This window comes from Triticum aestivum, chromosome 3A, assembly GCF_018294505.1.
Source record: "Triticum aestivum cultivar Chinese Spring chromosome 3A, IWGSC CS RefSeq v2.1, whole genome shotgun sequence".
Classification (NCBI taxonomy): Eukaryota; Viridiplantae; Streptophyta; class Magnoliopsida; order Poales; family Poaceae; genus Triticum; species Triticum aestivum.
The window spans coordinates 730,087,307-730,159,395 of NC_057800.1; the positions used below are offsets into that span (position 1 = coordinate 730,087,307).

Sequence of the window (72,089 nt, forward strand, 5' to 3'; positions counted from 1 at the left end):
ATGCACGGAAAAGACAGCATACATCAGGGTCATGCAAGCTACGCTCTTACCAAAGAAGAGAAGGAAATCTTTTTTGAATGCCTTCTCAGTATTAAGGTACCGTCTGGCTTCTCGTCGAATATAAAGGGAATAATAAACATGGCAGAGAAAAAATTCCAGAACCTAAAGTCTCATGACTGCCACGTGATTATGACGCAACTGCTTCCGGTTGCATTGAGGGGGCTTCTACCGGAAAACGTTCGATTAGCCATTGTGAAGCTACGTTCATTTCTCAATGCAATCTCTCAGAAGGTAATCGATCCAGAAATCATACCAAGGTTAGAGAATGATTTGGTGCAATGTCTTGTCAGTTTCGAGTTGGTGTTCCCACCATCCTTCTTCAACATCATGACGCACGTCCTAGTTCACCTATGCGAAGAGATTAACGTTTTGGGTCCTGTATTTCTACACAATATGTTCCCCTTTGAGAGGTTCATGGGAGTCTTAAAGAAATATGTTCATAACCGTGCTAGGCCAGAAGGAAGCATCTCCAAGGGCCGTCAAAATGAGGAGGTCATTGAGTTTTGTATTGACTTTATTCCTGACCTTAAGCCGATTGGTGTTCCTGAATCGCGGCATAAGGGCAGACTGGATGGAAAAGGCACGCTAGGAGGGGAACAAATAATATGTATGGACGGACATTCTCTCACTGAAGCACACTACACAGTTCTACAGAATTCCGCCTTGGTGGCTCCGTATATGGATGAACACAAGAATTTGCTACGCTCCAAACACCCGGAGCGGTTTGATGACTGGATTACACGTGAACAAACCAGGAGTTTCGCCAGCTAGTTGCAGACACGTACCATGCATGACACCTCTATTGAAGATGACTTGTACTTGTTGTCCCAGTTACCATCTTCGAATATAATGACTTTCAAAGGGTACGAGATAAATGGTAATACATTTTACACGATTGCCCAAGATAAGAAGAGCACCAACCAAAACAGTGGTGTCCGCTTTGATGCAGAAACCAAGACGGGATAGCATGCTAGAGTTCTTGAAGCGCCTCAAATACAATGAAGATATACTACTTCCTTACAACTTCGAGTGAGTCACACTTTCTTGTACTACAAATTCTCTGTTTTTGCCTACTAGCTAGCTACATGTTTTTGCTTACATATGCCCGCTTAATTAAGACATGCAAACGTGTGTGCATGCAGATTTCACTGGATCTTGTGTATCATTAAAGTTGACGCCGGAACAGTTGAAATACTGGACTCGCTACTCAAAGCAAAAAGTGACTATAACATCTTGTTTGGGATAGTCAACAGGTAATTTCAATCATTATTAACTATATATCTCGGCCTATTTAGTTCGTCATTTCATGATATGAACTATTTAATAACCCCTTTATTCATTTTCTTTGTCGGCGGGCAGGGCTTGGCCAAGGTTCATCAGCGTCACGGAAGGCGAATGGAAACGACAGCTGAAATGGTTTCGACCCAAGGTAAGTAATTAAGTAGTACTAGCTAGCTAGCTAGCTGCCATCTCTTTAATTATCATGCTTGATTAATTATTATCTGATCAAATTAAATTCCATTCTCGTAATAAAGGCCCTGAAGCAGGCGCAGGGGACTGATCTGTGTGCATTCTGCGTTTGCGAGAACATTCGCATGATGGCGTTCGAAAGGAGCAGATCTCAAAGACAGGAATGGGTACGCTTGTCAGAACACTATTCACAATTTTTACACCATTATCGATATCTAGTCACACAACTAATACACATGCATATTGATCTCCTTCTTAACAGTTCAAAGAGGTGCGGGACAAGCTCCTAGAAACGGAGCGCGTAGAAGCACTTCAAGAGGAAATAGCGGGATTTTTGCTCGACCAGGTCATAAATCCGAAGGGAGAATACTATTACCCGCTACCGCCCCATCGACCAGGTCATGAACCACTTCCAATTGCCATCGTGCTCCGAAGGCACCAATTAGGCTAATGCCACTGTCTCCGAAGGCAATATGCATATGTAGGAGAAATTGTATATATCTATACATGTGTGTATGTGTGAATTAATATGGTGGTTTGTGAGACATTGATGATATATATATGATTGGTTCTACTAGAAATTCTATATATATATATGCATAACGTGTACAATGTGTAGTACCGTAAAATATCAGCAAACGAAAAAGAATTAAAATGGAAAACACAAAATTAAATAAAAAAGAAATCATAAAACCAAAAAACCCCTAAACATTTTAGTACCGGTTGGTGTTGGTGTTACCAACCGGTACTAAAGGGCTCCCGGCCCCCGGAGCTGGCTCGTGCCACGTGGTTGCCCTTTAGCACCGGTTCGTGCTGAACCGGTACTAAAGGGGGGGGGGGCCTTTAGTGACCACACTTTAGTGCCGGCACTAAAGGGCCTTACGAACCGGTGCTATTGCCCGGTTCTGCACTAGTGAAACGAGAGGGAATAGAACCCGGAAGTTAAGCGTGCTCAGGCTGATTAGAGATTAGAGGTTAAATTAAGCACTGATGATGGGTGATTAGAGATTAAATTAGAAAATAATTCAGAAATTTGAAAATCAAAAAATAATAAAAAAAATCAAAAAAATTCATAAAAATATCCTTAGTTCCGGTTGGTGTTACCAACCGGGACTAAAGGTGGAGTTTCAAACAGCGGCCACGTGGACGGCCTTTAGTCCCAGTTCGTGTAAGAACCGGGACTAAAGAGGGAAGGCATTACTAATGACCCTTTAACCGGGACTAAAGACCCTCTAGAACCGAGACAAACGGCCCTTTTTCTACTAGTGTACCTATGTTCAAGGAAATTATGCTAGATAGGATGTGGTAGCACAACGTGGGATGGATGTGTGAGCCATCGGTGCAAAGGAATGACCTAGCGAAGGAACTACGCTAGAACGTGCAAGCAGTGGCGTAGCTAGGGGGTGGCCAGGGTGGTCCATGGACCACCCTGGAATTTCCCCATAGCTTGTATATAGTGTAGTAAAAAAATATTTTTTAAAAAATAAATAAACTTATGAAAATATTTCTATTAATGGACCACCCTGGCTTATTGGGCTGGCTACGCTACTGCGTGCAAGAACTAAAGTCCATTTCGATTTACACACTTATACAAGAACCAATATATAAACAAAATATGTTACTAATGTGGATCATATAGAAAGTTCCAAAACTGATTATAACACATTTCATTCAAGTCGACACATATATTTTATTATTTTTTGGCTTTATTGATTAAATATAAAAAAATACAAAGTGGGTATAAACAACCAAACCAGTGACAACGAGAAAGATCACTGATTAGAACGAAAGCTGGATGAAGGCCCTCAAAGTCCACACCTCCACGCACTTCCTTCGTATCCTGATGTGTGTGTCCATGTCTCCCAGTCCGGCAGAATTAATAAAAACTGTAAGAATTTTAATTCATATAATACCCTTTTTAATAGAGGTTGTTTTATTATAGGATTGAGAACCAGGAAATTTAAGGGATTTGGAAGCAAAAAATTTTTTTGGAACTGCTGCTTTTTCAGACATGATATTTTATCTATCAAAACATTTACGCATGGTGGTACATAGCCGTATAATGTCCTATTGCACAATGTGATTATCCATGAACTACAAATATATTTCTCAAGCACTTTTATACATTAAAGATGATCCCCTCGCAATATGAATTTATATCTCAATCTCTTGTGATACATTACAAAATGTACTCCTCCAGTTCTTTTTACTCCGTGTATTAGATTTATGTCAAGTCAAACTTTAAATTTTTTGACTAAATTTATATTTAAAAATTCGACATCTACAATATCAAATATACCTTTTCTTTAACTTCGGTCAAATTAGAGATGATTTGACTTCCAACAAAACTTATATGTAGACTAAAAAGGACCAGAGGGAGTACATTATATGTGTCCAGTTCAATAGGCAAAATTATAGAAAGAAAAATACATACTACTCCCTCAGATCCAAAATAAATATCATAGTTTTAAACTAAGCTTATTTCAACCTTAGTTAAAAATCACGACACTTATTATGCAGCGGGGGAGTAATAAAACAGAAAGTGGCATCCTTTGGCGGACTTGGGAAGAGGGAGAAGAGTTGTGGGGGAAGAGGAACGGCGCACGAAAGGTAGGGGTGGTAAGATCATTTCCAGCCACGCCTCCAACAGGCCCCCAGGCCACTTTTTCGGCGCCGGCGCCAAAAAACGCCCTAGTCGCGCCCCTAGGACGACGCACTAGTAGAAAACAGGGCTTTGGTCCAGGCCAGGTCAGCCCATTAGTCCCGGTTCACTCTAGAACCGGGACCAATGTGGGCATTGGTCCCGGTTCGTGAGCCCAGGGGGCCGGTCGGGCCACGTGGGCCATTGGTCCCGGTTCATCTGGACCTTTTGGTCCCGGTTGGTGGGACAAACCGGGACCAATGGGCCTCGCTCCTAGCCCACCACCATTGGTCCTGGTTGGTGGCTTGAACCGGGACCAAAGGCTCCCCTTTAGTCCTGGTTCATGCCACCAACCGGGACCAATGAGGTGCCTATATATACCCCCTCGCGCAAGAGCAGAGCACAGTGCTCTGTTTTTTCTAGCCGAGGGGGAGAGGGCTTTGTGGTGCTCTAGCTCACCTCCTATGCACATGAGGTGTTCGATGGAATGCCCGAGCCACACTACTTAAGCTTTCTCCTCTCGAAGCTCGACCTCCAAGCTCCATTTTCCTCGAGATTTGTCTAGATTTAGCGGTCCGTCACGCCCCGTCCCCGTCTTCACCGCCGTCGATCACCCGCGCCGATCTCATCACCGACACCACCGTGGTGAGCCTCTTGTTCTTATCTTCTTTCTGAAAGGAAAAATATTCTTACTTGTATGTTTAGATAGATACTTGTATCATTTTCTTACATTTATTATTGCATCTTATATAGTGCGATGGTTTTGGTATCCGCCCCCGTCGGCCCTCGTCCTGTCTATGATTCGGATGTGGTATGTATATTATCTTTATAACTATTGGTTCATTTATTGTTTATGAAAATTATGCCGACCAACGTGACATAGATTTTATTTATCTAGGATGTATGTGAATCGGAAATGCCAACCGACCCTATTGTCGAGAGGTTAAATTTAGTTGAAGAAGAAAACAATTTGTTGAAGGAAAAAATAAAAAAATTGAGGAGGAGAAGATGATATTGGAGTTGCATGTTGCGGATGTCGTCGATGATCACAAGATCAAGATGGATGCAATGCGCTTGAAGATTAGAAAGATTAGAAAATATGCCATTCATACCGAGGCTTGGTATCATTATGCTGTTGGATCAATTGTTACCTTGGTTGCGATTATGATCGCATTTGTTTTCGCACTGAAATGTTTTACATAGTTTCAATGTATGGTTTAATTAATTAGATGCTCTGGAGAGCTATATGTTGTTAGATGAGAACTATGTATGCACTTTGGTTTTAATGTGATGATGAACTTCTATTAATTTGGACACTTAATTATATATAATGCACGCAGATGAACCGGCAATGGATGTACGGTGACAGACACACCCGCGAGTACATTAAGGGCGTGCATGAGTTTCTCGATGCGGCTGAGGCAAACAACCAGAATGGTTTTATGTGTTGTCCATGCACTGAATGTGGGAATACGAGGTCTTACTCTAACCGAAAATCCTTCACTCCCACCTGCTTTACAAGGGTTTCATGCCACACTATAATGTTTGGACGAGGCACGGAGAAATAGGGGTTATGATGGAAGACGGCGAAGAAGAAGAGTACGATGACAACTATGTGCCCCCTGAATACGGTGATGCTGCAACGGGGGGAGCTGGTGAAGATCAAGAGGAACCAGACGATGTGCCCAATGATGCTGCCACGGGTGAAGCTGCTGAAGATCAAGAGGAACCAGACGATGTGCCCGATGATGATGATCTCCGCCGGGTCATTGTCGATGCAAGGACGCAATGCATTAGTCAAAAGGAGAAGCTGAAGTTCGATCGCATGTTAGAGGATCACAAAAAAGGGTTATACCCCAATTGCGAAGATGGCAACACAAAGCTCGGTACCGTACTGGAATTGCTGCAGTGGAAGGCAGAGAATGCTGTGGCTGACAAAGGATTTGAGAAGCTACTGAAAATATTGAAGAAGAAGCTTCCAAAGGATAACGAATTGCCCGACAGTACATACGCAGCAAAGAAGGTCGTATGCCCTCTAGGATTGGAGGTGGAGAAGATACATGCATGCCCTAATGACTGCATCCTCTACCGCGGTGCATACAAGGATCTGAACGCATGCCCGGTATGCGGTGCATTGCGGTATAAGATCAGACGAGATGACCCTCGTGATGTTGACGGCGAGCCCCCCAGGAAGAGGGTTCCTGCGAAGGTGATGTGGTATGCTCCTATAATACCACGGTTGAAACGTCTGTTCAAAAACGAAGAGCATGCCAAGTTGATGCGATGGCACAGTGAGAACCGAAAAAAAGATGGGAAGTTGAGAGCACCCGCTGACGGGTCGCAGTGGAGAAAAATCAAGAGAAAGTACTGGGATGAGTTTGCAAAAGACCCAAGGAATGTATGGTTTGCTATAAGCGCGGATGGCATTAATCCCTTCGGGGAGCAGAGCAGCAATCACAGCACCTGGCCCGTGACTCTATGTATGTATAACCTTCCTCCTTGGATGTGCATGAAGTGGAAGTTCATTATGATGCCAGTTCTCATCCAAGGCCCTAAGCAACCCGGCAACGACATTGATGTGTACCTAAGGCCATTAGTTGAAGAACTTTTACAGCTTTGGAATGGAAACGGTGTACGTACGTGGGATGAGCACAGACAGGAGGAATTTAACCTTAAGGCTTGCTGTTCGTGACCATCAACGATTGGCCCGCTCTCAGTAACCTTTCAGGACAGACAAACAAAGGATACCACGCATGCACGCACTGTTTAGATGACACTGAAAGTATATACTTGGACAAATGCAGGAAGAATGTGTACCTGGGCCATCGTCGATTTCTTCCGACCAACCATCAATGTCGAAAGAAAGGCAAGCATTTCAAAGGCGAGGCAGATCACCGGAAGAAGCCCGCCATGCGCACCGGTGATCACGTGCTTGCTATGGTCAATGATTTACACTACGTAATCTTTGGAAAGGGTCCCGGTGGACTAGCTGTTCCGAATGACGCTGAGGGACACGCACCCATGTGGAAGAAGAAATCTATATTTTGGGACCTACCCTACTGGAAAGACCTAGAGGTCCGCTCCTCAATCGACGTGATGCACGTGACGAAGAACCTTTGCGTGAACCTGCTAGGCTTCTTGGGCGTGTATGGGAAGACAAAAGATACACCTGAGGCACGGGAGGACCTGCAACGTTTGCACGAAAAAGACGGCATGCCTCCGAAGCAGTATAAAGGTCCTGCCAGCTACGCTCTTACGAAAGAAGAGAAAGAAATCTTCTTTGAATGCCTGCTCAGTATGAAGGTCACGACTGGCTTCTCGTCGAATATAAAGGGAATAATAAATATGCCAGAGAAAAAGTTTCAGAACCTAAAGTCTCATGACTGCCACGTGATTATGACGCAACTGCTTCCGGTTGCATTGAGGGGGCTTCTACCGGAAAACGTCCGATTAGCCATTGTGAAGCTATGTGCATTCCTCAATGCAATCTCTCAGAAGGTGATCGATCCAGAAATCGTACCAAGGCTAAGGAGTGATGTGGCGCAATGTCTTGTCAGTTTCGAGCTGGTGTTCCCACCATCCTTCTTCAATATCATGACGCACGTCCTAGTTCATCTAGTCGACGAGATTGTCATCCTGGGGCCCGTATTTCTACACAATATGTTCCCTTTGAGAGGTTCATGGGAGTCCTAAAGAAATATGTCTGTAACCGCGCTAGGCCAGAAGGAAGCATCTCCATGGGCCATCAAACAGAGGATGTTATCGGGTTTTGTGTTGACTTCATTCCTGGCCTTAACAAGATAGGTCTCCCTAAATCGCGGTATGAGGGGAGACTGACTGGAAAAGGCACTCTTGGAAGAGACTCAATAATATGCAGGGACGGATATTCTTGGTCTCAAGCACACTACACAGTTCTACAGAACTCTACCTTGGTGACCCCGTATGTCGATGAACACAAGAACAGTCTGCGCTCCAAACACCCAGAGCAGTGCGACGACTGGATTACATGTGAACACATCAGGACTTTCAGCAGTTGGTTGGAAACACGTCTCAGAGGTGACAACACTGTTTGTGATGAGTTGTACTTGTTTTCCAGGGGACCATCTTTGACTCTATTGACTTACAAAGGATACGAGATAAATGGGAATACATTTTACACGATCGCCCAAGATCAAAAGAGCACCAACCAAAACAGCGGTGTCCTCTTTGATGCAGCAACCGGGAGCGGAAAGGATACATATTATGGTTACATAGTGGACATATGAGAACTTGACTACGGACCTGATTTTAAGGTCCCTTTGTTTAAGTGCAAATGGGTCAATCTGTTAAGCGGCGGGGTACAGGTAGACCCACAGTACGGAATGACAACAGTGGATCTGAAAAATCTTGGGTACACTGACGAACAGTTCGTCCTAGCCAATGATGTTGCACAGGTTATCTATGTGAAGGACATGTCTACCAAACCGAGAAAAGGAAAAGATAAGGAAGCGAATACATCATACGATGAGCCAAAGCGCCACATAGTTCTTTCAGGAAAAAGGGACATCCTGGGAGTGGACGGCAAGACAGACATGTCTGAAGATTATGAAAAGTTTCATGAAATTCCTCCCTTCAATGTCAAGGCTGACCCAAGCATCCTGATAAACAATGAAGATTATCCATGGTTACGGCGCAATAAGCAAATGACACAAGCGAAGAAAAAATGAAGACTTTCTCCCGCAACTTTGCAACACACGAACATGCTACCATTGTCCGTTTTGTACATGCACATGCTATGTGGGTCAAATTATGATACCATCCCAACTTTCAACTTTTTCAGAGTTCATTTGAAATGCTTTCATGTCCTATGGTTCGGCCCTCGTAATACCATGACCATTAGTCCCTGGCCCATGCCAACTTTTAACTTTCAACTTTCAACTTTCTAAAACTAATGGCACTAACAGAAACTTTCAACTTTCATCTACTCTCATTTTTTCAGTAAGTTAATCACAAACTTGTGATTCAAACAATTTTCAAAGAATTCAAATTTGAACTATTCAGACTTGAAAACTAATGGCACTAACAGAAAGTTTATACTTTTTCTAAAACTAATGGCACTAACAGAAAGTTTATAATTTTGTTGACCTAAAATCAAAAAGAATTAAAAAATAAAGCAAAAACAAAAGGAAATAAATAATGCAGAAAACAAAACAAAAAAACTGGAAAAAAATAAAAATAGCAACAATAAGTATTTTGTTGTAAGTAGAAACAAAATAAAATAAATAAAGAAACAAAGAAAACAAAAAACAAAAAAAGTGTTTTCAGATTTGAAAAAATGGCACTAACAGATAGTTTATAATTTTTCTAAAACTAAAAGCAAAAATAATTAAAAAATAACGCAAAAACTAAAGAAAATAAATAATGCAGAAAACAAAACAAAAAATTGGAAAAAAAATAAAAATAGAAACAACAAGTATTTTGTTGTAAGTAGAAACAAAATAAAATAAATAAAGCAACAAAGAAAACAAAAAACAAAAAAGTGTTTTCAAATTTGAAAACTAATGGCAATAACAGAAAGTTTATAATTTTTTCTAAAACTAAAAGAAAAAAGAATTAAAAAATAAAGCAAAAAACAAAAGAAAATAAATAATGCAAAAAACAAAACAAAAAACTGGAAAAAAAATATTTTTATACTAAAGTTAATCACAAACTTGTGATTCACACAAATTTCAAAGAATTCAAATTTTAACTATTCAAATTTGAAAAGTAATGGCACTAACAGAAAGTTTATAATTTTTCTGACCTAAAAGCAAAAGGAATTAAAACATAAAGCAAAAAACAAAAGGAAATAAATAATGCAAAAAACAAAACAAAAAACTGGAAATAAAAATAAAAAAGTTGCCACCTATTGGGCCACCACGGCCTGAATACGACTAGAAACCCAACATGGGCCAGGATTCAGGCCCGCAGAAGGCCCAATAGCCCCACAAGCAAAGCAGCGTCAGATTAGGCCCATAGGCCTGCAGTTCAAAGGAGTTCGAGAGGGAGGAGGCAGCAGAGCTTATAAACAGGTGTTGGGCGCTGTCAACTAGCGAGGTGGGACTAAACTTTTGGGCGCGGGGCAGCACAAAGCCATTGGTCCCGGCTGGTGACACCAACCGGGACTAAAGGGTGCATTGGTCGCGGTTCGTGGCACCACCCGTGATCAATGCCCCCCTTTAGTCCCGGTTGGTGCCACCAACCGGGACCAAAGGCCGCCGCTTCCCGCTCTTTGGGCTGCTGAAAAGAGGCCTTTGGTCCCGGTTCGTGGCACCAACCGGGACTAAAGGGGTGCATTAGTCCCGGTTGGTGCCACCAACCGGGAACAAAGGCCTGGCTATATATACAACACTTGTCAAAATTTTCATTCAGTTCCTCAACTGCCCGCCGCTGACGCCACCCTCTGCCCCGACGCCCTGCTCCTCGACGTCGTCGCCCCGTCGCCGCCCGCGCCCCGCGTCGCCCCGACGTCGTCGCCGCCGCCCTCGACGCCATCTACCTCGACGCCCTGCTCCTCGTCGCCGTCGCCCGCGCCCGTCGTCGTCGCCCCGTCGCCGCCCGCGCCCCGCATCGCCCCGACGCCGTCGCTGCCCCAGGCCACCCCGACGCCGTCGCCGCCGCCCTCGACGCCATCTGCCCCGACGCCGGCGCCGCTCCCCTCTGTGAGCATCTGCCGCCATGCCCCTCTGCCCTGCCGGTGCCACCATTTTTTTTCATATGTTGCAATATGTTTTTTTTATTTTTATTAGTTTATTTTTTTTGTTCATATGTGATGTATATGTGTATGTGGCTATAATGTATATGTGTATGTGATTTATGTGGCTAGAATTTGCTAAATATATATGATTTTTTAGGTTATTTTCATTTGTAGAAAATTTTATGTATCTAGGAATATTTTTGTTCATAGATGATAGATGATCAAATGATGATTTTTTTTGTTCATAGATGATAGATGATCAAATGATGTTTTTTTTGTTCATAGATGATCATATGATTTTTTTAGGTTATTTTCATTTGTAGAAATTTTTGTTCCATATATGGATATTTAGGGGGTCAAGGGTCGAGAACTAGTTTAGGGGGTCGAGGGTCGAGAACTAGTTTAGGGGGTCGAGGGTCAAGAACGTCGAACATTCATGAGAGAGGCGGGGAAGAAGGGGAAGAAGAGGGAGAAGAAGAGGAAGAAGAATAAAAAGAGGAGAAGAAAGAATAAAGGAGAAGAAGTTCTTCTCCTCTATTCTTTCTTCTCTTCTTTTTTCTTCTTCTTCTTCCTCTTCTTTTTTATCGGGAACGAGGGGCGTCGAGGGGTCGAGGGGGGGGGGACGGCGAACATTCATGAGAGAGGCGGGGAAGAGGGAGAAGAAGAGGAGAGGAAGAAGAGGAAAAAAAGAAGAGGAAGAAGAAGAATAAAAAGAGGAGAAGAAAGAATAGATGAGAAGAACTTCTTCTCCTCTATTCTTTCTTCTCCTCTTTTTATTCTTATTCTTCCTCTTCTTTTTTTATCGGGAACGAGGGCATGTCGAGAGTGTCGTCGAGCGGTCGAGGGTCGGGAAACTAGGGCTTACCCGAAGAAGGAGAAGAAGAGAAGAGGAAGAAGAGGAGAAAAAAAAGAAAAGGAAAAAAAGAGGAAGAAGAAGAAAAAAGAAGAAGAAGAAGGAATAGATGAGAAGACTTTGTCAGTTCTTCTTCTCCTCTAGCTATTCCTTTCTTCTTCTCCTCTTTTTTCTTCTTCTTCTTCTTCTTCTTATTTTTATCGGGGGTTCGAGGGTTCGAGGGGTCGAGGATCGCTGAGGTGTCGAGAGAGGTTTCCTAGTGTCAAAGTATTGAAGAAATCCATGCCTTCATCATTAGCCGGAAGTAACCAGGGCATGTTGGTACGAAGTTCTACAAAGTTGTTCTGGAATGGGGTCCTGGATAGAATAATCCGCCTTTTGGTACGAATTCAGCAAAGGCCTTCCAAATAGCGATATTCGGAAGGCTCTTGCTGAACTTTGTACCAAAAAGCGAATTATCCTATCTGGGACTCCGTTCCAGAACAACTTTGAAGAGCTTCGTACCATCATGCACATGTTACTTTCGCCTAATGATGAAGACATGGTTTTTTTGAATCCTTTGACACTAGGCAACCTCCCAACCCCTCGGCGATCCTCTCGAACATGAGAGGAAGAAGAGGGTTGTCTAGGGGTCGAGGGTTCCAGGGTCGTCGAGGGTTCGAGGGGTCGAGGATCACCGAGGGGTCGAGAGAGGTTTCCTAGTGTCAAAGTATTGAAGAAATCCATGCCTTCATCATTAGCCGGAAGTAACCAGGGCATGTTGGTACGAAGTTCTGCAAAGTTGTTCTGGAATGGAGTCCCGGATAGAATAATCCGCCTTTTGGTACGAATTCAGCAAAGGCCTTCCAAATAGCGATATTCGGAAGGCTCTTGCTGAACTTTGTACCAAAAAGCGAATTATCCTATCTGGGACTCCGTTCCAGAACAACTTTGAAGAGCTTCGTACCATCATGCACATGTTACTTTCGCCTAATGATGAAGACATGGTTTTGTTGAATCCTTTGACACTAGGCAACCTCCCGACCCCTCGGCGATCCTCTCGAACATGAGAGGAAGAAGAGGGTCGTCTAGGGGTCGAGGGTTCCAGGGTCGTCGAGGGTTCGAGGGGTCGAGGATCGCCGAGGGTCGAGAGAGGTTTCCTAGTGTCAAAGTATTGAAGAAATCCATGCCTTCATCATTAGCCGGAAGTAACCAGGGCATGTTGGTACGAAGTTCTGCAAAGTTGTTCTGGAATGGAGTCCCGGATAGAATAATCCGCCTTTTGGTACGAATTTCAGCAAAGGCCTTCCAAATAGCGATATTCGGAAGGCTCTTGCTGAACTTTGTACCAAAAAGCGAATTATCCTATCTGGGACTCCGTTCCAGAACAACTTTGAAGAGCTTCGTACCATCATGCACATGTTACTTTCGCCTAATGATGAAGACATGGTTTTGTTGAATCCTTTGACACTAGGCAACCTCCCGACCCCTCGGCGATCCTCTCGAACATGAGAGGAAGAAGAGGGTCGTCTAGGGGTCGAGGGTTCCAGGGTCGTCGAGGGTTCGAGGGGTCAAGGATCGCCGAGGGGTCGAGAGAGGTTTCCTAGTGTCAAAGTATTGAAGAAATCCATGCCTTCATCATTAGCCGGAAGTAACCAGGGCATGTTGGTACGAAGTTCTGCAAAGTTGTTCTGGAATGGAGTCCCGGATAGGAATAATCCGCCTTTTGGTACGAATTCAGCAAAGGCCTTCCAAATAGCGATATTTGGAAGGCTCTTGCTGAACTTTGTACCAAAAAGCAAATTATCCTATCTGGGACTCCATTCCAGAACAACTTTGAAGAGCTTCGTACCATCATGCACATGTTCCTTTCGCCTAATGATGAAGACATGGTTTTGTTGAATCCTTTGACACTAGGCAACCTCCCGACCCCTCGGCGATCCTCTCGAACATGAGAGGAAGAAGAGGATAAAAAAAGAAGAGGAAGAAGAAAAAAAGAGGAGAAGAAAGAATAGAGGAGTTCTTCTCCTCTATTCTTTCTTCTCCTCTTTTTTTTCTTCTTCTTCCTGTTTTTTTATCGGGAACGAGGGTCGTCGAGGGACATAGATGTAGTGTCGTCGTTGTTGATATATACCCCCTCCCGATAGCTTACTATGATTAGGTAGCTAGTTCTACGTTTGGCACTAATATATCCATCTATCATGTTTGAATAATAATTGACATGTTGTAAATATTTGTAGAAACTATGGAGACCGCCCTAGATGAAGCAAAAGAAGCGTTGTTGAGGGACATAATCGCAGAAGGAAGTGATGCCGTCTCGTTTTTTCTCAACGAAACCGATGTTCTGGAAGGAGAGGGTGAACAAGCTGGCTATGGTGACCTAATGCCGGTGCAAGAAGAAGAACATGAAGACGGCTCCGGTGACCCAATGCCGGTGCAAGAAGGAGACCGTGATGACGGCTCCGGTGACCGAACCGAGTCCGGCCAGGTATATATATTAGTTAAGCCTGTGCTGACTAGCTGATTGATGCATTCATTGTTTTGGTATGTACACATATTAATTAAGTCTTTGTTCTTTTTTTCTAGCCCTCCGGATCGAGCACAACTTCGGTAAAGAGACGAGGCCCGAAGAAAAAGTTGAGCTCGGATGAAAAGTTTGAGATCATAGCAATCGCGCCCGACGGCCAACCGATTGAACCCCTCAGGACAAAGAGCGCATTTGTTGCTCAGTGCGGGGTTCTGGTTAGGGACAAGATCCCGATAAGCATCCAGCAATGGTTTAAGCCGGCTACAGAAGACCCTGAGGTGTCTTATGTCAATGATATGCAGAAAAATGATCTTTGGACTGAGCTGAAGTCAAATTTCACCCTACCGCCAGAGGATAATCCAGAGAACCCAGTTAAAGAGAAATTAATCAAGTATTTTGCTCTTAAGAGGATGGCAGAACTATTCGGGAGGTGGAAGAAAGAGCTAAATAAGTTTGTCAAAAATAATGAGACACCAGAATTCAAGGGCAGATATGAGAAGATCAGAGATCACTGGCCCGCATTTGTGGCCCACAAGACATCGGAAAAGAGTAAGAAGATGTCGGCGACAAACAAGCAAAATGCTGCGAAGAAGAAGCTTCACCATCGCACGGGGTCAGGTGGCTACCTCGTAGCCCGGCCTAAGTGGTCCAAGACTGAGAATGATCTGGTTGATAAAGGGATCGAACCAGAGACAATTAACTGGCCAAACCGTTGCCGGACTTGGTTCTTCGGGGCTAGCGGAACCTTGGACCCTGTGACAGGGAAGTGCATTTGGACAAACGATCAAATGGACATACCAGTCAGGAAGCTTAAGCAGTATATCGAAGCAGCGCAGGAAGGGACGTTCTTTCCAGACAGAGAGAACGACGAGCTCACAATGGCCCTCGGGAATCCTGAGCACCCTGGACAGACACGAGGCACGCCAGGCTCCATTCCGTGGAAGGTTGGGTTTCCGGACGCAGGCGGTTACAAATCCCATGAGAGGAGGAAAAAAGTGCAGCAGACCCAAATGCAGGCGCTGCAAGCAAGGGTAGACGCGATAGAGGAACGAGAAGCAAATCGCAGCAAACGTACTGCCGAAGCCTCCCCCGAAGCTACCCCGCCATCTCAGCGCAGAAGCAGCGTGGCTTCCACCGAGCTGCTTCAGACGGAGCATGCCTTGACGGCTCCTGCCAGCTATCCCGTGGATGCTATCACGGAGTCTCAAAATTGCCACCTTATGACGCAATGGATGAATTTGAAGGTCAAGGCGGCTGTTGGCTCTGTTTATCCTACTGAACCCGGCGCAACTTTTCACTGCCGGCCGATTCCAGAAGGATATGCTAGGGTGATGGTGGATGAAATAACGGAGGGATTTGAGGACCTCCAGCTTGACCACCCTACCGGTGAAGGGGAGACTCAGCTGGGGTCTGCTCTGAAGACTCCATGCCTATGGCGGAAGGAGCTCATCAACCTTCGAATTGGATGCCTCCGCCTCCTCCTCCTCCTCCTCCGGCGAATCAGGGAACTCCGCGTCCTCCACCGCCTCCTCCTCCGGTGAGTGACGATCAGGGCCCTCGGCCGGCTCCTTCTCCGGCGCGTGGCGGCACTCCGCCTCCTTCTCCGCCTGCGCCGGCGCGCCCGAGCAGCCAGCCTCCTCCTTCTCCGCCTCGTCAGCAAGGGCGGAAGAGACCCGCCGCCGCTCCGGCAGCTGCTCCGGCGCGTCGTAGTCCTTCTCCTCCGCCTCGTAAGCAAGTAAAGAAGACAACCGCTCCGTCTGCTCGGCCGGCGTCTAGCAGTACGACCAGAGGCAGGAGGACATACAGATTCGGTCCTTCTCTGAAGAGTCCACAGAAGTTACCATACGAGAGGACCCCGGAGGAGAACACGAAGATCACGCAAACCGAAGTGGATGACTGGTTTAAAGGGTTGAAAGCAAAGAGACATCCACCTCCGGAGGAGAAGGTAGATCCGGTGAAAGTGAAGCGCACTCTGGCTGCCCTGGCAAAACCACCCAAGTCTCCACCGAAAGCCAACTATGAGCGCATTATTGCAAAGACATGGGCCGAAGCGGAGCGGTCGGGAAGTACAGTCAGTGATCAAAGGCTGAAAGAACGACGAGCAGCTGGGAAACAAATTGCCCAGCTCGGCGAACAAGCGAAGCAATCGTGCCCCCCCGCTCAAGGTGCCTAGCGACATCGTCGATCCGAGGATGGTGCCCGGTTATGGCAATGTTGACGATTACCTACCCGACGATGTACATTATGATCCCATGGAGGTGCAGATACACAGATACGAGTACGGGAAGCCTCTCGTCAAAGATGAAAAATCTTTAACAACGATGATGCGAAGATTACATGATTGGTACTTGAAAATCTGCAGAGAGTCTGAGGGGAGGAGTACTTTGTATGCGAGAGTTAAACCGGAGCATGACCTCGTTGGAATTGAACTGTTGCCTATTCCATTTGAGGAGTTCTATCAGTTTTTCAATCAATTGGCCCTCGATAAAACAACGGTCACCTGCTACTATCTGTAAGTACTACTACTTCTGTCATTAAGTCTCTCTATATAGCTCATCTCTTTCATTGCATGTATTTATAATTATCCTCACTATATTATGCAGATTGAAGATCGCCGAATTGAAGAAAAGACAAATCGGTGATATTGGGTTCGTTAACACATATCTCATAGATGCAACTGAGGTTGAACATCGTCCTGAAGATACCGAGGCCAACTTGCTACGATCATTCAAAAAAATGAAAACAAAGATATAATACTCTTTCCTTACAACTTCAAGTGAGTGTTACTGTCTTGTGCATATTCGGTTTCCCTTATATATTAGTCCAGGTTATAGTAATGTAATTGATGAGTTATGCATGCGTGCGCAGGTTCCACTATATTCTCCTAGAGATTAGGCTTGAGCGGGAGTAGTAACTGTCTTGGACTCTAAATGAAAAGATCCCCAGGAGTATGCGGACATGACTGAAATCCTCAAGAAGTAAGTTAAATCGATCATTATCCACCATATCAGCAACTTTGTTCATTTCCTGATATCAAGTAATTGTTTTCTTTGTCTGGCAGGGTTTGGAGAAAATTCACTAGAAAAGTTTCGGGACTGCCGAAGGAGCTGGAATTTAGACACCCGAAAGTAAGTACTATAGTAGCATGTTCCGCGCATCTCATAGCTAGTGATTCAAGCGCTAGTTTCATCAATACCATTTAGCATTCTTGCTTATCAGTTTGATTGACCTCTATTTCTTGTAAAGTGGTTGTGGCAGGAACAAGGGAATGATTTCTGTGGATACTACGTCTGCGAGTCCATCCGCCACACGACCTGTGAGCGGGGCGGGTACTCTGACGAACAATATGAAGTACGTAAATAACAACATTCACAATTTTATTTTATTACCATCATATGTGTTGAGTTTCATTCATTCATATATATATGTATTGACCCCCTTCTTCAAATTACATGTTTCGGAAGCGGGATGAACGATCCTAGCACCAGCTCGCATGCGAGCAATTCAAGAGGAATTGGTGGCATTCTTTCTTGACCACGTGATCGCTGAAGACGGAGAATACTATGTGAACCATGAGTCCGTATGATTATATTTGTAAGAGATAAGTATTGTATATATGTAGCCGGTAGTGTCGGATAGATATACGAGAACTTGTTGTTCGACCAATCTCTCGGAGAAAGAGAGGTGGTCGATATCACTTCTCTCTGTATGCATATATGTTCATGACGATCTTCTGTTTCCTTCGTTTGCTTACTAGCTAGCTAGCGTGTCTAGTCCTCTCTATACGTATGTATAGTACGTAGCGTCGACCAAGCACGGACATAAGAGAGGACACTTCTCTCTATTAATTATAGCTACCTAACACAATATATGAAACACCTAAATTAACCCCCCAAAACCCCCAAACCCCCCCCCCTTCAAAAAAAACAAAAACCCCAGCCACAGAAATGCTGACGCGTGGATGCCTATTGGTCCCGGTTGGTGCCACCAACCGGGACCAAAGGGTCTCCTGCCTGGGCTCTGCGCACTGCCCACGTGGAGGCCCATCAGTCCCGGTTCTGGATTGAACCGGGACTAAAGGGTCGGGGCATTAGTACCGACACTTTAGTCCCGGTTCAGGAACCGGGACTAAAGGCCCTTACGAATCGGGACTATAGGCCCTTTTTCTACCAGTGATGAAAAGCGCCAGTTCGGCCTTTTTTTCCGCCTGGCGGCCGCAGGCCGAACCCGGCGCACTCGGGGGCGATAGGGGGCTCCGGCGCAAGGGAAAAGCGCGACTGGCCCACACCGTCAGGTGAAAAGTCAAGATTTTCTTCCCTGACTCGTCTCCCCCCCCCCGCGAGCCCTCGGCCGCCACTAGCTATATCCTGGCGCCGCCCGCCGCCCTTCACCGCTAGATAGCCATTCCCCGCCGGAAAAATACTAGAGGTTCGCCTCGGCAGCCCCTCCAACAGCAGCTGGGCATTTCCGGCCGGCGTTTTCGGCCGCGGAGGGGCAGTTTAGCGGCTGGTGCACGCCCATCGGGTGCAAGGTGTTCGGCGATTTTCTTGCCTCGGCGATGGACTGGGATGACGAGGAAGCGCTCGCCGCGCTGCTGGAAGAGGAAGCTGAGGCCGACGTCCAGGAAGAAGAGCATCTCATGGTGCTTGCCGCCCTCGCCCAGCTGCTGGCGAGCAATGAAAAACCGCGGCGAGGTGGCTCGGTGCCGGGGCAGGTGAAAGCAAAGAACCGACATCGTCTCGAAGGCTACTGCATGCTCTACTCCGACTACTTCGCCGATGCTCCACTTCACGGCGATAAAACATTTCGGCGCCGTTATCGGATGAGCCGAAAGCTCTTCCTCATTATTGTGAATTCCATCCGGGAGTTCGACAACTACTTCAAGTGTAAGATGGATTGCACCGGTAAACTTGGATTCACCTCGATCCAGAAGTACACGACAGTGATGAGGATGCTTGCATACGGAGCTCCCGCTGATTCACTCGACGACTATGGGCGCATGGCCGAGTCCACCGGCATAGAGTGTTTCTACAAGTTCTGTCGGGCAGTGGTGGCAGTGTTTGGACCACAATACTTGAGAACACCCAATGCGGAAGACACTGTTCGGATCCTAGCATAGAATGCAGCAAGAGGATTTCCTGGGATGCTTGGAAGCATCGACTGCATGCATTGGAAATGGAAGAATTGCCCATTTGCTTGGCAGGGGATGTACAAAGGCGCCAAAGGCGGTTGTAGTGTGGTACTTGAGGCGGTGGCCACACAGGACCTCTGGATTTGGCACTCCTTCTTTGGTATGCCAGGAACTCACAATGACATCAACGTGCTGCAGTGCTCTCCTGTCTTTGCCAAGCTTGTTGAAGGTCATTCTCCTCCGGTGAACTTCGAGATCAATGGGTGGCACTACAACAAGGAGTACTATCTAGCTGATGGCATCTATCCGAGATGGTCTGCATTTGTGAAGACTATCTCAAATGTTGTGCCAGGAGGCAAGAAGTCTTACTTTGCCAAGTGTCAAGAGGCTTGCAGGAAGGATGTCGAGCATGCTTTTGGTGTGCTCCAATTTCGATTAGCTGTTGTCTGGTACCCCGCTCAGACCTGGTCAAAAGATCAAATGTGGGAGATCATGACTTGTTGTGTCATCTTGCACAACATGATCATCGAGAGCGAGCAACAAGACCCAGTGTTTGACACTGAACCATACTACAGGTAGGGTCCTCTAGCCGAAGTTGATCACCAGCTACCGGCAACCTGGACTGCCTACCTCAGTATGCGTCAGGAGATCTGAGACCCACAGGTGCATCATGAGCTGCAGCATGATCTGGTGGAGCACCTATGGAGGCTCAAGGGTGACGCCGGGCGCGACGTGTGATGAAATATGAGTTTTTATTTGTTGAACTATATAATTTGTATTGAACTATTTGTTGTTGTACTATTTTGTTGAAGTATTTGGTTTTTCTGTGATGAAATATGTGATAAAAACTTATTTATGTTGATAATTGAACACCGAGCCACAGCGAACCACGTCGACTATGGGCCCTTTATTCGCCGAAAGAGGCTGAAAACTGGGCCAATATCGGCGCCTGGGGGCGACGACTGGGCGCAAAACCGCCCCCAGCGCCGATTGTATCGTCGGCTCGCCCCCAGGGGGAGATTTGGGGGGGGGCAACGGCTGGAGATGCTCTAAGAGCATATACAGTCATGCGCCCCAAACCGGCCTCAAACCCCCATCAAACAGGCCTCAAACGCCCGAACTGACCGGCACCCCTCATATCCAGCCCAAATATGGGGCAGATATGGGGCGCCCGGGCGTGTTCGGGATGTAGGACTGACGATGGGATCCCACGCGGGATGGCCTGGAAACTCGGTGGTCCGACAGACATCTCCTCCGTCGCCGCCGTGTGAACATCGCGTGGCGCCGCTCCGACTGCTCGCCCGAGGCCAAATCCGGCTATTTAAGCCGGCCGGCGTCCCCCAACCCTAGCCCATCCACCTCAGCCCTCTCTGCGCCGCAACCTAATCCCATCCACCTCCTCTCCCCCACTCTCCCCATGCTCTCCAGCATCACGATGGTCCGGCAGAAAATCACGACGTACGCTATGCTCATGCCAGAGCGGCGGTACCAGATCGCGGAGGAGATCCGGGCGAGGCGTGCCGCGCGCATCGCTGTCGGGCTGCCTTCGGACTCGTCAAAGGAGGAGGAGGAGGAGCCGGAGAAGGAGGAAGAGTAGCTGCCGGAGCCGTTGGAGTTGGCGGGTCCGAAGGAGGATGAGGTGGAGCAGCCTGCTCCGGGCTTCAACATGGAGGGCGCGAATGCGGAGTTCGCCGTCGCCCAAGCCGCGGAGATGACGAAGCAGTGGGCCATCCTGGAGTCCATCCAGGATGAGGCCTATGTGCAGGCCAACCGGCAGTTCCTCCGGCAGGAGCGGGCGACGACTAACGCACTCGTTGCCGAACTTGACGTGGAGATAGAGGACGCGGCTAGAGCGGAGCAGCTGGAGGAGCCGGAGCTGCAGCTGCCGCTCATATACCCGGAGCCGAGCACGGAGATAGTCGACATCTCGAACGAGGAGTAGCCTAGGTGATCTACATAGTACGTAGATTTTTATCTTTGCATGTTTTTGTATGGATTTAAGAATTTTAGTATGAGGTGTCCGGATGTAGATGTGCAAATTTGAGGATTGATCAGTCACTGCCCACAGACGCGCCTGCATGTGTTTGAGGAGTCATATTTGAAATATGCGGCTGTAAATGCTCTAAATGGGCGTGTATGCAGCAGAAGGAGGGGGTGGGAGAGAGAAATGGGCCGTGAGGGACTAGCAAATGGGTAGTGCTATTTTCAGTAGGAAAGTGAGGGACCAGCCAATGGAGGGAAATGTGTAGTGCAATTTTCAATAGGAAATATCAATGCAAGGCTCCGGTTTCCCTGGCCTGCGGTAGAGACAAGAGGAGTGAATGCATCTCCTCTGTCCAATCTTTTGTGCTTGTCCTGTTCGTCCTCTCTCTCTCTCCATGGAATGGAATGGGTGGCCCTTTTTTAATTGCGCTCTGCTGCATCAGCGGGAAACCGGGGAAGATGATGAGAGCGCGCTAGACAGCTAGAGAGAGAGAAAGCGCTAGACAGCTAGAGAGAGAGAGAGAGAGAGAAGAGAGAGAGAGAGAGAGAGAGAGAGAGAGGAGGGCGAATAGGGTTGTACGCGCGCGGGATGGCCTGGCCTTCTTTGTCGCCGCGTACAGGTTGACGACGGCGTGCCGGCCGGTTCCGCCCAGGCGTTCAGTCCGTATGCCGACTTGGCGTGCGCGCTGGTCGACGTGTACGTTTGGTTTGGCCGAGGCCACGTACGTACGTCCGACCGTCCGCGTGCATGCATGCATGAGGTGCATGGCATGTCCATGGATCGGATCAAGCACGACGAGGCCACCGGCATTCTTGTTGCGCAATTGCGGTTGTCGCTGTCTGCGAGTGATCGACTGTACTTTTTTTTTAAATCGACAGGAGCGTTGTCTTTTCTTATCGGAAAAACAGTGAAAATGCAATGTACAGAATGCGCACGATTTTTAGGGAACGAGGTAAAAAACCTAGAAAAAAACAAAGAAAAGACGCACTCAGCCAATGCCCACAAATGGCATGGCCCTAACAAATGCCAAATCCCGTTGCTTTATGGCCTCGAAGGCCAACATGGCAATCTCTCATGAGTCATATGGAGACCCATGAAAATGCGTATGTTTCTCTATTTTCAGATAGACCACAAAAGTGTAGATGATCCTACCGCTTCATCGCTGCCCAACATTCTTTTGCTTTGTTCGTTTGCAAGCAAATTGTCCCATCAATCAGACCCGGCGCCCGGCTCAGGCAGGTAGATTGACTCCGTTAAGCCCTCATTTGTGCACACGTTCACCTAGTTTCAAACCGCGACCTAGAAGGGACAATTCTTGCAAAGACGGGGTCACCGTTTCTCGCTTGAGAAAGCATAGATAGCATCTCGGGTAGTGCAACAAACCCCTCATTCACTGTACTACACGACAAGTTTCTTTAGTTAGCTAGAGGAGTGACTAGTGAGGGTGGTGGTGGGTACAAGGTGCGGTCTGTAGGACACGTCACACGTACGTACGTACGTACAGTAGAAGAGACCAGTGAACTAAAACCTCATTGCGCAGTCTTAACAGGCGCGCGTGCCATACGCTACACATCCACGTCTTTTTTTCTTGTGTTTCGGTGTTGTCATTTCTACCGCACTACAGCAAACGCCTCCGCTACTACTGGTACTGGAGTAGTAAAACAGTCAAGAAATCTACATCTACTGTAGTGGTGACAACCAATGGACTGGGAACAGGGCAGATGTGCTGTACTACTGCTGCGTGTATAGAAGGAGGGAGAGAGAGAGAGATGTGCTCTGACCGCGCGTGCTCAAAGCCCGCGGCACTTTTCCGCTAGCGGGTTTTAGGCCAACTCCACCGCGTGACCCATTTTTACCCTAAATGGTTTGTTTGTGTTTGTTTGGGATAAAATGGACAAATCAAACGACCCAACACATGGAAGCATACGGACGTTTTGTTCGGCCCGTGTCCGCTTTTGCCCCATTTTCAGATCAAAATTGCTTTCGGTTTGAGGCCAAAGCGGACAGAAAGCGGACGCTTTTGCGTCCTCGTCGTCCGCCTGTGTCTGCCTCGACCCCACATGTCACTCTCTCCGTTTCTGTACCTGGCCCACCATGTGCACCCACGACCACGACGTATGGGGTGAAAATGGGGTAGTAGGACTGCGTGCAGCGAGTTTGTGCGGCCTCTGTCCGCCGTTTGTTCTCCCTATTTCTACCCCATATGGACAAAATCCGGATAAAATGGATATAGATTTAGGGTCGTGCGGTGGAGTTGGCTTTATAGTACTCACCGTCATTGCTATGGACCGACATGAGAGGTATCCCTATGGACCGACATGTATAGTACTCACCGTCATTGCTATACAGGAGACAGGAATTTCTCTACGGTGGTGGTCTCGTGGTATTTTCTTCTAGTTCCGGGGAGGTTGAAATAAGGACGTTGTGTGGAGGTGGGCAGTGCATCCTGTAGTAGTGTAGTGCACGGGAACCAGTCCTAGGTCTAGGTGCATGGATGGAGCACGCTGCTTGAGCCACGGCGCCGATCGACTTGCTCTCCCGTGTGTGTTGTGTGTGGGGGCCCGGCCCCAACCCAGTGCATTTACGTTTGGTTTTGCCGAGGCCACGTACGTACGTCCGTCCCTCTACATGCATGCATGGCATGTGCATGCGTCGAACAGCTTGTCCAGCGAGTAGGATCATGGCGTCGTTGATGCCGGCGTCGGGTCGAGCACGACGAGGCCACGCCACCGGCGCGATCACGCTTGTTGGAGTCTGCCAGTGATCGATCATAATATAGGTAGAGGGAGTGAGTGTGGTGGTGGATACAAGGCGGTCCCTCCGTAGGACACGTCACACGTACATAAGTTAAGTGGAAGAGTCCGATAAGCTAAAAACTCATTGCAGAGACTTAAATCCTAATACCCGCGCCCGCTATTTTTTCGATAAAGAGCATTTTTATTGACTTAAAATATAACATCAAGCGGATACATGAGCATCACCCGGCCTCTGCATAACTAAAATGCACATAACCCGCGCCTCGCTATACCCACCACATCCACGTCTTTTTTTCTTTCGTTCCGATGATGTCACTTCTACCGCACTACAGTAAACGCGTCTGCTACTACTGGAATAGTAAAACAGTCATGCATCTACTGTAGTAGTAACAGTGAATGGACTGGAGCAGGGCACATGTGCTGCACTACTGTTGCGTGTATACTACTGAGAACGGCGATTGAGCGGACGAGCTCGCTCGCTCCCGGTACGTGGACCAATGGAACAGCAAAGCCGCCGTGGGTGCATTAAGTGCTGGCGTATAAAACTGTGAAATATACGTAGCTTCAAACAGTACAAGACAGTGACGCGTCCGTATAACGGTGATATCCAGTGGCACGGCGCCGTCACGGCAGGAGGTGGATGCGTTCCGGGAGCTTCTAGCTGCTACTTGTAGCTGTCGCTAAGTTCGTTCGAGCGGTTTTCTTCGTTTATTTTTTTCTTTTCCTCTTTCTTCCATTTTCACTTTTGGTTTCTTTTTGTTTCTTTGTCAGATTTTTATCAGTTTTCTTTCTTTTGAACACATATCTACTTTTTTGGTACAAAATGTACATTTTTAAAGCATACGTTAAAAATCTTTCTGATACACATTGGGCATTTTTTCAAATATACATTATATACAATTTTTCAAATACATATTTTAAACAATTTTTTGAATACATGGTAACATTGTTTTTGAATACACGTCGTACATTTTAAAGACGACACTAAACATTTTTATAAACTATGTGAAAAGTTTTTCACATTGTTTAAACATTTTGAATTTTTCATGGACTTCATGGACATTTTTTGGAAACACGTGAATATGTTTTTAAAATGTCAAGAGAATTTTAAATGGAAATAAACAATTTTCTTAACCTGCGCAAACATTGTTTTACATTTGTATATAACATTTTGTAAAATTTCACAGACATTTTTTTGAAATGCGAAAATATTTCCATTAGACGTGACACGAATTTATATCCGTAGATGGATGTTTGGAGTTCGTCCTCGCCATCGAAGTCGGATGATTTCGACATAGAAGAGTTGCTTTTTGACGATGATGCCGGGCACCTCCTCTTATTGTATCTCATCAATAAATTTGAAGCGGGCAAGAAGAAGAAACGTTGTGGATCGACGGTAGGCCGCCTTTGCATTTCATGCAACCGAGCTCCCGGCCACAATTTGCTCATGAAAGACTACTCTGCCGAGGTACCGACCTATCTGCGCATCTCCTCCGTTGGCGTTATTAAATAATATCCTTGTGTTCGTATTGTGGAAGTTTGCAAGCAAAATTGTCGGTTCTTCACTCGCGGAAGGAATGCCGCCGGTTTGCCTTGATTAAGTTCTTACCAAAAAATATCGACGACAATGAGAGTGATGCCATAGGAGAAGATACCATGCTCAATGCGTGCGGGTGTTTGTAAAACCATTGATCCGGGTATTTGGTCCCAAGTACCTTCAAGCTCCCAATAAGGAGGACAAGAAAATTGATGGAGATGAATGAAGCAAGTGGATGGTCGGGCATGCCTGGGAGAATGGATTGCATGCATTCCGACCGATTACACCGATGAGTATCTGTGGATTGAACGAAGCAAGTGAACCCTACAACCGAAGCAATAATATAACATATTTACAGCTCAACCACTTTGCATCATATCTTCAAGAACTTTGTCCACACTCATGTTTGCAACTACCATCAACATGCATGTACCCTGAAATTCTAGAAATATGGTTTAACAACAATGGTCAGTTTGATAATTCAACATCACTATAATTCTATATATTTCATGATTTATTTCTGGAAATCTATGGAGCTTGCCATCACCAATCTCAACAATGCTAGGTGAGTTGGTGGGTTAGCGCAAATGAATATCACTCTGTTATGTTCATCTTTGAACGCCCCAAATGCCCCTGCCTTGATCTTTTGGCTTTTGAATTTAAAACATTCATGTCTTTTCAGCCAAAATTTAAATTAAGTTTTATTTTCAGTTTCATATTGCTTGCGACGAGGGCTTTCAAATAAGATCCATTTTGAATATGTTTTGATGTTTTTTTAAATGTTAAGTTTCAATCATTGAATCAAAAGCATTTTTTTGGTAAAATCTGAATACCAAAATCCGTTTTAAAATTGTTCCGTCCCAACCGAGGTGCAGCTCGGTGGAGCGTAACTTACTAATCTCTTACCTTGTTCCGGAATTTTAAGGAACTTCACCTCTTGATACCACTATAAAAAACTGATATTACTTATGTTGCTATTCGGTTTCAATTTTTTGTAAAAACTAGAAAATTGAAATCACATAAACCACTATAAAAAAATGATATTGCTTATGTCGCTATTCAGTTTCATTATTTTTGTGAAAATAAGATTTTGAAATTTCTTATGTCATTCTTATGAAATCATTTGCAATCTTTTGTTAAAATGAAATTTGAATATCTAAATTCACTTTGTGAAGAAATTGGAATTATTTATGTTACCGTTTTGAAATTAAAGTAATAATTTTTTATGTCCCTCTTTTGAGATTGTTTGTTTAATATGTAAAATACTTCCTCGATCCCAAAATAAGTGTTGTGCACTTAGTATAACTTCAATACAAAGTCATCGACACTTACTTTGTGATACTTATTTTGAAATGGATGTTGTATTTGTTGGTGAAATCTTGTCAATTGTCATGTTTTACTTTTAAAATAATTAGATATTTTTTGACGCATAAGCTAACCAGATTAACTAATATATAATATGGATAAATTAGTAGTCTCTGTACACACGCTGCATTGTGCATGTTGTATGCACACGCGGGGTGCGAGCGCTCAGCCAGACCGCACGTGGTGGGGCCTAGCCCTGAGAATATACGAACGATAGAAGCAAGACGCCGTCCGCGATGGACAGACGTCCATAGCCCCGCGTCGTAAACACGTCGCCGTTTCGGTCCGTAGAAATGTACGTACTTCATCTTTACCTTTATATATTATATATATATATATATTATATATATATATATATTTATATATATATATTATATATTATATATTATATATAATACTAAAGGAAATTGAGTTTCGGTCGTCCGTCAAGACATTTTCCAGAAAGGTCCCTGTGTTTTGATGAAATCAACCCGCGGTCTGGATTTAAGTCACACCCGAACCGTTATTTTACATTTTCCGAAACCCCCCTGATGTTTTAGATAATTCATCCGCGGATCATATATAAGTCAAACAAATGCTTTTTTAAATCATCCATATCTTTTAAACCGTAACTCCGATTTGAACATGTTATATATGAAACTTGATTAGAAAAATATGTAGAATATGAATATGAGATTATTTTTACATGTTAAGTATGATAAATATTATTTTAGAATATATTTAAGTCAAACAAATGATTTTCTAAATTATCCGTATCTTTTAAACCGTATCTTCCATTTTAACATATTATATATGAAATTTTATTAGAAAAATGTGTGGAATCTAAATATGTTGTTAATTTTACCTTTAAATATTGTTAAAATATTGTTTTGGAAGCAAAATTATAATTTATAACGCAAGATCCATTTCTCTTTCATACCGGCGGTGATCCGAATTGCAAATAAACACCCCACTATAACCATATAGGGAAAAGAAAACATTGCTAACTACACATGCATATCTCTGAAAAATGTCACAGGAGAAAACAATAGATTTCTCATCGCGGGAGTGAGAGATAGCGAGAGAGAGAGGGAGAGAGAGACGCCTTAGGATTAACCATATTCAAACACGTTTTTGTTTTGTTTTGTGTGAACACCGAGGCCATCGCCGGCGAGGGTGAGAAGGAGGATAAGCGGCAACACAAATATGATGCCTCGCAAAAATAAAAAAGATGGACCTATTGTGGTCTTGAGTGATGGTTGTTGGGTTAAGAGCGTGTGTTATGTTTTCTCTCCCGTTGCAACGCACGGGCTCTTTTGCTAGTTAATTATAAGCCACCGAACACATCCGACAGTACTGTATGCTTTCCGCATCCCAAAACAAGGCAACGGCTATCGATTCCGTGACCAGGCGAGCTCCGCGCCTGTGAATATTCGGTATACTACTGTCCTTCCTACCTTTCTGAGAGAGGGAGAAAGGGAGTGGGAGGGAGAGAGAGCACAATAGCTAAACCTCAGTCACCAGAAAATCCAATTTGGGTCAGTCGATTTTTGGGTAGAAGGAAGCAGGCGCAGGAGTGAAGGAAGAAGCCGCTAGAGTGAAGGAAGGAACTCGTTAGAAAGATACCCGATCACCTATAGTTAGGGGGCGGCAACACGGTGGTGGTGCAATTTTGCAGGAGAAAAAACCAGTCATTGCCAGGGCTAGAGGGATGGCCGGCGAGAGTGGCGGGAGGTTCAGGGGAGGGCAGGGTGTCTAGGTGGTTGCGGGAGCGCCGCCGGCCGCAGGTGGTGGTGATGGTGTCCTGGATTGGGGTGTACTCACCACGTCGGTCTATCATTCATGGGCCGGGCCAAGGGCCACCGACAACCAAAGAATGGGCACATAAGCTATATCCATCGGCATACTTAAGATGGAATTCTCCGAAGACTGGGCGTATACTTCAAGGCATATTCAAATATTCGGCATGTTTATCTCTAGATGCAACAGACCATGTGTAGCCCTAGGTGCCCCATCGGCCCCTATATAAGCCGAGGGTTTAGGTCAGTAGAGGCAAGTTAGATTCATTCATACGATCTCGAGATAGATCATCATGTACTTTGTACCCCATCTACAATTAATGCAATACAAGCAGGACGTAGGATTTTACCTCTTCAAAAGGGCCTGAATATTGTGTCTCTCTACTTCATGGTACCATCAAGCCGAGACTACCAGATCGGGACCCCTACCCGAGATCTGCCGGATTAACTCCGACATTGGTGGCCCATACAGGTCCCGTTGTATGGTCATGAAGGCTCGATGGAGGTATCGGTTAACAATCATACCCACACATGCATAATCTCTATGTCGGAACATCAAAATCTCGGCTCAACCAAGACACAAGAACGTTTCAAAACTCCTACTCATGGTGTGGACATAAATCCCGACGTTTCAAATCTGGCGATCGGATTACCGTATCTTTGGATCTGACCGAGGATCCTCAAGCGGTCGCCACCCGGGAGCTGGTTTCGCACCTGTCACCGGATAACAGTCACACCTAGTCGGGCCTAGCCTGGAGCTCAAACCCAAAGATTCATCATTGGAACCCGATCGAGGTGGCCGCATAGTCCAGCCCAAGGCCGACATCAAGCCCGCCTCGGAAAGATCTCTCCGGGAAACTGACGTTAGATCTATCTGGGATGAAATTTTCTGTCCCACCCACCCCCACGTCGCGTACTGCCCTGATAACTTAGGGCCAGCCGACGTGAGGGATTTGGCTTAAGTTCCACAAAAACCAAAAGAAACAGTCTGGCAGTTATGGATGAGATTCATGTTCGTAAAGAACAAAATCCCAGAATGTTGTAATGCGGAGGCTTTAGCAGCATTACGATTCAATTGCCAAGACGCAGGAATAGCAGACACTTTGGCATGAAGACACATTAGAACATTCCTTGAGCTATCAGACATCATAACAAGATATTGCGTCATGGAAGACGCCTCGCTAGAGCAGAAACAACAAAAGAATTCGATTCAAGACCTATTAGATTCTAGCGATGACAGGTGCCCACGTCTCAGCCGGCGCCAAAAGCGCTCTAGAGTTGACAAGACAGTTGATCAGCCGAAACGTAAGAAGAAACAGTCGGGCAAGGGACCCAAGTCTGGTTGGAAGTGATTTTGGATGGACCATGTGCAATCCACTCTGTCTCCTTGAACACAAATCCAACCCACTGGCTTCAAGCATGTTGGGCCGTTAGACATGTGACAAAAGGAGGAATAAACCTCCTAGATAATCTCAGAACTCAGAAAAGCCGAGCAAAAGCACCAAGCTGGAAGCAGCAGTCGTCTGATGCAACGAGGTCCTAATGCTCTATGAGACTAACCCCTCACGAAACAAGCACAAGGTAGCTCTTCGGGAGATCAACTGCGTTAATCACGTGGTATCCTCGGACAGAAGATAGTCGGGCATCCGAGGAGTTGCGGCCTTGGTCCTCGACCCTATAATCGGCTGCTATCGATTAACCAATGTCCTAATGGACGGAGGTAGTAGCTTAAACCTCATTTACGAGGATACTTGGAAAAGATGCAGTTCGACAAGTCGAAGATTGAGCCAAGTCGGATTGCCTTCAAAGGAATAATCCAAGGAAGAGAAGCACGATGCATCGGCAGGGTCATGTTAGACGTGATATTCGGTACACCCGAAAACTACCGAACCGAGGAGTTAACCTTCAACATCATACCTTTATGAAGTGGTTACCATGCGCTCCTCGGACGAGATGCGTTCGCCAAGTTCCACGTTGTCCCGCATTATGCTTATGCCAGGGCCAAACGGTGTAATCACAATCCAAAGCAACGCAGCCATATTGCTTAAAGCTGAGAACAAAATGACATTACTGCGTGCGCCCGTCAACAAGGATGCCGTCATCCTCGACAAAAGATCTAAATCCACATCATTCAAACCAGTCGACGAAATAGTGAAATATCAAGTTCATCCCGATGACCCATCTAAAACGGCTTCCATCAAAACTCAGCTGGACGCAGAGCTCACTGAAGCACTGCAATTTCCTCCCGGAAAATTTGGAAATTTTCTCCCGGTATCCATTAGACATGCCAGGAGTACCGAGAAACCTCGCAGAGCACAACATCAACATCGGAACCAAAAAGACACACAATGGGAGAAAAACTAGCCAAGCTGCTGGAAGCCGGAATCATTCGAGAAATCAAACACCCAAAATGGCGGGCAAGTTTGGTCATGGTGCCAAAAAAGGGGAACTCATGGCGCCTTTGCGTTGACTTTAAAGACGTCAACAAGGCCTTCCCAAAGGACCCGTCCCCGCGACCACGGATCAACTACATCTTTGATGCCACAATCGGGCATGACTTCTCTGCTTCCTCGACACCTACTCCAGCTATCACAGATAAAGATGGAGGGATCCAACTAGGCGGCCACTGCGTTCATGACTCTCTATGGGCAATTCCGTTTCAACATAATGCCCTTCGGGCTAAAAAACACTGGTGCTACTTACTAGCAAATGATATGAACATGTCTAGAGCCACAAATCGGCAAAACAGTCGAAGCATATGTGGACGATGTGGTTGTGAAAACTAGACAGTCTAATGATCTTGGGGAAACATTCAAAAATCTCCGAGCATACAACATAGGTTAAATCAGAAAAAATGCGTCTTCGGCGTGCCATCCGACAAACTGCTCGGCTTCATTGTATCCCATATAGGAATAGAAGCAAATCCTGACAAGATCAAAACACTGACACGATTAGAGGTGCCAGTAACGACGAGATCTATTTCCCGGCATTGGCGACGGCGCCTAGCACCGGCCAGCAGCGGTGGAGAGGGGAAAGAAGATCCACGGTCAGGATTGCCCACGACCACGCGGCAAACCCACGCAAACTTCAGCCGGTCGCACGGCCAGCATCATTTACCTCTCCTGAGTTTTCCTCTAACACAATAATTATCTTCTTTTATGTCACGCACGTAAACAAATGGTCGTCCATCGAGAACGCCCAATCTCTCTTTCTCTCTCTCATCGTCGATCTCTCTCGCCCACTCTCATTGGCAATGGAAAGCAGTAGTGGGAGAGTACCGTGGGAGGAGGAGGATCATATATCATAAACTGGCAGCAAAGCAGCAGCAGCAGCTAAGAATCTTTTCTTTTGATGAGCCATGATCACATGCATGGGCATGGCAGAGTACTAGAGTGACTCCTCCTAGCTCTCCCTCCCTACGTACCCTCTCCTCTTTATACCTCTCTCCCCGGTTTCCCGTTGCAGCTCGCTTTCTCTCTCTCTCTCTCTCTCTCTCTCTCTCTCTCTCTCTCTCTCTCTCTCTCTCTCTCTCTCTTGCCAAGCTCTCTCCTTGGTTTCCCGTTGCAGCTCTCTCTCCCTCTCTAGCCAAAGGTGGTAGCAGGCTTTCTCAGTCCCTCCCCACTGTGTGCTTGACTGCTTGGTAGCAGGCTTTCCCCACCCCTCCTCTACACACACACCGACGCGGCCACTCCATCTCAATCCCGGTCAATCCCACTCCCACCTCGTCGCCTCCGCCTTCCTCTCATCCCATTCATCCACCAAGAAAGAGGAACCCCTTGTCTCTGCTGTGCTGTGCTGACCGAGATGCTGGGTCGGAATCGGAGGGGTAGGAGGACGGGAAGGGGTAGGGGAAGAGCCGGGGCGGAAGCGGATCCGCCGGGCGTCGAGGAGGTGACCACGCAGCTCGTGTTCGAGCAAAACAGGCCCATTTGCGCGCCTCTGCAGCAACAACTTAGTGTGAGTACTTCTTTCGCCTTGTCTCACAATCTCCACCACCGCCGGTGCAAAACTTGGCGCCCTAGGACTAGGACGCTGCTAAGCTCGGCGGTGACCACGCAGCTCGTGTTCTAAAAATCCACGTCCTCACCTCACCTTTTTCTTGTCTTCTTGGGAAAGTTTGTTTGCTTCTTTGTTCAAGAACCATGAGCAGGAGGAAGCTGCCCTAGTGCCTGTGCCTCACCCTGTCATTGCCCCGTGCGTTCATGGCTTAGGCTAAATAATTTACTGGTTTGGGCGTGCGTGATTTGCGGGTACCACCGGCCAGCTCAATAATGGCAGCTTTAGTCTGAATGTTGCTCTGCACTTGCGCTGGTTCAATTTTGACATTAGGATCTTCAGTCTGAATATTGTCCTGCAGTTGCGCTGGTTCAGCTTCGACAGTTTGCTTCAGCTTATGCTGTTCTGCTTCTGCACGTTTGGCCATGGCTGCATTCTCGCGTGACACAAACAACCTGTCCGCATCAATTTCTTGGAATAATGTTTATTTTTTTTCTGCTAGCTTACATTTACCTCACAAGGTTGCTCCTTTCAAACACCCAGTGCTACTAAGTATCAGTTGCTTGATGAGTGTATGCCACGGGCCACAGGCACACACATCGGTTTCAAAATTTTCATAGACGGGTAATGTAGTTTTCCTGGCCATATCCTATATGTTTCCTTTAGCAGTTCCATTTAGTAAGAGTAGTGAGGTATTAGTTCTACTTTCTTGCTAATCATCTTTACATCATTGTTTGGACCATGAAAACTTTATATTCTTGTATCATTATTGTTTCTCTCCTGGCAGTATATATTAGCAGCCAGCTAATATGCTAGTAATAAATATATAATGCTGAATTTGTTTCTTGCATTTTAGGATGTCCCCGTACTCAAATTTAACCTGGGAGCAGAAATTTTGGAAGTTGAATACCATAGGGTCATCACAGAGATTAACAAGAGAGCTAGCAAAATAGCCCCTGGGCTGTACATGAACAAACCAATAACACCCATCCAAAATCCACAAAACTGTCCAAAGCCCTATAACTATGATGATCGAACCAAGTGGGGACATAGCTACTATACCGTTGAGATGAGGTTCCACCGCAAATGTCCGCATCCATTTCATGGACTGAGGATTCAGATCATCTTTAGGGACTATGATGGTTATATGCTGGGGTATCGGAGGCGTATGAATGGACACTGGACCAACTGGTACTACTGCAGCAAGAAAGAGTTCCCAATCCCTTTCTTTATTCAAGAAGGCGCGATAAAACTACCATTCCGAGAAGACTATGTCATGAAGTAAGTAAATTTTTCAACATTGTCCTTATCTCATCAGTTCAGTTGTGCGTTTTTATGTGCTTAACTAACCATTGCTCTCACTTTAAACATCACGTAGGCCTCTTATTGGTGGAGCTGCGACATTTATGAATATCTTTAAACAATTTGCACGATACCCGGAAATGGGAAACTCACAAGAGCTATTAGAGGCGTTTCTTTCCGCTGTGGTGGTTCTGTCAGAGGCAAGGCGCATCATTTGGGTATTTAGGGAAGTGAAGAATCGGATCCGAAGAAATGAAGCACCATCAGATCTTGACTGTAAGGTCCCTGGAAAGGAACTCCCCACTGGATTGGCATGGACCTCAATTGGAGACTGGACCATGGACAGTAAACAGGTTTTAGGTTCTGCGTTCAAGGGAGAATATACGCCACGTACCGGTCAAAAATTCGCGGAAACTGTGGTACCTGTCAAGACGTTTGGGCAACTTATCTTACAAGATGAAGAATCTGGACACCTAAGCCTACTGATGCGCGTGGAGAATATAGCAGCTCCGGAGGGTGGGTGGGTGCTCACAAGGTTGAAGATGAAGGTGAATAATCCTGGACTTCGAGTCGTTGACCCAGGATTCCCTGACGATCCAGAATTATCTGATGATGAGTGATCAGGTTTGCACTTCAAGTACCCACATGTTAATCAAATCAAAGGGAAACTAATTCTGCTTGCATCTTACTTACTAGTACAACCTAATTCTGTACATGCGAACCTCAGGTTCTCACACATTATCTGTTTCTTTAATTTGCCCAGTTAGCTTGCTGCTGCTGCATGCCCAAGGAGGAGGAAAGGAGAAGAAAGAAGATGGCCAAGAATTGCGGGGTGGGTTTCAGTCTGATCGTATCGCCGCGTGTCAATTATCAAGTCGCAAGTTTAATTTCGTCTTAGTTAGCGTTGAGCCCTAAAGTTGCAAGTTTCACTATTATCCTCTTGGAAAGAATTGTGTTGTTTTCTACCTTGTGTGTACTCGAGAACGTATCGTTATGTGATGCACCTGGTTATTTCTGTATTGTATTGCATTGCTCTGCTTTTGCTTTTGTTTAATAGTGAAGCCAACAAGATAGATGGTTTCGATAATGTGTTCCTGTTTATGTGTTGTGTTGTGTATGTCCCTTTGAAAAGAATTCAGCCTTACCATGGGATTGGCACAGCCTTCCATCCTACTTATTTTTGGTCTGCTAGCCGAACCAGCATGGTACTGTGATAGCAACTGATCGATCATTATCTGGAGCGTGTTATGGGAAGCCCTGTGAAGTTTCTTCGGAACATGTTTTCCTGCTTTTAATGTTTGCATTCTCTTTTTTCCTGCAATCTTGCTACGCCAACGATGGTGCTCATGCAAAAAAACTAGGATGAAGTTTTGCTTTGGGCAATCATGAGTGCCAAGCGCGAGTAATGTAATGCCACAAGAGCAATCTTCTTTTTACCCACCTTGTGGGGTTATGTCTAAAACTCTCTTGATCAATGAAAATCGCAAATCTTTTGTCTTATTTAAAAAAGTCTAAAATCCCCTAAGTCTCCTACATCAGCTTGCCATGGTTAGCACGAACGCTGAATATGGCGGTAAAGGTACTACACGGAAGATCTAAACTGGCCTCATATTTTCACAAAAAAAAGTGATTCTGATGACTTTGAACCCAAATTACAAGTTTAAGGACAATTTTATTTTGGCCTCAAAATACAATGTGTGCTGATTAACAACGGCTTGTCTCTCAGAGAGAACATTCCAGTTATAGATAAAATCTCTGTGAGCTTCTAAAAAAGACTAACCAAATTACAAGTTTAAGGACAAATTTATTTTGGCTTCAAAATACAATGTGTGCTGATTAACAACGGCTTGTCTCTCTCAGAGAGAACATTCCAGTTATAGATAAAATCTCTGTGAGCTCCTAAAAAGGACTAAAATCAGAACAAGACATGGTTCAGCTTACTTAGCAGAATTAGAAAGAGAATCCGAGAATACTTAAAGTGGTATAAAACTTTGCCCATACAAAAGCATCGACCACCAGTAACTAGTTACTACACAAACCACACACCAGTTCACACTAATTGACAAGCCACCTCTCTACAGTTACATAAACCAGTCTAGCAACGAAAGCAAACATAAATTTAACTAGTCACGAGGATGAGATCAAATGCTGAAAAGAGACCAGGCAACTGTAACTTCCATCCAGCAGTCGAGCGCCTCCACAGGCATGTAATGAGTGGCTTTTCCGGCATCTTCAGCTGCAATCCAAATACCAGCTATCGCTCGGCCTTCTTCCCCACCAGCACCATGTTGTAAGATAGACAGCCCCAGCTTCCCATCCTTTTCAACACAAATAACACGTCTTGATAACTTGACAAAGCCATCGGCATCAACAGGCAATTTATCACAATTAAGTTCAAGCAGAGAGATTTGGATGTCTCTTTTCTTGGAGGTACTAGCAGTTAGTACACCTCGAAAACCATGTGGCCATCGCCCTTTAAAGACTCGAACAAAAATTGTGGCCTCCACAGAACTAAAAGCAGTGTAGTATTGCATCTCCACTGTGCAAAGCTTGCTAGTGTACTCAATAGGAAGGAAGCAGCCCAGCCTGTATGAGTCCACAAATTTGTTTAAATCTTTATCTTCAGATTCAGTAGTACCCTTTACTTTGAGCTTAACCTCCAAATGTGAGTTATCATGCGACATGACAACACCGCGGCTAGGACCTGCCAGTGTTAGGTATGAATCCTGCATGCATCAATAACAAATTAAGTAAACAATGTACGTAATATATTTATCTTTCATCAATAATTAAGACTCACAGTGGAATATATTCAATAAATCCAATGCTGGTAAAAAATGAGAATGTACTCATTGAAACATAATTCATCTATCAAGTAATTACAAGTAAAAAAAGTTAATTTCATCAATAATAGGACTGTAGAGAAATATATTCAATTCATCTAACATTGATAATAATAATAATACGATAACTGTATACTCAAACAGAGGAAAGCAAGTCTAATTTGAAGACCTGCAAATGCATTTCAAGCAGAGGCATTACATATCTCATAGCAAAAACTGGACATATGCATCATGTTAAAAATTCCCCTTCAAGATTGTACAGGTTTATTTAGCATGTTGTCACCTTCGAAACCATTAAGCAAAAGCTACCAGCAGATTTACATCTATGTAAACTCGAGTTGCGATCAGTATTGCAACAACTTTGTTCAGAAACACTTTGTTTGTAGGCATGAATTGTAAAGCTTATGACTTGATTCTAGATACACATACACTACACTAGTAAGACCAAGTTTGACAAGTAATGAATGTCTGGTGAAGCACAAAAGATGGTGAATTTTGCTGCCATTGCTACTTCTCCAATCTGACCCATGTCCTAGAGTGGGAAAATACAGTTTTCACGAACCTGCTCATTGATACTCTGGCAGTCGTCCCTTTCACGGCTGAAAACCACATTTCGCATGCGATCCACCCCATCGCGCACGGCGACGACACCGTAGACATCGAGGGGCCACTGCAAGCCACCGGTAAGGTCCTTGACTTGGACGGAGACGATCTGCAGTGTGTCCTCCGGCATGACCATGTACGGGAAACCAGGGCGCCTGAAGTTGGCGTCCGTGAAACGCATGCAGGGGATTTGCGCTGCAGCCATCAATCAATCAATCAATCAATCAATCAATCATATGATATTACAAGAGCAACCAAGGATGCGGGCAGGCAAGAAGGAAACTGAAAAGAGATGAGCAGGACTGGCCGCTTACTGACGGCATCGAAGGGGATCTTGCCGTGCGACCAAACATCGATCCACCTCTCGCGGAACCTCTCCCACGATTCGCTGCAGAACTTCTCCCAGCTCTCCTCGCGCTCGCGCAGCTGCTCGGGCGTCGGAGGGTTTGCCAGCCCTCTCTCGAACTCCTCCCACCACTTCCAGGACCTTTCTTCTTCTTCTTCCGCCGCCGCCGCCCTAGCAGCTTCCGCAGCCGCAGCCTCTGCCTCTGCCTTGGCAGCTTTTCCACTCGCTTTCCTAGGCCTCTTCTTGCGCTCCATCTCAATGCCCACCTCCATCACCTCCATCTCCGCTTCCGAAGAACCGATCTAATCTTGCCACCGCCGTCGGCAATTTGATATTTTTTGGTATCGCAAAATGGTAAGAACCCTAGATCGGATTGGGGTCGCGTTGTATACTCCAGGGCCATACCCACATGGGCTGCGCTACTTTTATGAGCCTACCAAAGAACCGACCCACAACTTTTTTTTGAACAACAAAAGGCGCACGAAGCCCCAAATTCATTCAGCTCAGTAGCATCTTACAACATGAATTACAAAGCCCTGAACCTGAAATGTATCTAGGAGAGAAACAACAGGGCAAGATATATGTCTATGGGTTGAAGCAAAGCAACATATTTCAGGTTCAACATTAGAACATAGATCCTGATGAGCTGCATTATGAGCGATTCCATTAATTTCCCTAGAAATATGAAATACTTGAGGTTGCAAATTTGACACTTGCTTGAAGAAATCACCCAAAAGTTTCCGGATGCTCCATGGGGTATTGGCTTCCACAATCTCACCCGATGCAGCTAATGAGGCCAAGGATAGACAATCCATAAGAAAAGTTGGGTGAATAATGTTAAGCCTGTTAGCCACATGAGCCGCAAAAGAAAGTGCAAATGCTTCTGCTTGTATTGGAGAAGATGTAGCTGGAGCTGAAGCCTGAATTTGCACATTTACTTCAATTTGATCTTGTGGCCACGAAAGATAGACTCCAACTCCAGTAGCAACCGAACCTTGCACCAATCCTGGAACTTTCTTACATCTGAAAGCTACATCAGAGTATATTTTAGGACCGACAACGAGCAAATCAGATTTAAGAGTCTTTCCCTGCAGAGGAAGTTGATCAGGAGAAAGTTGAACTTGAGGCACCTCCTGCAAGCTAGACATATGATTAGAAACATCATATAAATCATAAGACAAGGCTTTTGCAGCAATGTGCACATGATGAGGGAGGGCTTTTTTCCGATCAAAAAGAAAATCATTTCTAGCCTTCCAAAGACACCACAAAAAATTAAGAATATTTTTGATAGAGACATGTGGATGAGACATGCTAAGAAAGGTAGAAATAGTGGAATGCAAACTAGTATGGCCTTGAATTAAAACATCTGATCTAATGAACCAAGGAGAGGAGAACCAAGCCGCACGAGCAAAATCACACAAAAAGAACAAATGGAATTCATCCTCTTGTTTACCACACCTACAACAAGCCTAAGAAATATGAGTGGAAAAACGACCCACCCTTAAACCTGTAGGCAAAGCTTTCCAAAAGAGTCTTCAAGCAAAAGTTTTAACTCTGGGTAACATTTGCTTTTGTTTCCAGATCAACTTAAGAAAGTCCTTCACCTCCAAAGACACTGAAGAAGGAGCAGCCATGGGATTTTCATGAATTTCTTGCAAACAAAACATAATATAAGAACGTTTAAATAAAAAGAAAAGCGAACAGTTAAAATTAGTACTACCTCTGTCCCATAATATAAGAACGTTTTTGACTCTAGTATAGTGTCAAAAACGTTCTTATATTATGGAACGTTTTATTCACTAGTTAAAAATACTCCTGATCAGCGCTTGATCTAGGGTTTCCTTCGTGCCGCCGTCGCCGCCGCCATCTTAAGAAATTTAGGTCCCCTCGCCTTCAGCTGCCATCTTGGCGCTGAGAGGTGGGGGGACCTCGGATCTTCATGACCTCTATGTTCTTCGTCAACGTTCAGTGATCATCACAGTTGTGTGAGAATAAGTTTCCTTTCGTTCTTCTGTGGTATCATGAGGTTAGAGAGTTTTCTATCCTTGCAGATTCGATTGTTCGAATCTGATGATTTTATGTTGTTGTGTCAAGCTTTTCTTGTTGGTTTGATTCTTTATGGTGGTGAAATCTTTCATCGGCACCATGGTGAAGATATAGTGATTCGACGACCTACACTTCTAGGGGATCATCCCGGACCCAAATACATTCATTGATAAAGGCTTCCCATCTTTCTATATGGGTGACTCAAGGCGCTTTCAGAAACCATTTTTAGTAATGTTTGTGCGGGTGAAAGAGTGACAATATCGTTGCTCCAGTCTAATTACAGATTCTTTACCGATGTTTTTGGAGTATTTCTTCGAGAAGAGATTGATACCGCGAATAAGGTGTTTACAAGAGATTTCATTTTAGTTCTTAATCATAGAAGTTACTTTGTATTTTCTTAGATCTTAGGTCCAAATCATTGTACCTGTGATTGTTATGACTATCAATAAAGTCACAGGTGTTTCTCAGAAAAAAAAAACTCCTTCTGTTTTAATTTACTATGCATAATTTGTTATAAGTTTAAATTTATAAAGTTTCACAATGTTCATAAAATATAAATGACCATTTATAATAAAAAATATATATTATGTGAAAAATATATTCGATAATGAATCTATGATATAGATTTGATATTGTAGCTGTTAATTTTTTTTATAATTTTATTCAAATTATAAAAAATTTAACTTAAGATAAAGTTAATATGCAGAGTAAATAAAAATGGATGGAGTAAATTCAATTAAACGAAAATGTTAAAACATTCTTTTTTTTAGCAAAAAAGGAGTATAAAAATGTTGATGCAACTAAAACAATTTCTTGCATTTTTTTAAATGTTCATGTAACTAAAAGACTTTTTGAAAAATTTAACAAATGTCTGTGTGTTTAATAAAATATTCATGTGATTTTAAAAGTGCTCATACCTTTTCCAAAAAATTTAATGCAATTTTAAAAGATTTTAACTATTAGAACCTATTCCTGCCTCAGTCTGAAGTCTAAAAACCCTTTGTTATACAAAATCAAAGGAAAACCTAATACTAAAGTTTTAAGTGATGGGCCGCCTGACAGTTTAGTGTTGGTTCTTAGGTTGCTAAGCTCGACCCCCCTTTTACCTGATTATTTTCGCATGCGAACTTTAGGAAGTTCACCCTTATGAACACTTACTGAATGGTTTTCTTGAAAGGTGGCATGTACCTTTCGTTACATTTTGGTCTCTTGGGAAAATATTTGTCAATCTTGTCATTGTAAAAATTGAAAGTAGTTTTTCCTTACGGGTAATCAATTGATTTTTCCTTCCAAGGTGGTATGTACCTTTTGCTGCATTCGCATTTCTTGGGAATTCACGATCAATTAACCTTGTGTTGTTAGTTTTGGATGGTGCACACATCCTAGATACGCTAAGTGTGCATGAGAGCCTTCAAAGGTGTGAAATGAAGGAAGAAGTTCATACCGACCCAAAGATCGCCTGCTTCGTCAAGATATACCCCAAGTGAGGCTAGACCTTTGTGGTTCTTCGTGGTCGTAAGCTATTGTCAATTTTTTGGTTGCTCCTTCATGGACCCGACGTGGATATTGTCCTAGAATCTCTCTGATTTGAAGCTTTCATCGACGTGGAGTAGGATAGCGTGAATTATTCGAAAAATAAGGAAAGATATCGTCAAGCCTCTCGGTGTTTGTGTTCTCCTAACCCTTTCTCCTTACTTGTGCAAGTTGTTTATTTTTGATGCTTTAATCTTTGTAGACTTGTATGTGTCGGGTGTATTAGGCAAACACTAGCTAAGCTTAAAATTGCCAAGAACTTTAAGATTGTGAAAAAGGTCCTCTTGGTGGTGCTAACAATAGATACGTAGGCACAATTTATTATTACTATTCTAGAGTAACGTACTAATTTAGTGTCAAAGTGTCAATTGTTGTTTCCTACTAATTTTTATTTACACGAAAGGGTATTTTATGGAGATATAAAAGATGGAAAAATATGATTGAAGTTTTTATCGAAGGAGCAAGATGGGACAAACCAGCATATGAGGGGAGCTACACAAGGCCCATGGCGTGAGCTTGGGGGGGGGGGGGGAGGGGGGGGCGAACAGGAGTGTGGTGCCCACATGCACCCCCTGCCACCTCTTCACCCCGATGGCTTCATCTAACCACAAAACCCCACGTCATGTTTATTTCGTATTTTTTTCAATGCCACTTCGAGGTAATCCAAGGAGATCCAATCTAGAATCCTTTTACTGTACTTTACTGGAGGGGGCAATCGTCACCGACGACTTCTTAATTTACTTTGCAACCAATGGATATAAAGACATAATTCGTATGTGTAATCATGACATATATGGTCTCTCATAAAAACAAAGTTGAATCAATACGCAATAGTAATTTGTTTACTATGCCTACGCTACTTGCAAAGATGTCACTAGGGAATTTATTGATCCCGGCCTACTTTTCCTCGTAAATACAAAACTTTCTTTTACGTTCTCTTCCACTTTAATATTCTACAATTTATTGTTTTCCACTAACACTCGATACATTAACCATTCTGTGGCTTGCAAAATTAGTGGGATTGACAACCCTAGAGAACTTGGGTGCACAAGTTAAGTTTCTTAGTTGAGTGCCTGGTGACCACTCTTTGTGGAGTTCCTTAATTGAGGGGAAAGTTGCTATAAAACCTTGTGCTTCAGGGTCCTACATTATCATTTTGGTACCATAGCCAGTGAACATAGGTAACCTTCACCCCCTCTAGACATACTAAATGATCCCATTATAGCGTCCGTTCCTTCTTATATCGGTGCACCATAATTACCAACATCAATAGGATTTGAAGTGCTGCTTGATGAGCGCGACGACGCAATAGCAGAGGAATCGATGACTGTGTGCGAGGATCTCTCCGTGAAGGGTTTGGCGACGGTGCTATGAGAGGCCATTGTGCGTGAATGTGAAGGAAATGAGGAATTCAACTCAATGACTTTCGGCCATGATGCAAAAGGATCGAAGCGACACTCTGGAAAGAGGGTGATGGGAATATAAAGCCTAGCCTCCATGTGTCCTAGGAAACTTAAGTGACAAGTGATAAAGGCACGTTGTGAATCAGGGCGACGAGAAGCGCACCACAAAAATTTGTATCAGGGGACTACTAGTACTCCACGTTGGAATATATCTTAGCGTTGATATCTAGGCAAAAATATGATGTGACACCCTATTTAGCGAGGAACGAGAGAGCTACCATATCTTAATCTAGATATAGCTCTTAGCACCAAAGCCAAGGCTACTCATAATTTATCTCTCACAAAACACATTAAAATGAAAGCTCCTTTAGATATAACAATTAGTACTCCCTCCGTACCGGTGCATTAGGCACATTACGAGAACTGAATAATCACAAAACGCTTAGGCTCGTCATAGCGAGGAGTAACTTAAACTAGTAACATGCATATGTTACTAGTCTATTGTGAGTAGTAACATATGTGTAGTATCATGCACCACTTCATTTATTACTTTGTAGACTCATTTTGCACTGGTAGCATCTCTGTGATGCTAACATCACTTGCCACATCACATTTTTTGCTTATGCAGCATGCATGTTATTACCTATATTACTCCCACTATGACTAGCCTTAGACTAGTCATAGTGGGAGTAACTTAGCTAGTAACATAGTGCAGTTCAAGACAAATTTGCTTATGTGGCATGTATTTAATAAGAATAGATGTGTTTAGAGTAACATAATATGTTACTGTAAACATAGCGCTTTCCAAGAGATGATGAGTCTACAAACTAATAAATGAAGTCACCTATTATGTTACTTTGCACTTTGTATTCAGTGAGGCACACGTGGAAAAAAGTTTTGTTGATGCCGAGTTGATGCATGAGGCAACGAAGCATATGAAGGCCGCCCTTTAAATACATGAGAAAACATCTCGAAAAAGACCACACCAGCATGTTGAGCCCTTTCCAATGCTCCACATTCTACATATGCTAAGAGTAGCAAGCAGGGCAAAAAAATCTGATGTTCCAACGAAATTTAAAGGGGGGGGGGGGTGAGAGAGAGAGAGGAGTTTTGTGACTCCACAAGGAAACGATGCTAGGCGTATGTAACTAGGCAAAAACATAATTTACAGTCTACCATTAATTAAATGAAAGAAGCTTAGCAAAAAAACACCTATGCATTGGGCAGTTAGTTTTCTTTTTTAAGGTGCATTGGAGAGTTAGTTGCTAAGCCATTTCATGTACTTAGCATCTTATCTAAGCACATATACATTGAAAGAGGTCCGAGCAGTTGAGCAAAGTCACATACTACCCAACAGGCTTGTAAATTATACACGACCGAATGAGCGTACCGTCGAGATGGAATTTGCGGCAGAATATCCATTTGCTGGTGATCACGTTGACACTACGTGGACGGGAAACCAGAAACCACGACTGATTCGCGTGGAGGGAGCGCATTGAACTTGGCCCGCATAGCCGTGCCCGTGCGCCAATGGGGTCGTGAAGGCGATACGCGCAGAGCATGGGGATAGTGTGTGACGCCCCCGATTCAACCATACACTAATCATACACGCAAATGTGTACGATCAAAATCAGGGACTCACGGGAAGATATCACAACACAACTCTAGACACAAATTAAATTAATACAAGCTTTATATTACAAGTCAGGGGCCTCGAGGGCTCGAATACATAAGCTCGAAAACACAAAAGTCAGGGGAAGCAACAATATCTGAGTATAGACATGAGTTAGACAAGTTTGCCTTAAGAAGGCTAGCACAAAAGTAGCAACGATCGAAAAGGCAAGGCCTTCGGCCTGGGAGCCTCCTAACTACCCCTAGTCGGCGGCGGTCTCCACGTAGTAGTAGGCACCCTCAGTGTAGTAGCAGTCGTCGTCGAAGGTGGCGTCTGGATCCTGGGCTCCGACATTTGGTTGCATCAACCAGAAAGAAGAAGAGAGGAGGAAAAGGCGGAGCAAAGCAACCGTGAGCACTCATCCAAAGTACTCGCAAGCAAGGATCTACACTACATATGCATCGGTATCAATGAAATGGGATGTATCTGTGGACTGAACTGCATAATGCCAAAAGAGAAGGGGGAAAGCCTAGCCTATCGAAGACTAGCATCTTCAAGCGTCTTGCAGCATCAGAAGAGATAAGAGTACTATAAAGTAAAGTAGTAGTAGTGTTATCAACCTCGGCCAGAGATCCTTTCTCGACTCCCTGCGAGAAAGCAATCCCAGAGCCATACTATCCAGTTATCACCTCAAGTATCCAGTTCTAGTTGTATCGATCGGGATACACTCGATAGATGTTTTCTTCCCTGCAGGGGTGCACCAACTTACCCACCACGCTCGATCAACTCCGGCCGGACACACTTTCCTGGGTCATGCCCGGCCTCGGCCAAACAATACGCCGCAACCCGACCTAGGCTTAATAGAGAGGTCAGCACGCCGAACTAAACCTATGCCCCTAGGGGTCATGGGCCATCTCCCCGGGAACTCCTGCATGTTGCGAGGGCAGCCGGTGAGCAAACCTAGCAATCTCCTTCAAAAAGGCAGGTGCTTACGCAGTCCAACCCGGCGCGCGCTACTCAGTCGTTGACGTCTATTAAGCTTCGGCTGATGCATACGACGCAGAACACTCATACTATGCCCACGTGATGGTTAGTGCTATCAGGCCAGAGGCCCCTCAGATCAAATATTCAAATCATAGTGGATTAGGAACGCGCGGTAACAAGCAGAGACTCACGAAAGATGTGACCCCGTTGCCCCGTCTCGAGGACTTGCGACAAGGGCTAGGAATGCCCGGCCATGCCTCGTAATTATCTCGCGGGCACCCTCCAGGTCAACCCGTCTCCACATCACTCGCGGGTACCCCTCATGGTCGACCCGCCTTTCCAAGTAACAGTGGTAAAGTCCAAGTATCTGTGTGTCCAAACATCAAGGGGAAAACCCGAGGAATCACCCTCGATGAATTCCACTTGATGTAATCATCAAGGTGAACGTAAGAGGAACCACCCCCGAGGTTCACACTTGAGGGGTTGCACGACAGAGTCGTATCGGAAGTGGTTAAGGCGGAATCACCCTCGATGACCACGACCGAATAGCTACACTACAGGGTAAACATCAGAAGTGCTGTAGAGGTCTCACCCTCGGCACTCGATAGTAACCCAGTAGTGTCGAGCAACTAAGGGGAAAGTGATGTGCAGTGTCGGGGCCTGGTCTTCGATCCCGTTGATCGGGTCTTCAATGATGAAGCAGGGGCAACAAGGACAAGGTGGGGTTCACTGATGGATCACTAACCAACCTATACTAAGCAGTATAGGATAAGAGGTAGGTAACAATGAGCAGGTTACAAAAGCAGGCTATGCATCATAATAGGAGCAAACAATAACAGTAGCAAAATCTAATGCAAACATGAGAGAATGGAATGGGCGATATCGGGATGATCAAAGGGGGGGGGGGGCTTGCCTGGTTGCTCTGGCAAGGAGGGGTCATCGTCGACGTAGTCGATCATAGGGGCAGCATCAGTCTCGGGGTCTACCGGAGAGAAGAGGAGGAAGAAACAGTAAATAAAAAGCAAACATAGCATCACAAAGCATAACATGGCAATATGTTGCGCCGGGTGTGACCTAACGTATGGCTACACGATAAAGGTGAAGGGGAACTCAATCGGGAATGTTTTTTCGGTCCAGGACCTGTGTCAGACAGATGACCGGAGGGGGAAAGTTCCATGATCAGATAGTTAGAGGCATCTGACAGGTAAACGGACCGCGTATTCGGATTCGTCTCGTTTTTCTGAGCAACTTTCATGTAGAAAACATTTTCATCCGAGTTAAAGATTATTTTCTAAGATTTTTTGAAGATTTAAACAGTTATCTGGAAATCCGGAAAATTGGCTAAGTCTGAGAATTGTTCTGTTCTTTGAAACCTCACTTACCTATTTTCCAGAGGCTATAACTAGTGTTTTGTGCATCCTATGAATCAGTGCATTATATCAAATCTGAGCACTTTGATGTGATCTACATGACAGTACCAAGTCCATCTACGTTAGTGCCCATTTGCTTACTCAAATCCTTGTCCGAAAAGTACTAGTGCAGTATTTCTGTTTTTTTTAAATTAACAGAACATAGCCTTTTGCGATTTTCATAGGATTTAAATTTAATCCGTGCATTAACAGGATTTGGCCCAGTGGGATAAAATAATGTTTGTCAAGTATACTTCCTACACATATTATTTTTAGCCCTGTTAACAGTTGTTTTGCCGCAGTTTAGGGGTTGTCTAGAGGTTTAGTCATCGTAGATTTAGAAAAGCTAGCTAGTAGCATCTACAGTAACCATCAACAGCACAACAATTACGTAGCTTCAGTAGAGCAGCGCAACGCGCTTGCGGGCGCGCGCGAGTGGGGGTGCACGGGGCGCGGCCAGGCAAGCAGCAGGCGGCGGCGGCAACAATAGCTTTGGCGGGCGCGCGGCCAGCGTTGAGCGAGCAGGGCGCGAGCACGACGCGGGTGTGCACACGCAGCAGCAGCCCACAGGGCAGGGGGCGCGGCCCCCGGGCGGACACGCACGCGCAAGGGCGCGACCCTGGGCGGACAGAGAGGCGGTCAGGGTGCGAACGGGGCGGACGGGAATTGGGGTGCGGGGCGCGGTGACCTTGAGCTCTCCAGCGCGGCGGCCATAGGCGGACGCGGGCTGGTACTACGGCCAGGGCCCTGACTACGGCGTCGGAATCTGAGGGGCAGGAGGAGGGGGAACACGCGGTGCTCACCGCCGTTGCTGGGAAGGCCCGAGGGAGAGTCGAGGCGGCCGGAGACGGAGACGACGGGCGGCGGCCCGAGGAAGAAGTCGAGCTCGGGGCGGTGTTGTGGGGGCGTCCGGGTCCTCGTGGCTCGGCGTAGAAGGCTCGGGGAGGAGACGAGGACGACGGGGAGGCGGTTGAGGACGGCGACGATGTCGGGGACGAGCACGGTGACCTCGGCGTCACGGTCACGACGACGTCTTCGAGGGAGAGCGGACGGGGGCAACCGACTCACGCGACTCGGCGGATTGGACGAGCAGGTCGGGGTGGACTGGGGTCTTGCCGGCGAGGTGAGGGCCGACCGGTGGCCGCGGGGAAGCGAGGTCATCGGCGACGGGCGCGCCGGCCCTTCCTCCAGATCGGCAGAGGGGGAAGAGGTGGATCTGGGCGAGAGGGGCGAGGTGAGTGGGGAGGTGGGGAGACCGAGGAGGCGCGGGGGGCGCCTTATCCCCTTCCGGCGTCGGCGCCGGCGAGGTGGTCCGAGGCAAGCCGCCCCTGTAGCGACCCGGTCGCCCGAACAGGGGAGGCGGGCACGGCCAGGTGGGTCGGTTGGGCTGGGTGGCTGGGTGGCCAGTTGGGCTGAGGCCCAGGGGGAGCGGGGTTTCAATTTTCTTTTATTTATTTATTTTTAGTTTTCACTAAGTTTTATTTTTCAGCAGCTTTTGCCTTTTCCTTTAGTCACAATTGACTTTGCAAAAATATGCCACTGGCCAAAACAACTTCACAGAATTATTGTGCACTGCCACAAAAAGATTACGAGACTTTTGAAATAGATTGCAATTTTTATAAATTAAAAGGCCATTTAATTTAATTGTTTTAGCCATAGTTTTAAATAGTTTAGGGCACTTAAGCACCTCACAATAATTTTGAGTCCCCACCATAATTGGTTATGGAATATTTGACACTCTTTGAACATTTTAGTTTTCATGTTTGAGAAATTTGAATTTTAGACTTTAATCCGAATTTGAAATTTGGATTGGCTTAGAATCAAAGTGAGATTAACAACAGTAACACTGATGACAAGGCATCATTAGAAGGGGATTACTGTAGCATGATTCTCGGGGTGTTACACAGTGTGACGGCAACGAGGGCGAAGTTGTCGCACTAGCGGGTAGGCCGCATTGAGCTCGTATGTCAGCATTGGTGTTGAGTATCGTGATCATTAGGAAGTATAGGATAGATTTGGATTTATTTCTATCTTGTCTTGTACTCCAATATGATCATGTACTCTTATATATACGCCCACGAGGCTGAAGCAATACAACAATAGTTCTACCAATCCCCTCTCTATTCCTTCTTACAATAGGGGGGGGGTGGCATTGGAACTATTGTGGTGTACTAATACGTCTACAGCAGCGAACCAAATTGTGATTGGATGATTAGAGGGACAGTGGTATCCTCAGCCCACCAGGGTTCAAGTCCTGGTGCTCGCATTATTTCTGGATTTATTTCACGATTTCCACGCCTACGGTGACTTCATAAATTTAAGATGATATGACGGCTCAATCTCTCGGAGATGCTCATAGGGATAGGATGTGCATTTATAAGGTTGAGTGTATACACGTATGTATGAGCGCTTGCGTCTATACTGATGTAAAAAAAAACGTCTAAAGCACACGATACTGTCCGCCGTGGCCGGGTGAACAGCGGCGGCAGTGACTGTGTTGCTAAGGAACACGAGAAGAAAAAAAGACCACGCCGGAATGCATAAAAGATGCACGTGCACGTCAGTTTTCATGCAGATTGTCCTGCTCTTGCACGGGGTAGGTGCAGGTCGACCGGCGTCATGGCTCAAGGGACGTGTTCTGCACGGACTGGTTCCGGTGCACTGCACCACTGGCCACCTCGTCGCCTTGTCTGGATTTCAACCTCGCTGGAACTAAACGAGAATATCTCGAGCACCAACGTAACTTGCGTATATTGCAACTCCAAAAGCTCTTGTATTGTGTGAAAAACGACAAAACTAATCTTTTCAAAACGGGCTTGCTAAAACTCAGTCGACTGAGATTTAACTAAGTCTTAGTCGACCTTACAACATTTTGTCCCAATGTTTTCACCTTTTCTTTCCTACCAGTTGCAGCATCCGTCTTGTTGGTTGTAGCATGTTGTTCCTCATCGATTGTAGCACATTGTCTCATCGGCTGTAACATTCGTCATTGACGGTTGCAGCATTAGTTGTCATTGCTTGCAAAACCGTCGCAACATTTATCATCATCGGTTGTAGCATCAAGCCGTGCCGCTTGCAAGCAAAACAACAACGCTAACGTCACTCGACTGAGACTTCGACTAAGTTCTAAATAGACCCTTCGACTGAGGCAGCGGCGACGCAAACCGATCTTAGATCAAAAAATCAAAAAGAAAACACCGATCAAGATGACTGACGCGAAAGAAAAATCCGGATCAAAAGATCAGGAATAAGACTCCCTAGGGCAGCCGATCAACATGACCAAGAGACGAACCATAGTGGCGATCATGGTGATCGACCGCCCCGGGTGCAGCGAGGTGCGGAAGCGGCGGTGACGGCTAGGGTTTGGGTCGAGATTATGCGGAGACCATGTTAGAAGGGATAGTGAGCGATTGGTGAAATTGTTGCCTATGGCTCGAGTCTCGTGAGCGTATATATTGGAGTACTATGACCAACTTGGATACAAGATATCCTACTCTATTTTATCTGCCCTAATAATCATAATACTCAACAACCATGCTTAGTAGCATGACGCCTTGACCCAAGGCGCCATGCCTATACGTGCATGCAAGAAAACCGGGACGTGTGCATGCTCGTGTTGTATGAGCGAGCTAGCGGACGAAGTTTGTTTAGTTTCCTTCAACAGTGGTTGTCGTACGCCTCAAACCACATGATGAAAAGGAAAGCGGACGCGGAGCGTGCGTAGTCGTGAAACCAAGCCGATAATTAGCACGATTGCGCAACAAGAATGCCGGTGGCGTGGCCTCGTCGTGTGGACAGGAAAGGAGAAACCACGTCGATTCGAGCCACGAGCCAATCGGGTTCACGGAGGGTGGCACGCCCATGTTGCCATGCAGTGCAGACCGCGGGACCGGTGTGATGGCAGCGGCGGCAAGGGCGAAGTTTTTTTTTTTAAGAACGTCGGCCTTTATTAATCAAGCAAACAGATTACATAGAGTCTCCCGGATGCAATCTGGAGCAGAAAGTGAAATTTCCTTGTGGGCTTCATACATTGCGGGCTTTCCAGATGTGCCATAATGAGATCGTCATGACTGAAATTTCCTTGTCGGAGCACCGGCCAAACAGTTCGAACATCCACTGCTTAGGAGAAGTGAAAGATGAACGACACAGTTTGATGCCAGAAGCCTCCTTGATCTCCTCCCAGACCAATCGAGCATGGCCACAAAATAGCAATGCGTGCTCAATCCCTTCAGCTCTGCCACAGAACACACAATCTGTCCTAGTTGGGACCTGACGATGCTGCAACTGTTCTCCCGATGGCAGGCTGTTGTGAACAAACCTCCACAGCAATATTTTCATCTTGTTCGGTACCTGGATGTTCCCTATTTTCTTCCACATCTTGTCCTCCGAAGACCAACCTGAATTCTGGCCGCCACCATTAGCACTGCGCGCCAACAAGAACAAGCTCGTCCTGGCCATATTGTATGCTGAGCGAACCGAGTAGTGTCCATACCTTGTAAACGGCCAGCGTGCATAGTCCGGGCCACCCTCCAGGTTCACATTAATCTTGAGGATCTCATCAGCCACCTCTTGAGGGAAAAAGCACGTACATATTCCTCGTGCCAGCCTCCATGCTCTTCATCAAGTAAGCAATGAACTGTAGCCGTGCTTGGGATGGGAGAAAGAGTTTGAAGCAAAGCCGGTGGAGTGGAAGGGATCCAGTGATCCTTTAGAATGAGAGTACTCCTGCCATCTCCTATGCCCCATTGCACACCTTTCTTTAGCAGGTCCCTCCCATGCAAAATAGCACGCCAAGTAGCCGAGGCAGAACAGGGAGGAGAAGCATTCCAAAAATCAGCAAAAGGAAAATACCTTCCCTTTAGAACTCGAGCACACAAAGAATCGGGGTCAGTTAGAAGCCTCCATCCTTGTTTGCCCAACATAGCTTGGTTGAAGAGCGCCAAATCCTTGAAGCCCATGCCCCCGAGGGACTTCGGAGTAGAGAGCCACTCCCAGGACCGCCAATGCATTTTCTTTTTGCCATCCTCACGGCCCCACCATTGATCGGATACAATTTGCCTGAACTTCTCATAGATAGCCACGGGCAGACGGAAGCAGCTAGAGATGAAGGTTGGGATAGCCTGTGTCTTTGATTTCAGCAAAGTTTCAGTACCGGCTCGAGACATAGGCCGATCCGACCAACCAAATATGTTCTGCCACGCCTTATCAACCAGAAACTTGAAAGTGCTCGTGGGAGAGTTACCAACCTCCGTCGGCATACCCAAATATGAATCCTTAAAGGATTCGTTACTAATTCCCAACTGAGCCTTAACCCTGTCCTTGACACTCGTGGAGCAATGACGGCCAAAGAAGAGAGCAGACTTGTCTTCATTAATAGCCTGGCCTGAACCCGAGCAGTAGGAGCTTAGTGTAGACTCCAAAGAGGCCACACTCTGAAAATCACTCTTCGCAAAGAAGATACTATCGTCCGCGAACAGGAGGTGTGAGATAGATGGGCCATGATGGCCGTTACGAATCCCATGTAGCTCGCCACGAGCCTCCTTTTGAAATAGCAGACTAGACAAGCCTTCCGAGCATAAGAGGAAAAGATATGGGCTTATTGGGTCCCCTTGCCGTATCCCACAAGAAGGAATCACCGGTTCAGTTAACTCCCCATTAACACGCACAGCATACCAGACATTAGTCACACATCGCATCACAGTCTCAATCCATGAAGATGCAAAGTCCAATTTGGTTAGACACTGGTGCAGATAGCTCCACTCCACATGATCATAGGCCTTCATCATATCGATCTTTAGGGCAAAGAAGGGTTTCTTCAGACGTTGATTCCGGATGGTGTGAAGGCACTCATAAGCAATAAGGGTGTTATCCGTGATCAACCTGCCAGGAACAAAGGCACTCTGACTCTCCGAGACCACCACATGCAGAATAGATTTCAGGCGATTGGCAAGAACTTTGGAAGCAATCTTGTAAAGAACATTGCACAGACTGATAGGACGGAAGTTCTTCAACAGTTTTGGTTTGGAAGTCTTTGGAATCAAGACAATAACCGAATCGCAGAAACCTTCAGGGATTGGTCTTCCCTCCAGAAAGCCACGAACCGCATGACAAATGTCATCACCCAAGAACTCCGAGTGAGTTTGGTAGAAGAGAGCCGGGAAACCATCCGGACCTGGTGCCTTGGTCGGCCCCATCTGAAACAAGGCAGCCCTAATTTCCTCATTAGTATACGGCCTGCACAACTCAGCATTCATTTCACTGGAAACTTTACTCGGGATCGCCTGCAGAAGCTCATCAGCAGCCGTGCGTGGCTTGGACGTGAAGAGCTGCTCATAATAGGCTTGCACCAACTGTTTTATCTGACTTTGAGTAGAACAGACCGAGCCATCATCCTGAAGGAGAGAGTGGATTTTATTTGTTCTCCGCCTCGCCGTCGCACGGGCTTGGAAAAACCCCGTGTTACGGTCACCGGCTTTGAGCCAGTCCACTCGAGACCGCTGCCTCTCCATAATCTCTTCATGCTCAAACAGCTTGCATAACTGAGCTTCAATATGTTTCTCCTCAGCAAGCGAAGACGGGGAGGGCGGTGACGCCCTAATGGTAGCAAGGTGACGTTCCATCTTGCCAATATTCTTACGAAAAGAACCGAAGGCCTCCTTGCTCCAGGAGCGCAGAGAGCTAGCCACCACTTTGAGGTTCGTCCAGGTCGAGCTCAAAGTCGACAAGCCATCTCTGCCCGCCGACCAAGCCAGCTCAAGAGTTTCACGGTAGTCAGCCGCACGCAGCCACATGGCCTCAAACCTGAAACCTTGCTGCACTGGGATCGTACGGTGCATGTGAGAATCTGCCTGTAGACGAACAAGGACCGGATAGTGGTCAGATGTGATGGCGATAATATTCTCCACATTGCAAGCCTCAAACAAGTTGGAGAAGTCACTGTTCGCCATGGCTCGATCCAAGCGACAACGAACATTACTGTTGGGGTCCTGTCTGTTACACCATGTGAATTTTGGATCGGAGAATCCTAAGTCAGTCAATCCACAGTCCAACATGCAATCCCTAAAAGCAGCCATTTGAGAGTCTAGCCTATCTCTGGGCCCGCATTGTTCATCACCAGTAAGCACCTCGTTGAAGTCACCACAGCATAACCATGGACCCGTCCAGGAATGATGCATCCGCCGTAGAAGTTCCCAAAAGATTGGTCTATCCTCTCTTCTTGGCTCGCCGTAGACAAACGTCGCTCTCCACGGAAAACCCTCATCCAGTTTCACCTGAACATCAATGCATCTCTTGTTGGCTGCGTTAACCATAACATCTGCTGCATGTGTCCAAAACAAAGCAAGACCGCCACTGAGCCCCTCACTGCTGATAGCATAACAGCCCGAAAAACCCAATGACCACATGAAATTCCTCACCCGCGAATCCCTCATCTTTGTTTCAGAAAGAAAGAGGAGGGAGGGTCGGTAGAGCTTCACAAGCCAGCGAAGCTCGCCAACTGTCGAGTCCGACCCCAGGCCTCGACAGTTCCAGCAGATGATACTCATTGCGTAGGGCGGGGCTGCGTCGCAGCCGCCGCCGGATCCGCCGATCGAGAGTCTGATGTGCGTTGTTTTTTGTTCGAGTCCTCATCACCTAGCTGCTCCACATCAGTATTAGCAGCTTGGGGGTCCGTTACCAAGACCAAAGCAAGATCATTTGCATCAGAAGACGCCTTGTCACAGATCACCAAAGGGGCCTTAGCTTTTGCCGCCTTCCTCTTATGTCCGGATGTACCCACAGTGTCATGACAGCCTGAAAACAGCTCCTTGCTTGTAGCAGCACTCCGACCCCTCCCTCGCCCTCGGGAGGAGGGGGTACGGCCACGGCCTCTCCCAGCTCGCTTGATAGGAGAAGAGACCTCACCCTCAGTCGCTTCCGAGACCATAGTGGTAGCAGCCTTGGCTCGACCAGAGGGAGTAGGCCGCTGGCCGCCTGCTCTTCCATCAGAACCCGCAGACGACGAAGCCGTAGAGGACTTCGAACCGCCCGCCCTGTTGTGCCTCTCCTCCTGAACACATATCCTCTTAGCTGCATATGGGAGGTCACCATTCACATCCCGGACACCTGGAGATGGGCATAGTACAGAAGAATGGCCTAGGAGGCCGCACGAGTAACAGTGAAAAGGCAGTCTCTCGTACATCACCGAATAAGTGTCTGTCGATTGAAGCTTGACTGAAGTTACTGTCACATAACGCACGAGTGGATCACCAACAGAAATCTCTACCCGCGCACGCATATATCCTCCCCAGTAGCGCCCATCCGAATCAGCATCAACCTTGATGATATTACCAATAGGCTTTGCAAACTCCAGGCCAAGTTTTGCTTTCATCAACCTTGAGGGTAAGTTCATTATACGGGCCCAAATAGCCACACGATCAAAACTGACTTGAAGGGGTTGGGTATTCAGGTCAAAAACCTTGAGCAGGACCGCGTGCTTGCCCACCATCCAAGGCGAGCCCTCGATCACCCTGGTTCTATCCGCATGGGAACCAAACTCAGCAACAAAAACATTGTCCCCATAGGGATGGAGCAGCAATCCCCTTGGGTTGCCCCAAGCAGGTCTCATAGCAGAAGAGATAGTCTGAATATGTAGGATGTTCGGGGAAAGAACCTTCCCCACCAGCGCGCAATCTGGAGCTACCAAATCCGCTTCATCCTCATCATCCAGCACCACGGGTTTTGCCTCGACAGCCGTCAGACGAAGTCGTTCCATCATCTCCTCAACATGATCCGCCATGCGGGTTGCCGAGGATGAAACCCCCACCGAGGAAGATGGAGTTGGGGCTGCCGTCGACCCCCCATCGATTGGATGCGCCCGGGTGGCATCGCCAACACCGCCGCCTGGCGCAAACTCTCCGGCCCCAAAGGCCACTGATCCCCCCACATCTCGAGTCCCTACCATGGGTATGCGGCGAACCCGAAGAACCTGGCCCTACCAAGGGTGGGCAGCGATACAAAGAAGGCCCCTTAATCACCCCGAGCAGAGACCAGATCCAGGAGACGCACGCACCAGGGGTAGCAGGAGATCCGATCGAAGATGGGGGAAAAGAAGGATCAACGACGGAATCGGAGACCCAGAAAGTGCTCAAAGCCCTAGGAACCGCTCGTCGCCCAGGAGTCGCGAGAGCCTAGGAGAAACGGCATCTCATACAAGTCCAGAGTGCAAACTGGCAAGGGCGAAGTTGTCACTGTTAGGATTTAAATTAATCCTGTTATTAGGGATAATCCTCCCTTGTGTAAACGGACGTCGGTTGCTACAGGCACCCGTTCGACATTCCCACGACCCCCATGATCGGACGCATCCGTTCATGGCGACGGTTCCCTATGTATATAATCCTCATGGATCATCAATGAAAGTTACGGTTCGATCAAATCATTCTTCATACGTTATCAACACTTGTCTCTGCCGAGAGCACGCATAGGCAAATCACGCCGGCGACAGTCGTCGGAAAAGAGAGCCAGAAGGGAAGAAAGGAAAAGGTGAGAGGATGCCTCGTGGTCTCCTGTCCTTCTTCCTGCAGCTTGTTCGTAGCGGCGGTAGATGCCGACAGGGCCGTCGCCGTCGCCATGGTGTTTGTGGACTTCGCCGCCACAACCGCCACGCCCGTGATCTACGCCGGTTCGGAGGCCGCCGGAACGGTTTCCGTCGCCGTGGACCACGTCTTGGACATGGCATCTGTTAGCATAATCTTGAAAGTTAGGTTAGTAGTACGTACACAACTTGGAAAGCCATCTAGTTGAGTCCGGCTAGCTATCTAGGCTGTGTACGTGTATACATGATGTGATCGATCCTGTGGGTGAATTTCCAACAATTGGTATCTAGAGCAAGGTCGATTTCAAGCCGCGCGCTTGCCCCGGGGTAGCGACCACTAGCGCCTCGGGGCGGGCGATACAGTCGCTGGTGAAGCGATGAGGAGGAGCAGGCAATGAAGTCGCTGGGTCGTGCAACGACGCGGAGGATCAAGAGATCGTCGTTCGGCGGAGCGACAAGGAGGGAGGCGGCAGACTGTCGTCGGGTAGACGGTGGAAGGAGATCACTGATGGGAGCGGTGGTGCCGAGGTGCGTTGCTGGAGCTCATCAAGATCATCGTCCGGGGGAGTCGGATGAGTCAAGAAGTCGTGCGAGTTTGCACGGTCAGTCGTCGTTGCGTCCGTGAGTCATCATCGTGTCCAAGTGCTTGTCTCGGTGAGGATTCGTTGAAGTTGAAGTGGTGTGCACGGTGTTCCGTGATTCATGTCCATGTCCTCGTGGAGCGCCCTGGTTGCGGCCAGCATGGGTTCGGTGTGATGCCGAAGGTGGACGATGGTAGGTGAAGCCATCGTAAAGCAAGGAGATGTGCGAGCAGTGGAGAGTGGATCTACTGTAAGCAAGTACAAGGAGTATGGTGCGTACCGAGTGCAAGGCAGCGGCCAAGCAATAGCGGTGGCACAACATTGTAGAGCAAGGAGGTTCTGCATGTTTCCAGGCGGGTCGTACTCAGTGTATGAATATGACGGTTGATTCGATGAGTCGACAAGATGCGGATCTTCAGCGAGTCAAGATGAGAAGGAGCATGAGGAAGATAACAAGTCAAGATTAGGGGGAGATTATTAGCATAATCTTGAAAGTTAGGTTAGTAGTACGTACACAATTTGGAAAGCCATCTAGTTGAGTCCGGCTAGCTGTCTAGGCTGTGTACGTGTATACATAATGTGTCCAAGTCGTGGTAGGATTAATTGTTAATGCGTACTACGTACTAGTGCTTGGTTTAGTATGTGTCCGTGTACTGATTGGAGTCCTAGTCCATATAGGTTTAGGCTCTTTGGGTCGGCTGGTCCCTGCGTGTATATATACAGGTGGAGGGCTGCAGTTTTGTATCGTGGAGAGAAAACAGAAAATCAATAAAAAGAGGAAAATTAGGGGTACGAGACGTACCCTCGGCTATCAATTTTAGTGTGCGCGTGTTCATCGTGATTTGATGTGATCGATCTTGTGGCGAATTTCCAACAGCATCCGAGGTCGCGATGGTGCTGGACTTTCTAATGCTCCGCCCGAACCGGCCATGCCGGTGGCGGCGCCGCTACCGGCCTGGATTCTTGCCGGACCGGCCGCTCCAAACCTGTACGCGGACGAGGTACTGGAGCCTGCGGACGACACAGTGGACGTCGACGTTGAGCCAGAACTTGTGGCTCCTCCACCACCGCGTCCGTGCCCGGTGCATGGTTGGGGGCCATGGATGGTCCTGCATCCACCCACGCCACAAGATTACGAGGTCCAGGAGGAGGCCAAACCTGCGCCGCCTGTGCCGCCCGCGGAGCCCGCGCAGCCGGACTCCCCGCGTCTTCCATCTCCGACGCCTGCGCACGAGGCGGCCAGCGCTGGGGCTTCTTCGTCGAGCTCTAGCCTCGGGCTGCGCCTCCCCGTGCGGGCTGCTGCGCTCGGGGACGTCTTCGACAACTGGGCGAGCAGCTCCACTGGCCCATCGGCGCCCCGCCGCTGGCACATAGTGCCGCGCGCCGACCTGCAATGCAGCCGCGCCGTGGTTCTCGGACTGGCCAACGGCCACTCCAACGGCGTCGCCAATGGCCACTCCAATGGAGCCGCGCCCGGGACAGACCTTCCTGGTGGATCTTCTTCAGAGGAGGAGGCCGCGCCGGGGGCTTCGAATTCGCGCCAGTGAGCCAGACGCCGGTGGCGGAGGTTGGTGGTAGTGGTGCAGACGGCCGCCGCTTAAGTTGGATTGGGGATGAGTTGTCGATGGGAACGAGAAATCTCCCGTCGCCTCCCTTATCTACTCATGCGTGCGTATACGCTGTTGGAGCCCGCACACTAGCCACTAGCCCTTGGCGTACAAGCAGCGGAGAAAAAAAAAGAATCAAAAACGAAAATAAAAAGGTGGCTTAGCCACGGTAGTAGGCTATCCTGTCCGTAGCCTATTGCCATTATTTTTCGTTTTCTTTTCTGATTAGCTTCTAGCTTTTTCAGTTTTTGTACGTAAGTGTTTGTTAGTATTTTCTAACATAGTATTATGTAATGTCTGCTTATGAATGTCAACATGTTTTTATGGATGCAATTTTTAATTGCTACATGTTGATTATGCTTGAAAATTATGACTACTTTCAGTTTTTGCAAATATCTTATGGATTGCACTTATGGCAATATATAGCTTTGTTCACAACTATGAGGTCTACACCATCTGGTGATTACCTTCAAAGTGTTTTAAGTAACACAAGGTTGTACAAAGTACCATAAGAATAAGGTCTACGCTACTTAGTAGTGATTACCTCAAAGCAAAAATGAAAGCACACATATTATGGCATGAAAATTGCCATACGAGTGTCTATGCCACTTCGTGGTGACTACCTCTATGTGTTCTACAAAACAAAGATCTACGCCATTTTATGGTGATTATCTTTTGTAGAAAGTCATATTTTGGGTCGTTTAGGCTTTTCCTAGACCTTTATATTTGATTCAAGCATTTTATTTTACACACAATTAATTTACATAAGTGTAAATTAATGCGCATGATATTTTCATGCAGGATATGGCTGACATATCCAAGAAGGAATTTGCTGAGCTTGCCATTGATGGTAGAAACTATTTGACCTGGGCCATGGATGTCAAGATCAACTTGGTGGCCAGGAATCTGATCAGCACTATAACCACACCTACTCAAGGTGCTCCTTCTATCGCAGATACGGCAAAGTATGCTTCTTTGCACTTTATTCGACACCACCTTGATCCTGCTCTGAAAGAAGAGTACATGATGGAGGAAAGTCCTCTATCATTGTGGAACTCCTTAAAGGAGCGTTATGATCAACAAAGGTCGGTGATGTTGCCTGAAGCACAAAGAGAATGGGCACTTATCCGTTTCCAGGATTTTAAGTCCGTTGCAGCATGCAATTCTGCCGTGCATCAAATCAACTCAAAGTTGAGATTCTGCAACAGTGCAGTTTCCGATGCGGATCTCATTGAAAAGACACTCTCTACTTTCCATCCTAATATGAGGATTCTTGCTCAACAACATCGTCAGCAGAAATACAAGAAGCATTCTGAGTTGATATATGCACTTCTTCAGGCAGAAAAGCACAGTGATATTCTCAATAAGAATAATATGTCCCGTCCAACGGGAACACTGCCGCTGCCTGAAGCACATTTCAATTCTCAGAATACTCAAAAGTCCCGTGGTCCCAAAAGGAACCATAGGAAGTTTAAAGGAAAGTGGAGACGCAATGAGAATCAGAATAGCAATGGAGTACAAAAGGGCAAGAATCATTTTAAGAAAAATGATAAGGGTAGCAGCTCTCAAGCTTGCTACAGATGTGGTTGTACTACTCATCATGCAAGGAAGTGTACAACTTCTAAGCATTTGGTGACGCTGTATCAACAATCAATTGGCAAGAGCAAGAAGGCTCAAGGGAACCAGTACGAAGCTCACTTCACTGGTCCAATGATTGAAAGTTCTCAGGGCGTTCATCAGAACGAAGTTCATGACAACATGGAGAACCAAGATCAGGCTCAGCAAAAGGAAGGACCACCACTTACTGTTGAAGACATGGTGGATTTCACTTCTACTAATGACATATATGGAGATATGCTTTGATCTTCCAATAATGTCATAAGTATTGTGATATGTCCTTAGTTATATTGTGTGTTGTAAAATAATTATGTCCTCCGACATATGGTATTGTAATAATTATGTCCTTAAACATAATGCATTATAATATATAGCAGACATACATAGTGTGTATGTGTTATTTCTATATGAAATTGAATAAATAATGAATTTTATTCTTTTACTCTATAGAAAACTTCGAGAAACAATCCAATGGAGGAGGAAATTTATTTAGTGGACAGTGGTGCCTCTAACACAATTCTATGAGAGGTTAAATACTTCCGAAGTCTCAAAAAGAGTAAGGGAAGTGTTATGACAATTGGTGGTCATGACACAGTAATTGTTGGTTCTGGTCAAGCCACATTTACACTCCCGAATGGTACAAAACTTGAAATCCAGGAGGCTTTATTGTATCCGGATTCGACTTGTACCCTGTTGAGTTTTAAGGATATCCGCATGAATGGCTACCACATTGAAACTCATGAAGAGAATGCGGTTGAAAGCCTACTCATAACTCAACAGAAGGGATCCGACAAGGAAACCCTTGAGAGACTACCTGCTCTATCTTCTGGATTATATTACACATACATCAAGCCAGAGCAACATTTGGCATACAAAATAATTTTTCAGAATCTTGACAAGTTCAAGATATGGCATGATCGCCTGGGCCATCCTGGTGTGGGGATGATGAGAAAAATTATTGATGGTTCAACTGGACACAACATAATGGTTGCTAATTTCCCCAAATCCTCGGATTTCGTATGCACTGCATGTGCAACTGGGAAATTAATCACAAGACCTTCATATCTGAAGATCAAGAATGAACCACTTAATTTTCTTGAACGCATTCAAGGAGATATATGTGGTCCAATTCAACCGTTATCGGGACCATTTAGATATTTTATGGTGCTCATTGATGCATCAACAAGATGGTCCAATGTGTGTCTATTATCAATAAGGAACCATGCTTTTGCAAAGCTGATCGCTCAAATCATTAAACTGGGGGCAAATCATCCTGAACACAGGATAAAATCCATCAGAATGGATAATGCTGCTGAATTTAGTTCACAAGCATTCAATGATTACTGCCTAGCTTTGGGCATAATTGTGGAGCATTCTGTACCATATGTACACACACAAAATGGTCTTGCGGAATCACTTATCAAGAGGATCAAGTTGATAGCAAGACCACTCCTACAGAACTGTAATCTTCCAACATCTTGTTAGGGACATGCGGTATTGCATGCCGCGGAGTTGATACAAATTCGACCAACTGCATATCATACGGCCTCCCCGTTACAGTTAGTACGTGGAAATCAACCAAGTATTTCCCATCTTCGAAGATACGGATGCGCTGTGTACGTACCGATATCACCACCTCAGTGTACATCGATGGGTCCACATAGAAAAATGGGAATCTATGTGGGGTACAATTCTCCGTCGATTGTAAAGTACCTGGAACCTCTAACAGGGGATCTATTTACAGCCCGGTACGCTGATTGTATCTTCGATGAGGACAATTTTCCGGCATTAGGGGGAGAAAAGAACCATAAAGAATGCCGGGAAATAGATTGGAATGTCAAAGGCATTCAGTCCTTAGATCCACGTACAAATGAATCTGAACTGGAAGTTCAGAAGATTATTAATTTGCAAAATATTGCAAATAATCTGCCAGATGCATGTACTGATTATAAAGGTGTCACTAAATCCCATGTTCCTGCTATGAATGTGCCAGAGAGAATTGAGATATCTCATAAGACCACTCAACCGCCCAAGAGGGGGAGAAAACTGGACAAAAAGGACAATGCTTCTCAGAAGCGTCCGCAGGAAATGACGATCCCTCAAATAGTAAATGCAGGTCAACCGCGAGTTGATATTCAACCTAGTGTTGAAAGACACACGAAGGATCTTATGCATCTAGAACCCAGCACAACTGTGCACACAAATATTGGTGCTGGGACATCGGTACACCGTGACTCGATTGTTGTGGGAAATCATGATGAGTCAAAAGGTATTGATGAGATTTCCATCAACTATGTTGAATCAGGAGAATCATTCAATAGAAAGACTAAAATTGTCGACATATTTTTCGCCTCAAATATTGCAGATGACCTGGCATTGGATTATGAACCTAAGTCCATGGCAGAGTGTATGAAACGCTCAGACTGGTCCAACTGGAAGGTTGCAATAGAGGACGAATTGCGCTCGCTTGCCAAGAGAGGGGTATTTACTGCAGCAATACCTACTCCTCCTAATGTTTTCCCCGTGGGGGCAAAATGGGTTTTTGTTCGTAAAAGGAACGAAAACAATGAGGTGGTGAGATATAAAGCGAGGCTTGTAGCACAAGGGTTTACACAGAGACCCGGCATCGATTATGATGAAACATATTCTCCTGTGATGAGTGGAATCACGTACCGATACTTGATATCACTGGCAGTGCAAATGAATTTGTATATCCAATTGATGGATGTGGTGACAACATATTTACATGGGTCACTTAAGACAGATATCTATATGAAAGTTCCTGAGGGACTGAAGATTCCGGATCCAAAAGCTAATCGCAACATGTATTGCGTAAAGCTAGTAAAGTCATTATACGGCTTGAGACAGTCGGGCAGAATGTGGTATAACCGACTAAGCGAGTTCCTTCCGAAGAAGGGTTACTCAAACAACAATGATTGCCCATTTGTGTTTATTATGAAATCCACTGATGGATTTTGTATAATTTCTGTGTATGTTGATGACTTGAACATCATTGGGACTACATGAGAAATACATGAGGCATGTAATCATATGAAGACGGAATTCGAGATGAAAGATTTGGGTAAAACCAAATTTTGTCTTGGTTTGCAACTTGAACATTTTTCTTCAGGAATACTTGTTCATCAGTCTGCTTATATCCAAAAGATATTGGAAAAGTTCAATATGGATAAAGCATACCCGTCAAAAACACCTATGGTCGTCAGATCTCTTGAAAGAGATAAAGACCCATTTAGGCCTAAGGGTGATGATGAAGAGGTATTAGGACCTGAGTTTCCTTACCTCAGTGCTATTGGAGCATTAATGTATCTAGCAAACTGCACCAGGCCTGACATAGCATTTGCAGTTAATTTACTGGCTAGATACAGTGCATCACCAACGAAAAGGCATTGGGTTGATGTGAAGAATATTTTCAGATATCTTCAGGGCATCAAAGATCTTGGTTTATTCTATAAGAAAAATCAAGAGAGAACCATGGTGGGGTATTGCGATGCTGGATACTTGTCAGATCCCCATGATGCCAAATCGCAGACTGGTTTTGTCTTCTTACATGGAGGTACGGCCTTTTCTTGGAAGTCAACAAAGCAAACCTTAGTGGCAACGTCCACCAATCATTCTGAGATAATTGCTTTGTTCGAAGCATCACGTGAATGTGTATGGCTTCACAGAATGATGAACTTTGTCCAAAGTTCAAGTGGGATTGGTTCTTTGAAATCACCCACCATTATCTATGAAGATAATGCTGCTTGTATTGCACAAATGCAAACGGGTTATATTAAGAGCAATATTACAAAGCATATTTCTCCTAAATTATTTTATCCCCATGATCTACAAGAAAAGGGGGAGATAAGTATTTTACAAACGAAGTCATGCGACAACCTCGCTAATCTGTTTACTAAGTCCTTACCAAGTTCTCTGTTTCATAAATATGTAACTGGAATTGGTATGCGACGACTTCGAGACTTGCAAAATTCAGGGGGAGAAATCTCCTAAGATATAACCTGTTAAGATCATAAGATCATTAATATTGCACTCTTTTCCTTTATGAGTTTTTCCAAATGGTTTCTCATGTAAGGTTTTTAATGAGGCAATATCAATGCAAGCATGGACAATATATGTCATTTTCTCCTTATTTTGCCACTGGGTTTTAGAAGGAGTTTTTCATGGCATATTGTATGTTTTCTTCTCAATTTTTCCCACAGGGTTTTGGAGGAGAATATTTCAAAGATGACCGGTCTCAAGGACAAGCGAGGATTAGGGAGAGTGTTAGGATTTAAATTAATTCTGTTATTAGGGATAATCCTCCTTTGTGTAAACGGATGTCGGTTGCTACAGGCACCCGTTGGACATTCCCACGACCCCCACGATCGGACGCATCCGATTGTGGGCGACGGTTCCCTATGCATATAATTCTCATGGATCATCAATGAAAGTTACGGTTCGATCAAATCATTCTTCATAGTCACACTGGCAGCTACTCCGGCCGGAAGACGCCACGTTGAGCTCGTGTGTAAGCGTCGGGTGGCCATCAGAACTATGGTGTAATAGATAGATCTACAAGTACAACACAAGATCTTGTCGCCTCCGCCCTCTTCCTTGTACCCTCGCCCTCACCACCGCGGCGGCGGTAGAGGCTGTGTTGCTCTCGAACACGAGAAAGAAAATAGCCAGGCCGGAATGCATTACTGCTCGAGCTAGTGCTCGTGCTCACGCGCCCTTGCCAACGAGTACTTGCACGTGAGTTTGCATGCACGGACTGTCCTGCTCTTGCACAGGGTCAGAGGCAGGTCGATCGGCGACGTATGCTCCTGCTCCATGCACCTAGGACTGGTTCCGGTGCACCGCCCACCTTCACGCCTCGTCTGGATTTCAACCTCGCCGGAACTGGACGAGAATATATATCTCGACCACCACCGTAACTTGTGTATACTGCAATTCCCTAGAAAAGCTCTTGTATTGCAATGACTTTACATTTTCGTCTTAGGTAGATACTCGCGTTCTTGTAAAAACCGCAAGCGGAAAAGTGCCGCAGGCTTTCATCATGCGGGTCCCTCTCTCTCGCTCTCAGAAAGTAGGAAGGACAGTAGTGTACACGCAACAGTAGTGCAGCACATCTGCTCTGCTCCAGTCCATTCACCGTTACTACTACAGTAGATGTAGAATTGTTGACTGTTTTACTATTCCAGTAGTACTCCCTCCGTTCGGAATTACTTGTCGCAGAAATGGATGTATCTAGATGTATTTTAGTTCTAGATACATCCATTTCCAAGACAAATAATTCCGAACGGAGGGAGTAGCAGACGTGTTTACTGTAGTGCGGTAGAAGTGACACCAGTGAGCACGCGGGTCAGAGCACATCTCTCTCTCTCTCTCCCCGAGTATACACGCAGCAGTAGTACATCACATCTCACTAGTAGAAAAAGGGCCTTTAGTCCCGGTTCTGAAACCGGGACTAAAATGTCGGTACTAATGCCTCTCCCTTTAGTCCCGGTTCAATCCAGAACCGGGACTAAAGGGCGCGGCCACGTGGAGCTCCACCTTTAGTCCCGGTTGGTAACACCAACCGGGACTAAAGGAAATTTTATGATTTTTTTTTAAATTTTTTTTTTGAATTTTTTTTTGAAATTTTTTATTTTCAAATGTCTGAATTATTTTAACCTCTAGTCTGTAATCACCACTGAAGAAAATATGCCCTAGAGGCAATAATAAAGTTATTATTTATTTCCTTATTTCATGATGAATGTTTATTATTCATGCTAGAATTGTATTAACCGGAAACATAATACATGTGTGAATACATAGACAACCAGAGTGTCACTAGTATGCCTCTACTTGACTAGCTCGTTAATCAAAGATGGTTATGTTTCCTAACCATGAACAAAGTGTTGTTATTTGATTAACGAGGTCACATCATTAGTTGAATGATCTGATTGACATGACCCATTCCATTAGCTTAGCACCCGATCGTTTAGTATGTTGCTATTGCTTTCTTCATGACTTATACATGTTCCTATGACTATGAGATTATGCAACTCCCGTTTGCCGGAGGAACACTTTGGGTGCTACCAAACGTCACAACATAACTGGGTGATTATAAAGGAGCATTACAGGTGTCTCCAAAGGTAGATGTTGGGTTGGCGTATTTCGAGATTAGGATTTGTCACTCCGATTGTCGGAGAGGTATCTCTGGGCCCTCTCGGTAATACACATCAATTAAAGCCTTGCAAGCATTGCAACTAAATGAGTTAGTTGCGGGATGATGTATTACAGAACAAGTAAAGAGACTTGCCGGTAACGAGATTGAACTAGGTATTGGTATACCGACGATCGAATCTCGGGCAAGTAACATACCGATGACAAAGGGAACAACATATGTTGTTATGCGGTCTGGCCGATAAAGATCTTCGTAGAATATGTAGGAGCCAATATGGGCATCCAGGTCCCGCTATTGTTTATTGACCGGAGACGTGTCTCGGTCATGTCTACATTGTTCTCGAACCCGTAGGGTCCGCACGCTTAAGGTTACGATGACAGTTATATTATGAGTTTATACATTTTGATGTACCGAAGGTTGTTCGGAGTCCCGGATGTGATCACGGACATGACGAGGAGTCTCGAAATGGTCGAGACATAAAGATTGATATATTGGAAGCCTATGTTTGGATATCGGAAGTGTTCCGGGTGAAATCGGGATTTTACCGGAGTACCGGGAGGTTACCGGAACCCCCCGGGAATCATATGGGCCTTGATGGGCCTTAGTGGAAAGGAGAAAGGGGCAGCCCAAGGTGGCCGCGCGCCTCCCCCCTTCCCCTAGTCCTATTAGGACTAGGAGAGGTGGCCGCCCCCCCCCCTCTCTCTTTCCCCCCTCAAGGAATCCTATTCCAACTAGGATTGGGGGTGGGAATCCTACTCCCAGAGGGAGTAGGACTCCCCTGGCGCGCCACACCTTGGCCGGCCAACCTCCCCCCCTCTAGTCCTTTATATACTGAGGCAGAGGCACCCTAGAACACACAAGTTGATCCACGTGATCTATTCCTTAGCCGTGTGCGGTGCCCCCTGCCACCATAGTCCTCGATAATACTGTAGCGAAGTTTAGGCGAAGCCCTGCTGCTGTAGTGCATCAAGATCGTCACCACGCCGTCGTGCTGACGGAACTCTTCCCCGACATTTTGCTGGATCGGAGTCCGGGGATCGTTATCGAGCTGAACGTGTGCTCGAACTCGGAGGTGCCGTAGTTTCGGTACTTGATCGGTCGGATCGTGAAGACGTACGACTACATCAACCAAACGCTTCCGTTGTTGATCTACTAGGTATATAGATCACACTCCCCCCTCATTGCTATGCATCACATGATCTTGCGTGTGCGTAGGAATTTTTTTGAAATTACTACGTTCCCCAACAACCACCCCTCATCACTTCTCAATTTATCCTCTAATCACCCCTCGTCATTCCAAATCATCTAACTTCCCGAACGGTCACCCATCCTCCCACTCCCCCAGCCTGAGCACGTTTAACTTCCGGGTTCTATTCTCCCTCGTTCCAAGTCTGCACTTCTTGTTTTCCTGACAATACTAAGATGTCAATCCTATTAACCTTCAGGAATTTTGCTTGAGCATGAAGTGACACATTTCATAGTTTTATTTTGAAACTATTGTTTTAAAAAACAATAATTATTTAGTAACACTAATATTTCTTGAATAATTAGTTTGACCATTGTTTGACCACAGTTTGACCAGATTTGACCAAAATTGAAATAACTGAAATAATTATTTAGTAACACTAATATTCTAGAATAATTAGTTTGACCATTGTTTGACCACAGTTTGCCCACTGTTTGAATTTTTTTCGATTTTTTTCACTCTAGATCTTAAAAGCCCCGTAACTTTTTTTCTATTAGGTTTTTGAGGATTTTGAAAATGTTTAACGGGGTTTCGGATGTAACTTTTCGAGTAGATGATTTTTCATATAAAAAACTTTTTCATCCGAGTTAGTATGCAAAAGTTATGCCCATTTTTACAAATTTCAGAGAGATTTTGCAAATAAAGTCAAAATTCACATTTGCAAATTTTCCCAACAACTAGACCACATATCACATGGGAAACTTATTTTCTTTTATTTTTTTGACATTTCCATCTTTGTCTTTTATTTTTTTTAAAACTGAAAAGGCGATCAGGGGGGTGTATAGTTTGAAAATGGGACCTTTAGTACCGGTTCGTGCCCCAAATCGGGACTAAAGGTCTAATCTTTAGTCCCGGTTGTTTGAGGCACGAACTGGGACCAATGGTTGTGGGCCAGGAGCGAGGCCCATTGGTCCCGATTCATCCCACCAACCGGGACCAAAAGGTCTAGATGAACCGGGACCAATGGCCCACGTGGCCCGGCCGGCCCCCTGGGCTCACGAACCGGGACCAATGCCCCCATTGGTCCCAGTTCTGGACTGAATCGGGACTAATGGGGTTACCCGGCCTGGACCAAAGCCCCCTTTTTTACTAGTGTCTGCCCTGTTCCCAGTCCATTGACTGTTACCTCTATTGTAGATGTAGAATTCTTGACTATTTTACCACTGTAGTAGCGAACGCATTGTCTGTAGTGCGGATGTGTTGGGTATGGGTATGGCACGCGTGCCTGTTAAGACTGCGCAATGAGGTTTTCCACTGTACGTACGTACGTACGTGTGACGTGTCCTCCAGACCGCGCCTTTGTATCCACCACCACCCTCACTAGTCACTCCTCTAGCTAACTACACTAACATGTTGTGCAGTATAGTCGAATGACGGGCGGGCTGCATGACCCGAGATGCCAACTATGATTCCTGGAGCCAAAAACAGCGACTCACCTTTGCAAGGATTTTCCCTTCTCGATCGTGGTCTAAAACAAAGTGAATGCGTGGACAAATTAGGGCTTTACGGGAGTCAATCTATCTACCTGTCGGGCGCCGTGTCTGATTGGTGAGAGCGTTTGCTTGCGAATGAGCAAAAGGATGTTCATCGGCGACCAAGCGGTAGGATCATCTACACTTTTGTGGTCTATCTGAAAAGAGAGAGACATGCGCATCTTCACGGGTCTCCGCATGATCACCGAGAGGTTGCCATGCTGACCTTCAAGGCCGTAAAGCAACGGGATTTGGCATTTGTTAGGGCCATGTCATCTGTGGGCATTGTCTGAGTGCGTCTTTTCTCGGGGTTTTTCATGTTGTTTTTTGCCGTGTTTTTTTAAAGATGTGTGCCGCTCTGTGCATTGCATTTGGAAACTGCTTTGAAACAGGCGGATGCAAACAACCGCATCGCGCAGCCACCTTTTCCTTGTGACGTGTGGCTTGTGGGGGCCACCCATGTGCCCCCTCTCCTTCCTTATCTCCTCCACGTGCCCCTCTCGTTCCTTATCCCTTCACTGTGCTTCTCTCTTTTCTTATACCCGTTTTGCTCCTGCAAAACATGCCAGATGCGGCTCATTGCGCTGCGAGGCGAAGTTGCGGGGGCGCCGCCGTGCTACAAGGCAGAGTTGCGGGAGGCGCCACCGCACTGTGAGCTGCGAGCAAGCACTCCGACAAGCCATCAATGCTGCGACGGCCGGCGACGTGGTTCGAGGCGGGGCTACAACGGCGCCACTGTGCGTAGAGCTGGTGTTGCGACGAGCCGACGACCGGCGACGTGCTGCGGGCCGGTGCTGCGATGGCGGCGACGTGCTGCGAGGTGGTCCTGCGACGGCGCCACCAATGCTGCGAGTTGGTGCTACGACGGCGCCGCCGTGCTTCGAGTCGATGCTACGACGGCTCTGCCATGCTTTGAGTTGATGCTGCAACGACCGGCGACGTGCTGCGACGCCATCGCCGTGCTTCGAGGCGATGCTGCGATGACCAGCGACATGCTGCGACGTCGTCGCCATGCTGCGATGGTGCCACCGTGCTTCGAGTCGATGCTGCGATGACCGGCCACGTGCTGTGAGGTGGTGCTGCAACGGTGCCGCCATGCTGCAAGGTGGTGCTGCGACGACCGGCAGCGTGCTACGAGTGTGACGCAGATGCAACAACACTCCGATGGCACTTCGGCAGAGCTCCGATCTGGTGCCGCTTGGGGTGCTGTCTTGCTATGTAAGTGCTGCATGAGTGCATGTCACGGCCGCTGTTTGTTTTGAACAAACACAGCTCGCGAAAGGCGATTGAGTTGTGCGCATGGAGCACGAACGGATGACTGTGATTGTGTGCATCCAACGGCTGACTAGGCGGATGTTTTTTTGCTGTGTGCATCCGGATGGCGCCTAGCAACCGCCCATTTGCATTTTCACGGTTTTCCCTATAAGAAGGGGCAGTGCCCCTGTCCGTTCCAAAAATAAAAGTACAGTCGATCACTCGCATACGCCGACAAAGCCGCGATTGCGCAACAAGAATGCCGGTGGCCTCGTCGTGCTCGATCCGACCCATGCACATGCCATGCACCTCATGCGTGCATTCATGCAGACGGTCGGACTGACGTGCGTGGCCTCGGCCAAACCAAACGTACATGCCGACCAGCGCGCACACCAAGTCGGCATACGGGCTGAACGCTGTCGTGAACCTGTACGCGGCGACAAAGAAGGCCAGGCCATCCCCCGCGCGCGTAGTACAACCCATCAACAATCGGACGCGGTGATCATCATCTTCCCCGGTTTTTCCCGCGGATGCAACAGAGCGCAATTAAAAATGGCCACCCATACCATGGAGAGAGAGGACGAACAAGACAAGCACCGCAGAACATAGAAGATGATTCACTCATCTTGTCTCTACTACCAACGGCCGTGGAAACCTGACCCTTGCTTTGATATTTTCTTCCTTTTTTCTATTGGAAATTGCACTACCCATTGACTCGCCACTCACTTTTCTACTGAAAATAGCACTACTGGACGTGAAGTTTTTGCACCCCCAGCTCATTTGAGTTTGGGTGAACAGTAAAATCAAAAACTTTTAAAAAATGTTAGCAGAATTTTTTTGCCATGACTTCAACCAATGTGATTTCGTGATAAAATTTTGCAAGCTCTTAGAACATTTGTCAAAGTTTGCCGTAAAATAATCTGTTTTTTTACATTTTGTAAAATGTCTTTCAATTTACTGTTCACCACGAGCTCATTTGAGCTCAGGTGTAGAAGGGCACTTTCGTACCCATTGGCTGGTCCCTCGCTACCCATTTCTCTCTCCCACCCCCTCCTTCTGCTGCATGCGCGCTCACTCCACACCTCTACCTTTCATCGACTGTTCCTCTCCCCCCACCACTCTTCTCCTTCTTCCCAAGTCCAACGATAACGCCGCTTTCTATTTAGTGACAATGTTATACTAGAGTTGAGACACTTATTTTGAGACAAATGGAGTATATAATAATAGCAAACAACATTAGTTGGAAAATTAATTTGAACCTATCATGTTGTGGTAGCGTAGTATCCAGGTTCGTACGTTATCACGATGTTTATGTTTCCTTTAGTAATGCTACTATTAAAGAAGACAAGATTGTGCTTTTCCTGCTCTTTAGTTGGCCTCTTATAGTCTTATATATGCTAGCCTTCGCTTGTACTAAGAATGAACTCTTCTTATGCATCCTAAATCCATGAGCCAAAGTTCATGCCATAAAGTGTCCACTATACCCACCTAATCATGATCGATAAAGGTTATTCAATTAAATTGTCATCGACACATAACTTAAATACTATTGCTACCAATGATCAACTTTATCATTGTGTTGTAGTATCATTTGAAATGCACAAACTTGTGATAGTGATTAAGTGGAGCAAAGGGGGTAGGCCAACCAAATAAAGATGCATGACATGCCTATCTTTAAAAATGGGGGTAGGGAAGA

At 46.0% G+C, this 72,089-nt stretch overlaps 2 protein-coding genes across 2 annotated transcripts; one reads left to right on the forward strand and one right to left on the reverse strand.

The window, feature by feature from the left end:
* Positions 1–32,331: 32,331 nt before the first annotated feature.
* Positions 32,332–35,178, forward strand: LOC123059513 (uncharacterized). Its single transcript, XM_044482065.1, has 4 exons — positions 32,332–32,753; positions 33,649–34,073; positions 34,171–34,718; positions 34,858–35,178. Exons 1-3 carry the CDS (start codon positions 32,601–32,603, stop codon positions 34,712–34,714), a joined length of 1,122 nt encoding a protein of 373 aa, XP_044338000.1. The 5' UTR covers positions 32,332–32,600; the 3' UTR covers positions 34,715–34,718; positions 34,858–35,178.
* Positions 35,179–36,056: 878 nt separating this feature from the next.
* LOC123059514 (uncharacterized) lies at positions 36,057–38,299 on the reverse strand. The gene is made up of 3 exons (XM_044482066.1): positions 37,855–38,299; positions 37,500–37,735; positions 36,057–36,820 (listed from the first exon to the last, which is right to left on the reverse strand). The coding sequence occupies exons 1-3, from the start codon at positions 38,165–38,167 to the stop codon at positions 36,236–36,238; spliced, it is 1,134 nt and encodes a 377-aa protein (XP_044338001.1). The 5' UTR covers positions 38,168–38,299; the 3' UTR covers positions 36,057–36,235.
* Between the last annotated feature and the right edge of the window lie 33,790 nt (positions 38,300–72,089).

Bases quoted from the DNA above. Each gene is read 5' to 3' on its own strand.
- LOC123059513 (XM_044482065.1), top strand. From the start codon at position 32,601: ATGCTGGGTCGGAATCGGAGGGGTAGGAGGACGGGAAGGGGTAGGGGA. The intron at 32,754-33,648 runs GTGAGTACTTCT...CTTGCATTTTAG, and splicing joins CTCTGCAGCAACAACTTAGT to GATGTCCCCGTACTCAAATT. The intron at 34,074-34,170 runs GTAAGTAAATTT...AACATCACGTAG, and splicing joins CGAGAAGACTATGTCATGAA to GCCTCTTATTGGTGGAGCTG.
- LOC123059514 (XM_044482066.1), bottom strand. From the start codon at position 38,167: ATGGAGGTGATGGAGGTGGGCATTGAGATGGAGCGCAAGAAGAGGCCT. The intron at 37,736-37,854 runs GTAAGCGGCCAG...TGATGGCTGCAG, and splicing joins GATCCCCTTCGATGCCGTCA to CGCAAATCCCCTGCATGCGT. The intron at 36,821-37,499 runs GTTCGTGAAAAC...TGATGCATGCAG, and splicing joins GCCAGAGTATCAATGAGCAG to GATTCATACCTAACACTGGC.